The following is a 72,089-nucleotide window of genomic DNA, read 5'->3' on the forward strand; positions in this document are numbered from 1 at the left end:
ACCTGCCTGCGGAATTTGGTGTTTCCACTAGTTTTAATGTTGCAGATTTGAAACCATATATGGCCGAGGATGAGGAGTTGTCGTCGAGGACGACTTCACTTCAAGAAGGGGAGGATGATGAGGACATCACTATGAGTACGACTACACCAGCAGCACCTCCACATCAAGCGCCACTTCCTTCATTAGCTGGGCCAATCACTCGGCCCGTGCCAGAGATCTTAACTTCGTCATGCTACTGAAGAATGAGGGCCCAGAAGAATAGACAACCAGCCCAATTGCGGCCCATAGTGGACGACCTAGGGTTTGCCGCCCCTAGAGGCTGCGCCCCCTCTATTTATCCAGGAGCTGCGTCTCCTTTATTTTCGAGTTTTGTTTTACGTTAGCCTTAGCTACTCTCGAACACGCGCAAATCTGCGATGTCTTCGTGTATTCAGAACTCCACCCTCGAGTAATAGATTAGATTGCTCGCATCTTTTTCTTGTTCGTTCTTCGATTGCGCACAGGAAACGATCTTCGTGATCAGGCCGATCTCGCATCAGCAAGGTCGGTAACCACAGGGAGTTGGTTCAACGATTGCATTGGCGCCTCGGGCTTGCTCGTCGTAGTCGGATCGCAAGGGTCATCTTCCGCCAAATCGGAATTATCTCTACTCGCCGAAAGATCAGGCACCTCAGCTACATCATAGGTTGCACTCGAGGTGGCGGTGTGAGCTGAGGCCAGGAAGCTCGTGAATGGCTTGCTGAAGCAACAGAGGCTGCAGGTTGATTGCCCACATATTTTGGTATGTAGGGAGAGTGGCACGAAGCAGTATGTAGGACCTGCTTCGGCTGATTCTGTCGGGCTTCTGCTTCGGCAATCTCTTTTTGCTTCTGAATGGTGATTTGACACATTCTTGTAGTGTGGTCCTTGTCTTCGCTACAGAATAAGCAATAGATTTTCCATGGCTGATCCCCATATCTTCCTCCGAAGCCCCTGCCGCCTTGGACCCTTGAAGCTGGTGGCCTGAAGGAGCTTTGCTGTTGTCCTGAAGACTATGAGCTGTGTTGTGGCCTCTAAAACTGGCCTCCTTTGTCATCGTTCTGACTGGAGCTATGGATTGATCTGACATGCCTAGGGTGGATTCTTCCTCCGAAGCCCTAGTCATCTCAGAAAATCTGTAAGCTTCCTCCCTTCTTTGGCGGAAGTCATTGTCATCACGGATGTACTCATTCATTTTCTGAAGCAGCTTCTCCAGAGTCTGGGGGTTTCCTGGTGAAGTATTGGGTCGTAGGCCTTGGCCGAAGACCTTTGATCATGGCCTCAATGACGATTTCATTGGGCACCGTAGGCGCTTGTGCTCTCAGGCGCAAGAACCTTCGTACATATGCCTAAAGGTACTCCTCATGGTCTTGAGTGCACTGGAACAAGGCCTGAGCCGTGACTGGCTTCGTCTGAAAACCTTGAAAACTAGTGACCAGCATGTCCTTAAGCTTCTGCCATGACGTGATTGTCCCTGGCCGGAGAGAAGAGTACCATGTCTGGACCAAACTTCGAACTGCCATGACGAAGGACTTCGCCATGACTGCGGTATTGCCCCCATACGAAGATATAGTTGCTTTGTAGCTCATCAGAAACTGCTTCGGATCTGAGTGCCCATCATACATGGGGAGCTGAGGTGGCTTGTATGATGGCGCCATGGGGTAGCCTGCAGTTCTGCTGATAGAGGAGAAGCATCATCAAAAGCAAAATTTCCATGATGGAAATCGTTATACCAATCATATCATTGTAAGAATTGTCCTGACGAAGCTCTCTTTGTGGAGGTCTTCGGTCCTGGTCATCTTGAGTAAGATGACGTATTTCTTCAGCAGCTTCATCGATCTTCTACTGTAGATTGGAAAGACGTAGCATCTTCTCTCTCTTCCTTTCGACCTGCTGATGGATAGCTTCGAGATCCCTTATCTCCTGGTCCAGCTTCTCCTCCTGGGGTGTTGGACTTGTAGCCTTCCTCTTTTGAGTTCGAGCTTCGCGCAGTGTGTCCTGGTTGACGTCCAGTGGCTGAAGTGCAGCCCCTAGCCCTGAAGAAGTTTTCTTAGGCGCCATGCCTAAGGTCACGACTTGCCGAAGGTGGTCGATTGAGTTCACAGGAGGTGGGCGCCAATGTCGGGGACTTGTTCTCAAATGCTATGAGTGAAGAACAAGGCAACACAAAACATTAATGGTCAAAGTCCTTCGTCCTTCGAGACATTATTTCCTTTAGGATATAATGATCTTTGGACGAAGGTTATGAAGGACGTACCTTCATCGTCATAGTGTATATTAATAGAAGTAGAAGCATATGAAACATGAGAAATAATATGAATAATCATATGACATCATTTATATATCTTTAATATATCATCATGAATAAACATGAACAATATTGAATTAAATTTGTACCTTCGGCTTGACAGAAGGCAAAAGTCCAAGTGTGACGCACGAGTGAATACAAGTCAGCGTGAACAGTACGGGGGTACTGTTCATCTATTTATAGGCACAGGGCGCAGCCTGTGTAAAATTATATTCATGCCCTTCATGTTTACTATTGTCTTAAGGACAATCTATCGAGGACTAGATAACCTTTTCCTTTTTAAGTTGGTTCCTTTTTCTGCTACTGAGTCAAAGCTTCCTTGCACGTAGCTTCGGAGCTGGTTCAACCTTCATCCCGACCATGCTTTTCATATTGTGTACAGCTTCATTCTGAGTCCAAAGGTTCCTGTACATATATTACACTTGGGAAACATTGTTAATCATGTTTTTGAGTACCTTCGGAAGACGAAGGCCCCCAACACCTTCTTTGTCTCATGTTTAGTTCTGACTGGGTATAGATATATTTCAAACTTTTGTGATCCATGTACAAATGACATATATTCCCCAGCAGATAATGACGCCAAATCTTAAGGGCATGGACCACTGCAGCTAGTTCTAGATCATGAGTTGGATAATGTTCTTCATGCCGGCGCAGCTGCCTTAAAGCATAGACTATTACTCGTCCTTCTTGCATTAGGACACATCCAAGTTCACTGCCTGACGCGTCACAATACACATCAAAAGGCTTTTCAATATCCAGTTGGACCAAAATCGGTGCAGTGGTTAACAACACTATCAGCTGCTCAAATGCTTCGTTGCATTTTGAGAACCAATCAAACTTAGTATCATTCTTCAATAACCCCGTAATGGGTTTAACAATCTTGGAGAAATGTGGAATGAACCTGCGGTAATAACCAGCCAGTCCAAGAAAACTTCGAACTTGATGTACTGTAGTGGGTGAGTTCCACTCTAGAATATCATTGACTTTGTTGGGATCAACCGCAATCCTTTTAGCGGACAATACATGTCCAAGAAACTGTAACACCTCAAAATCCCAATTTTGGGTTTAGTGCAACATAAAAAAATAAATTAAAGTGTCATCTGATGAAAGGATTAAGTCTTGACCCTTTCTAAAAAAATTATAATCATGAATAAATGGGTAATATAACGAGTTTGGTAGTTCAAAATTTGGATCCAGATTTGAAACTTAAATTTAAGCTGAAACTCGAAAAAATGAATATAAAGACTTTCAATTTATTAGAGTGGATTATTCTTCATGAACTATATAATTAGAAACACTCTCTAAAATATTTGAGTTAAAGTATTTTTTTTGATAAAGATGGTACATTACTTTCTCCTAAAAAATAAGAAGGTAACGAATATTCATTTTGAGCTAACTTTTAATTTGTATACACATTCAAAAATAATATTTTTATAAAATAAATAATGTGTGAATTATTCTCTTATGAGTCATGCATATAGAAGCATTTGTTTAGGCGAATAAATCAATAAATAAAAAAAATCTTGCATCATGCATGTTGGATTTTTGTTGTACGTTTAAATCAAAGGTAGAGATTCAAACTCAGTTTTAAATTTGAATTAAAATATACAGATTTGAAAATAAACGAAAGGAAAACTAGAAAAGAAAATTGAAAAAAAAGAGGAAACGTTACCTGCTTATGAGGCGTTTGGTTTGATGAATCACTCTATCCAAAATGAAGTGGTGTATCATGGGGATTCCTCAAATTTGATGGGATGACTCCATTCCACATATTAGTATTAAACAACTAACTATGAGAAATGAGGTGGTGATGGATTAACTTACTTTATTTCACAAACCAAACAAAAAAGTGAAGAGTGAGAGGATGATGGACTATATCATTTCTCAAACCACAAACACTCCATTAGTGGACCAACACGTTCATCCCATTTCCATTTCCTTGGCACAAACCACGTTCCTTTTCTTTTGTTTTGTTTATTTCCCAGCCGCAATCTGCGTCAGGCTGATGGCAAGATGTGGGTAGAACCTGAATTCAACGCACGCTCGATTTGTTACTCGTACGCGGGATCCATACGTAGATCCATCCTCCCCAGTTTGTTACGAGCGCGGGCTCCGTGGGGCAGGTTGTTACAACCACTTGCCGTAATCCTCGCCTCTGCTCGCCCTACAAAGCGTCGGCCCCTGGTGTTGCCATCTCGACTGACTAGCAGAACGCAAGAATCCATCGGGCGTACGCCACTGGGTCTCACAGCCGACGGGAGCAAATTAGGTGGTGGTGCCGGTGCGGATGGTTGCCGGGAGCGGTGCGTCCCCGCGCGTGGTCGCCATCGTCCAACGGGGCTCGCTGCGCGAATCACTAGCATCCGGCCGAGCCATGGTCCAGAGCCACCACATGGTGAAGAAATAGGGCATCGGAGTACTGCGCCTTGCCGAGACCCCCGCACCGCGGCCGGTCAATCCTGCCTCCATCGACGGTGAGAACTTCTCCCTCTCCCAAGCCGCGGGTGTCGATGTGCTGCTTCCCACTGTTACGGCGTCGAGTACGTATAGGAGGAGATGAGGGCTGCTACATACGGAAGAAGACACGTGGGAACCGTAGATCCTGAAATCAAGGGCAGAGATTTGATCCTAGGTGAACCGTCCGATGGGATTTGTGGGCCTTGGCTGCTCTCCACGGCGATTAAATCCGGGCGGTTGAACTAGGATCCTAGGGCCAGGAATGCATACCGTTTCGCGGGTGCACATATCTAATCTAGCGCATCCGTCTCTGATCGGACGGCCATATCTAGCCGATACCGCTTCAGAGGGATTAATTTCTAAATACACGCCGAGAGAAATAGAAATCAACCCGTAGTCCATCTCGGGTTACACTGAGTCTAAGGAATTTTTGTAGATCAGTCCCTGCGCTTTACTGGATTTGGCGCACAGTCCATACAGATTGTAAAACAAAGAAATTCATTTAGAAATTGATTTTTAGTACAAAAATAATTTCAGAAACTTGTATAATTCATATTTAATTCATTTTAATTCCTTTTGACCCATTTCAATTCCTATAATTTTGTATTAATATTGTTTATCACCTAATGACTCTGTTTTATCATGAAAACTACATTAAATTTGATCACTTAATTATTTCCGTACTAAACACATAAAAGCTTTGGAAATTCATAACTTATTCGTTTTAATTCCGATTTGACTCGTTCCAGTTGCGTTAGCTTCGTATAAATATTTACTACGCAGTAACAACATTAAGTATACCATATCGCATACTTTTATATTGATTTATCCTATATCTACTAGATTACCTCTTCTAAATCAAATTTAACCTGTCCATAATTATAATATGATTAAAATATGATCTCTAGTCAAGTTATAATTGAAACTAATGTTGAGTTAATTATTTATACAATAACCTCTCGTATGGTTTATACTAGATGTTGGGGACTTGTTCTCAAATGCTATGAATTAAGAATAAGGCAACACAAGATGTTAAATGTTAATGCCCTTCGTCCATCGAATCATTATATCACTTAGGATATAATGATCTTCAGACAAAGGTCATGAAGGACATACCTTTATCATTACAGTATATGTTAAATAAAAGAAGAAACATATGTCATATGGGAAACAACATAAACAATTATATCATATTTTTCATTCTCTATTATGTAAACATGGATAGACAGAAACAATATTGAATTACAAAAGTACCTTCGGCTTGATAGAAGGCAAGAAAATACAAGTGTGACGCAAAAGCGAATACAAGTCAGCGTGAATAGTACGGGAGTATTGTTCATCTATTTATAGGCACAGGACGCAGCCTGTGTGAAATTACATTCATGTCCTTCATATTCACTATTGACTTAAGAACAAACTATTGAGGACTAGATAGCTTTTTCCTCCTTAAGTCGGTTCCTCTTTCTATTACTGAGCCGAAGCTTTCTTGCGCGCACCTTCGGCATTGGTTCAATCCTTCGTTCTAATCCTGCTTTCCATTCCGTATATGCTTTTAACCCGAGGCTGAAGGTACCTCATATGTTACACTTGGAAAACATTGTTAAATCATATTTTTGAGGACCTTCGGAGGATGAAGGCCCCCAACAGTAGCCCCTCGCGGTATTAATTTGTTTAAGATAACGAATTCAGACTACGACCTGGACGAAGGCCTTAAGCCGAAGGTCCAAAAAACACTTTCCTTTTGCTAGAATAGCAACAGTCAATGACTGACGGGACCCTCCAACTCGGGGCGCGCCGATCGTATAAATAAGAACTCACCCTGACCACATTTGGTACGCTATTTGTGTCGCTTGCTTTATTTGCTCAATTTTATAGCTCTTGCTCACCAACGCTTGCTTAGTTTCTCAAGTTTTCTAAGCTTCGTTTTGAAGGACACGTTTTCGTTATTTCCGAAGAGAAGATGTCTTAAGACAAGAAAGTTGTTGTTGAGACGAAGCTAACCGAAGAGGAGAAGCTCTTCGAACAGAAGAAGGCTGTGAATCCTTATATAGCTGGGTTTCTAGAATCAATGGCAAAATCAAATATAGAGAAGATTACAAAAGAGATATTGGAGGGCCTGTCTGGGGATACTGGTGACAGTGACAGCTATGATGCAGAGAGTGGGGGTGAAGATTCCGAAGATCGGCCGTGGAGGCCAAGCCATACAATTTTCGAAAAGTCGACCATCAAGCAAAGTCACCTTGAGAGCATGAGTGGAAGGTACTTTCAGGATATATCTATTGTGAGGGCTGGCGAAGACAATACCACTCCTGCGCCTGAGGAGAATGAAGTTGTGATCTTCCAAAGTTTCTTTAAAGCTGGGCTTCGGTTCCCACTGAGCAGGTTTGTAGTGGAAGTGTTGATAACCTTCCAAATTTTCCTTCACCAACTGACCCCCGAAGCCATATTGAGGATGGGAGTCTTCATCTGGGCAGTAAGGAGCCAAGGGATAGAACCGAGCGCAAAATGCTTCTACAGTATGCATGAACTTATGTATGAGACGAAGGCTACGGGGAAGGAACAGTATCACAACAACTTTGGTTGTTATGGATTTATCGCCCGTCCCAACTCAAGCTTCCTAGTACCAACATTTAGGAAAAGATGGCCAGGAAATTGGATGAAGGAATGGTTCTATGTGAAGAACAATTTGGTAGAGAGAGAGAGGATGTTAAGGAGGTTATTATGCGTCCCATATGGTTCCGCTTCGTCCTTCTAAAGCCGAAGGTTGAAATCGATGAAGCCGCCGAAGCATGCTAGAAGGCCTTTGGTACTGTATGCTTCTTCATTGTTACAAGAGACCTAATTCAAGAACATATAGCATTCAGAGTATGGCCTCTTGTAGAGAATTGGGAGATGCCAAAGGAGACTGTCACCGAGTCTAGCGAAGGTGACTTGGTTCGACTAAAATACACCTTCAGATATGGAGATAAATTTGATGAACCAAATGACGACTGGCTGAAATGTATCGAATCTATAAGTGATGAATTGCTTGGGCCATATTCCAAAGTAGAAGATAATGCATTATCCACATCCTTCGGGGGCCGAGGAAAAAAGATATTGAATAGAGTTTTTGATGCCATTGGTTTTGTTTACCCTGACTACTACTACCCGCTGCGGGGACGGGGAAAGAAGAGGAAAACTGCTGCTTCGGCCAAGACTGCTGCTTCGGCCACTACAGATGAACCTGCGCCGAAGAGCAAAAAGTTGAAAGTCCTTACCCACCGGCCATGTTATATTGAGCCGGTCGTGGTGCCTGAGTTTGGTGGGGAGACCTCTTCAGCTGCTGAACCAAAGGAGCCCATTCCTCCTATGTAGAAGGCTGAAGAACCGGCTACCATGCCAAAGGCACCCTCAGCTGAGCTAGTTGAGTCAAAGACTGGTAAAGATAAGGCCGAAGAGCCAAAAATTGAAGGAACAAAAATGTTAGAAATTTTAAGCCCTTCGGCGGAAGTAACAGTGCCGAAGGCACAAAAAAGTCTTGCGGCAACTCTGAAAAGAAGAAGGATGGCAAATGTACTAGACGTGCTAGAAACAGTAAAGGCTTTAAGTTCTACTACTTCAAGGAAAATTGCCGAGGCTTCAAAAATGCAAACCAAAGCTGAAACAAAGCCGGCCGAAATTGAAGCTGTAGTAAGCCAAGCTAGTGCCGAAGCTGGGCCTTCAGAGCCTGCCGAGAAAAAACCTTCGGAAATTGAAGAAAAAGCAACAGAAGAAAAAGCCTCAGAGCAAACTTCGCCTGAAAAGGTTGTTACTCCTGCTCCCGAAGCTTTGGAAGAGAGCATTGATTACATCATTCACCATGCTTCGAGAAAGATGCTTTCTTTAGAAGAAAAACGAGAAGCTCAACATTATGCCCAAAAACTGAAATACCCCAAGGGGGCATTGGTGTTTAATGGCAGCGGAGAAGAAGATTTTCTGTACTGTCTCCCGGATAACAAAGAGATATCTGTCAACTAGGAGATAGGAAGAAGCTTCGGATTTTCGAAGCTAGAAGACGGCCTCTCCGTATTGTCAAAGGATGAATTGGCTGACAGTTTAGCATATAATAGTATAAAGGTATGAAAATCAATTTTTGTATTTGAAAACAAATTATTTCATTTGTTTATATTTAATACTGCAATCCTCTTGCAGGGCTTGATCCTTAGCAATGCCCTCAGAGCACATAAAAATATCGAAGATGAAGGGTGTACAATAGCTCTGAACAACCTTCGCTTAGAGGTGATTGAACTAAGGAACGAAGGCCTTGAAAAGGATAAAATATTAATTTCATTGGTAAACTAAATAAAAGAAGATGAAGCTAGTTCCAAAGCTCCAGCTGAGGCCCAGAAGAGTGAAATTGAAGATCTTCGGAGACAATTAGCTGAGGCCAAAGTAAAATGCGCTATTGCCGAAGCTGATCGAGATGCTAGCGAATACTGGAAAATTATTTTGAAAAGATAGTTGCAGAGCTTCGCGCATCGAAGGAAAGATGTTTTGAAAAATCTGTGGGGTGCGTGAAAAAGATGAAGACTAGCTTCGCCAACGTGGGCGCCTAATCAAACGAAGACAACTTCATACAAGGCGACCCTGAGGGCGTTATCGAGTGGATCAGTGGTGAAGCTGAAGCTTTTGAGAAGATTTTGAGTGACCACGGGATGTCTGCGCATTCTCTGGTGCGAGGGGAGTTGCAGCTGTTTTGGAGAAGGCAGGTTGCGACCATGTTAAATCCTTGGCCCAAGCTGAAGCTGCTTTATCCGTGGATGCCACGAAGGACCCCTCGGCCGAAGCAAGTTTATTGGGCGGCAAATTTTTCACTGATATTTGGGACAATGGCGGCTAAGAGATGGCTTATGAAATAATGAAGAAGAGCAAAAAAGATATCCACGACTCTCGAGAAGTAGCGAAGAAAGCTGAGAAAGCTGCAGAACTCGAGAGACGGATAGGTATTGTTTAATGGCTTATAGCTTTGTCGTTTGTTTTCGAGGCTTCAAACTGATTGATTTTTTCTATCGCAGCTGAGCTACCTCCTCCATCGGAGCCGTTCGACCCCCTAGCCGACCCGGAGACAAAGAAAGCGATAGAAATCATTAATATGGCCGAAGCTATTGTCGACGAAGTTGTTACCAAACTTCTTAACGAAGCTGCAGAAAAAGTTCTGAAGGAAGAAGAGTAGTTATGTAAAAACATTTCTAGGATATTAATGTAACATTTGCTGAACTAAGTTTGTAATATTTGGTGTTTATAAATTTGAATGTAATATGTGAATTGTTTGTAATTCAGTTCTTTGCGATGCATGAAACTTTATGTACATACCGTTTTTGAGCCTTCTGCAAAAAAAACACCTTCCCTTCTTTTCATGCTTCGTAAAGAAGAGTTTTTATGCCTCATAAGAACATCCACACTTTGTAAAAACATCAATGCTTTGTAAACAATAGATCCCTTCTTCCACATCAGAACTGATGAAGCTGTAATTCTCAGCTTACTTTGTGCCTTGGCATTTTTTCATTTTTTGTAAAGCATTCTTCGAAGATCGGCTTCGTTTCCAATTGATGTCATTGATGTGATATGATGTATGATGTGATGCTATGAGATATGATGCGATGATATGATGCAAAGAATGATGCTAATGCTGAAGACACATACCCACGCTGAAACACAATCTCTGCGTCCCCTTACGAACTATCAAAATCTCTTTGCCGTTTATTTTTCGGCTTCACCACTTATTTTCGGTGTAAGTTCGGCATCCCCTTAGGAACGTCTTTTGAACTTCTTCGCCTTCTATTTCGGTGGTATTCGCGTTGACTTTTCATGCTTCACCTTATATTTCGGCGGTATTTGGCTCTGCATTCCCTTTGGAACGACTTTTGAGCAGAAAACTTACACTGCGCTCCCTTGGGAACGACTTTTTGTAGCTTCGGCAAACTTACGCTGCGCTCCTTAGGAACGACTTTTTGTAGCTTCGGTAAAACTTGCAATGCGATTTTTAGCTGTGCATTCCATTAGGAACGACTTTTGAGCTTCATCAGTTTTTGAGCTTCGTGAGTGTTGGGACCATGCTTCGTCGCCGAAGGTCCTGCAGGAAGAAACAACTTCAGCAAAAGCTGCTTATACGTGATGCCGAAGCTACCACTCATGAAGCTTCGGTGTTATAGCGTATCCGAAGATGAAGGATCGAACCGACTTAAAGATGGAATGACCTTTTAGTCCATAAGGGTCTAAGTCATTGTTGTAAACTTTTATAAGAGGTATGATTGTAATTCCTTACAGGCTATGTCCTGTGCCTATAAATAGTGAATAGTATTCCTTTACTGTTCACGCAATCCTGTAATTGCAAACGCATTGCTCGGGAATTATTATTTTCTGCCAAGGCGAAGGTATAAATGTACATAAACATTATGTTTTGATATTTAAGTTCATATAATAAAATATGCGAATAAAGTTATCTATTTTTGGTACATCTTTCTCTAATGTTTCATGTTTTATATTTTATTTCATATTATTTTGTAAGTCTGATCACGAAGGTGTGACCTTCGTGATATTCTACTCATGGTCTTCGTCCAAAGTTCATTAAATCCTTGGGGAGATAATGCTTCAGCGGAAGGTGTGACCTTCGTGATATTCTACTCATGGTCTTCGTCCGAAGTTCATTAAATCCTTGGGGAGATAATGCTTCAGCGGACGAAGGGCATTAATATTTAACATTTTATGTTGCCTTGTTCTTAATTCATAGCATTTGAGAACAAGTCCCCAACATTGGCGCCCACCTCCGGTGAACTCGCTTCCACTTTTCGAGCTGATGGCTTCGTTCAAGAACCAAGCTGGAACTGCTTCGGCTCCGAAGCTGATTCTCCCGATAACAGGCGGTTCATGCTCAGAGCCGGCCAACAAGAAACAGAAGAAGGACGCACAGAGAAGAGTGCAACACGTAGGGGTACAAGGACCCTTCATCAAGTCAAGATGGTCTCACATCCCAATTACCTTCTCTCAAGAGGATCTTCAGCTCAAGGATTACCCGCACAATGATGCTATGGTTATCTCTTGTGTGATCAAAGGATTTCTGGTCCACAATGTTTTGGTTGATACAGGCAGTGCGGCTGATATCATATTTGCCAAAGCCTTCAGACAGATGGAAGAGCCCGAAGACAAGATCCATGATGCCACACATCCCCTTTGTGGCTTCGGAGGAAGGCAGATTGTAGCACTTGGCAAAATCACAATGCCAGTAACCTTCGGATTTATTAACAACACAAGGACTGAACAAGTTGTGTTTGATATTGTTGACATGGAATACCCTTACAATGCAATCATTGGTCGTGGTACTCTCAATGCCTTCGAAGCAATTCTCCATCCAGCATATCTTTGCATGAAGATACCTTCGGACCAAGGGCCCATTGCTATTCATGGAAGTCAGGAAGCTGCCAGAAGGGCCGAAGGAAACTGGACAGACTCAAAAGCAATCCATAACATAGATGATGCTGAAGCTTGTGAACAAGACATGTTCAGAAGGGAGAAAGCTGCTTCGGCCGATTAGCCGAAGCCCATGGTCTTATGTGATGACATAGCAGAACAGAAGGTGCTATTGGGATCCCAACTGTCCGAAGAACAGGAGAAAACCTTGATAAGGTTTCTGTTTAACAACAAAGATGTTTTTGCATGGTCAGCTAATGATGTTTGCGGAGTCAACAGGGATGTTATTGAACACTCGCTCAATGTTGATCCATCCTTCAGACCCAGAAAGCAGAGGCTTCAGAAGATGTCTGATGATAAGGCCGAAGGTGCTCGGAATGAAGTGAAAAGACTCCTCAGTGCCGGAGTTATCAGAGAAGTAAAATACCCAGAATGGCTGGCTAACACTGTTATGGTAAAAAAGGCCAATGGTAAATGGAGGATGTGTATTGATTTTACTGATCTCAACAAGGCCTGTCTGAAGGACGAGTTTTCATTGCCAAGGATAGATTCCCTAGTTGATGCAGCAGCTTCATCAGAGCTTATGAGTCTGTTGGATTGTTATTCAGGCTATCATCAAATTTGGATGAAGAAGGAGGATGAGCCAAAAACCAGCTTCATAACCCCTAGTGGAACATATTGTTACCTTCGGATGCCTGAGGGGCTCAAGAATGCTGGAGGAAGCTTTAGCAGAATGACAGCGAAGGTTCTTCATTCTCAGATAGGCAGAAATGTGCTAACTTATGTTGATGATATCATTGTAAAGAGCACAAAGCAAGAAAATCACCTTGCTGATCTGCAGGAGACCTTCGCTAATTTTAGACAGGCCGGTTTAAAGTTGAATCCAGAAAAATGTGTCTTCGAAGTGAAGAAAGGGAAATTTCTTGGCTGCCTAGTTTCAACAAAAGGGATTGAGGCTAATCCAAATAAAATCGAAGCTATCCTTCGAATGGAACTACCAAGTACAAAGAAGGGGGCTCAAAGATTGACAGGAAGACTGGCATCTCTCAACAGATTCATATCTAGATCAGCAGAGAGAAATTTACCATTCTTCGAAGTGCTGAAGTCAGCCGAAGTTTTTCAATGGGGACCAGTCCAGCAGAGAGCCTTCGAAGAGTTGAAGCAATATTTGATAGACCTAACAACATTAACTCCACCAACGCCAGAGGCTCCTCTGTTGTTATATGTGGCAGCTTCGCACTCAGCGGTAAGTGCAGCACTTGTCCAAGAGAAGCTTGAAGGCCAAGTCAAAAAGCAAGCCCCAATATACTTTGTATCCGAAGTTCTTAGTTTATCAAAGAAAAATTATACATAATTGGAGAAGGTGTTGTATGCTGTTTTGATGGCCTCCAGGAAGCTTCGGCACTATTTTCAAGCATACAATATAATTGTCCCTTCTTCACAACCATTGAAGGATATTATGAGAAATAGAGAAGCTACCGGAAGGGTTGGAAAATGGGCTGCGGAACTCAATGAATTTTGCATTGATTATGTGCATAGATCTTCGATTCAGTCCCAAGCATTGGCAGACTTCATTGCTGACTGGACGCCAGGGGCTCAGGAAGAAGAAACGAGTAAAGATGCCAAAGTTTGGACAGTATTTTGCGATGGTTCTTAGGGAACCTTCGGAGCAGGAGCAGCTGCTGTGTTGGTCGCACCTTCCAAAGTTAAAACTTGTTATTCAACAAGACTTGATTTCAGGTGCACAAATAACATTGCTGAGTACGAAGCTTTGCTCTTGGGTCTTCGGAAATTAAAGGCAATGGGAATTAGAAGGGCGGTTCTTAAAACTGATTCCCAGGTTATTTCTGGTCATATTGACAAAAGTTATAAAGCAAGAGATCCGAAGCTTGAAAAATATTTAGACACGGTCCGAAGGATTGAGGCTTCCTTTGAAGGGTTTTCTGTTAAAAATATTCCTCGAGGAGAAAATGAACATGCTGATTTATTAGCCAAGTCAGCAGCACAGGGGCTGCCCTTACCTTCGGACGTATTTTTCGAAACAATAAAAGCACCTTCGGTCGAACTTCTTGAAAGAGCAGTCCTCAACATATCTCCTGTCTATAATGAAGACTGGAGAACTGAGATCATCTCTTTCCTTCAGGGTAACTTTCTTTCAGATGACGAAGCTTATAACAGGAGGATAGAGGCAAGAGCTCGACCATATGTTATAATAGAAGGTGAGCTGTACAAGCATGGAGTCTGTGCTCCATTACTCAAGTGTTTATCCAGAGCCGAAGGTATAGAACTGATGAAGGAAATACACGCAGGCCTGTGTGGATCTCACATTGGATCTAGGCCTTTGCTTGGAAAAGTTTTTCATCAAGGATTTTATTGGCCAAAGGCAACTTCGGATGCAGAGGAATTAGTCCAAAAGTGCGAAGGTTGTCAGAAATGTGCAAGAGATAAAAAACAACCTTCGTCTCTAACCCAGTTAATACAACCCACTTGGCCGTTGGAAAGGTGGGGCCTTGATTTGTTAGATCCGTTACCGCCAACACAAGGGAACTTAAGATATGTTGTAGTGGCAGTGGAATATTTTTCTAAATGGATTGAGGCAAAGCCTTTAGCCACAATAACTTCGGTCACTATTCAAAAGTTTTTCTGGCAAAATATTGTTTGTCGTTTTGGAGTGCCGAAGGCTATTACTGTGGATAATGGAACGCAGTTTGATTCCGAAGCTTTCAGAGAATTTTGTGAACAAATTGGCATGAAGATCCATTTTGCATCAGTTCGGCATCCGGAGTCAAATGGACTTGTTGAAAGGGCTAATGGCATCATAATGACAGGAATAATGAAGTTAATCTTCAATCAGCCTAGGGGAAAGTGGCCAGACGAATTAATCAAAGTGGTGTGGAGCCACAACACAACAATATCAAGATCAACAGGTTTTACACCATTCAAACTATTGTGTGGTGACGAAGCAATAACTCCGGAAGAAGCCAAAGCAGGATCAATAAGAATAGTAGCTTCGACAGAAGACGAAGCTGAAGCTGATTACTCTGTGGAAAAAGATGCTATAGAGGGGATCAGGCTTCAAGCTGTGGAAAACATCAACAAATACCAAGCTGAAACAATAAAATGGCGTGATAGAAAGGTTCGACTAAAGAACATTGAACCAGGACATTTGGTGCTTCGAAGAGTAGCCAACCCAGAGACAGTAGGCAAGTTACAGCTGAAGTGGGAAGGACCTTTTCTGGTAGTATCTTCGTCAAGACCCGGTTCCTACAGATTGAAGGATATGGACGGCAACGACAATCCTAGATCATGGAATGCGGACGAGCTTCGGCGATATTATGTTTAGCTTGATGTAATTTTTTCTATTCTTTCTTGTGGTACCCTTTTCCTTTCCAAAGGGGGAGAAAGGTTTTTGATGGGGCCATAATATGTAATTTTTCTTTTCCTTATTTCAATTCTATAAGAGCGATATCCCCCAAAGATGTAAATGTAAAAGCTGAGAACGCACCATCGAGTGCAAAGGAAAAAGAAAAGAAAACAGGGAGAAGCTCAAAAGTCGTTCCTAAGGGAATGCAGAGCTTGCAGCGAAAAATAAACGCTGATTCCGCCGAAAGTAAAAGGCGAAGAAGCTCCTAAGGGAGGCTTGCAGCGAAAAATAAACGCTGATTCCGCTGAAAGTAAAAGGCGAAGAAGCTCCTAAGGGAGGCTTACAGCGAAAAGTCAGCGCTGATACACCGAAAAGTAAACGGTGAAGCTGAAAAATAAACGACAAAAAGATTTGAGTCATTCTCAAGGGAATGAAGGCTATGATTATGGTTTCGAATATACATTCGGATATTCATTTGCACGATACATTACATCATGACATTTGCATTCATAAACATTCATTTAGACATATATAGGATCATTATCATCATATCATACAGAAAAGGCAGATGCTTCGGCTATGAGGAAAAAACTTCAGAGAAAGAGGGAATTTTCATGCTTCAATGTGTACGAAAAGAAGGGAAGGTGTTTTTCGCCTTCGGCTCAAAAATAAAATTTCGTCCACAGCAAAGCAGATCTTACACAGATAAAGGGGAAAGATATTACAAGGTATGCACAAATTTACATAAGTTTCTCTACAATTATATTACAAAGATTTCTCTAGAATGTTTTGCAGAAAAGTCTTTTGCAGCAACTGTTAAGCTTCAGCTCGTCATTCTTCAGCTTCATCATCCTGTACATATTAAAACGGAATGAGAAAGGTGCAGAATTCAAGGAGAAGGTAAAAGTAACAAGTATAAGTTTCTCACTGGCTTAAGGTGGCTCCGAGCTTCGTCACCAGCCATTTTTCGCCCGCCGTTTATCCAAATCTGGGTCATAAACCTGTTTCCTATGCTTCGGGCTAGGCTTGGGATGTCAACCAAATCTGCCGGTGACAAACTGAAGTTTGGCCTATTTACAATTTTCCCGTGCGTGCAGCCAGCCTTCAGGAAAGCGGTAGCCGTGCCTCGAGAAGCTAGCAGGGCGCAGAAATCAGCATGCCCAGCAATAACTTCGTCAAGTGCATCAACTTCGGCCTTAATGTATTCCAAGGTGCTTGGCAGGTTTTCAGCTGAAGGTGTAAACTTATCAGAGCTGGCTCCAATTGAGTGAAACACATCCTTCAGCCGCTGCACACATCGGCTGCCGAAATCTAAGCATTTCTCCTGAAGCTCCTTCAATGATTTTTGCAAATTTGAATTCTTCTCGATTTCGGTCTTGAGACTTGTTTCGAGATTCTTCTTTTCCTGCTCAGATTTTTTTGATTTTATAAGTAAATCATTGTTTAATTTGTCATTTTCGGCTTGGGCTTCAGCCAGTGAACCTTCCATAGAATGAATGACGAAGTCTTTCTTTTCCAAGGCAGCTTCGTGATCTTTAACTTTGATTTCAAGGTCTTGAATAACGAAGTCCTTTTTCTTCAGAGCAGCTTCGTAATTTTCGATTTTGTTCTCTAGATCTTTGATGGTAGCTTTGTTTTTCTCCTCTTCAAGATCTTGTTGCATTCTCAGCACTTTACTTAGTAGTATACTCTGCCAAAACAACCTTCGTTAGAAAACATATTAATTCAAAAAACAATATAAAGTTGAGTTTTTACCTTGAAATTAGCATAGAGCAAGCTACCGGCAATATGCTGTCGCTGGTACCTGCAGAGGTCCGCTTCTATCTTCGGCAGGCCAACGCTTTTTGAGAAAGTCCTAACAACCTTGGCCTCGGTTCGATTCCGAAGGCATCTTAGTTTCCCTTCATTGACACCACCAAATAGCAGAGACCCTGGTTTGTATCCGCAGGATATAGCATATTTCTTTAGCTCTTCTTTTTTAGTGTCTGTTAACTCTTGTCCAAGTATATCTTGAAAATTAAAATTTTCTTCTTCCAAAGTGTCTTCAATTTGCTCTTTTCCTTTTTCAATTGTCGTGTTCACCGCAACCGCAACAGCTTCTTCTTCAGCCATTCTCAGAAGTATATTGTCAATATCACCAAGTGTGGTCTCTAGATTAGGATCTTCGGTGGTCTCGGTTTCGGCTCCGGTGGCTTCGGCTTCAGTGGTTGCACCGATAGCTTCGGCTCCGGTGGTTTCAGCTCTAGTGGTTTCAGCTCCGGTGACTGTGGTTTCGGCAGTGACAATTTTTGACGTCGATGTCGGTGGCGGTGTCTGATGAATGACATCGGCCACTTGGATAATTCTTCGTTTTTTCGGCTTTGCGGGACTTTCTGTTGCCGAAGCTTCTTTCTCCTTCTGAAAAAACTTCGTCAGTTCTGGCGCCAGCGGACTTAGCCTGATAGGCAAAGGTTCAGTCATTACCTTCGGAATCTCTTCCACTTCGGCAGCAGAAGGTGTTGCAGAAGCTTCCTCCTCTCGGGCCGACGTCTTTGGTTTTGGGGATGCAACTTTTCTTTTCTTCGGAGCAGCTATCTTCGGCTCAGGGCTCAGTTTTTCAGAAATTTCCTTGTCCTTTTTACCTAATTTGGTGCCTTCTTTGTCAAGGGCGCTCGCAATCCTCTTTCTTTTCTGGCCTTCGGCACCTCCGACCAATTGCTCATAGTCAGGGTAATCAAAATTCAAGGCATCTAGCACACGATTCAATCTTTGTTTCGGACGTGTGCCGAAGGCTGCAGTCATTAATTGATCTTCTTTCTTAGAGTAATTGCCGACGATCTCGTTGCACATAATTTCAATTGTGTTCAGCCACTCTTGGCAGGGTGCTTTAAAATGTTTCTTAAACTTGTAGTGATAAGGCAATCGAACAAGTTCTTCCTTTTTCTTTTCTCCCATTAGCTTCGGCATTTCCCACTCCCTCAGTCTTGGGAACACCCTAAAAGCCAAAAATTCCTGCACTAGGTCTCTAGTGCCAATATGATCTGAAATCACTCGAAATTCAGCCAAAGCAGTCTGACTCGGGCTCCCCATTATCATGTTGCATCGGGGCCTCGTTTCTCCGAAGGTTAGTTCTAGCGGACTCTGGACCAATTTATCTTCATCTTCATCAACTTTAACATAAAACCATTCAGATTTCCATCCGGCTGGCCATTTGCTTCGGTAGCTTATCACTGGAAACTTCATAGTCTTGCGATAAGCAAAGTTGTAGCATCCAAAATTTTCGTGCAGACCATCTCCTCTGGCTTTAGTCTGGCAGTGTAATTCATGAACTCGGCAGAAACCCTTACCGAACGGTTCCACCCCCTGGCTACGAAGAGCCCAAATGTAAACACTTAATCTAACAATAGCATTGGGGTCAGGTGATGAAGGTAAATCCCAAACTTCTTCTGTACAATAGCAATCATCTTGTTCAAGGGGAACCTTAGACCGGCTTTAAGAAAACTTTTGAAGACTACTACCTCGTCCTTTCCTGACTTTGGGATAGTTTCCTCTCCACCAAAACGAATTAATTCCTTCTTGGCCTCACTAAAATAACCCATCTTCACCATTTTAGGAAGATCAGCTTCAGAAATGGTGGACTTTCCAAAGTCCAAATGACTAGGTTTACTTGGCACCCCGCAGCTGTACTCATCTTCGAAACCAACTTCTTCAACATCAGCTCGTGTTGCTTCGACAGCAGGTGTGTCCTCTGATGAAACCAGCCCAGAACGCCTCATTGCTTCGGAAATCGGAACAGTTTCAGTGGCTTCGGTCTCATCTCCATCACGCTCAACCCTAGTAGTGGAGCGTACTCTGGCCATTTGATTTTAAATTTCTTGAAAATTCCTTGGAAATTAATAACCTTTTTTCCGAAGCTCTTCTCGTGACGAAGCAGAATCCAAACTGGAGCTTCGTTTGAATGCAAAAGTCAAGCTTCGGCTATGGTTAAATTTTTGGCAGCAAAACTGTGCAATAGCAATGAATGCTCTGGTAACTTCACACCTACCTGTCTGTTTATATAGTGCTGCAGGTAAGAAGGTGAATTGTCAAGATTTTTACACCGGACAAACAGTCGCTCGCACACACTAAACGGTGGGCCGCAAAAACCGAGAAAGTGAACCTGCATGGTGGGACCGCTCCGTGCTCGGAAACTGTATCGTTTCTCGGCAACGAGCTTAGGGAAGGTGTTTTTCAGACCTTCGGCTTCCCGAAGCCTAAGAGACTTTTTTCATGGATCAAGCTCATTACGAAAAACGATCTAGCACCGCGAAGGGGCTACTATTGGGACCATGCTTCGTCACCGAAGGTCCTGCAGGAAGAAACAGCTTCGGCAAAAGCTGCTTATACGTGATGCTGAAGCTACCACTCATGAAGCTTCGATGTTATAGCGTATCCAAAGATGAAGGATCGAACCGACTTAAAGATGGAATGACCTTTTAGTCCATAAGGGTCTGAGTCATTGTTGTAAACTTTTATAAGGGGTATGATTGTAATTCCTTACAGGCTATGTCCTGTGCCTATAAATAGTGAACAGTATTCCTTTACTATTCACACAATCCTGTAATTGCAAACGCATTGCTCGGGAATTATTATTTTCTGCCAAGGCGAAGGTATAAATGTACCCAAACATTATGTTTTGATATTTAAGTTCATATAATAAAATATGCGAATAAAGTTATCTATTTTTGGTACATCTTTCTCTAATGTTTCATGTTTTATATTTTATTTCATATTATTTTGTAAGTCTGATCACGAAGGTGTGACCTTCGTGATATTCTACTCATGGTCTTCGTCCAAAGTTCATTAAATCCTTGGGGAGATAATGCTTCAGCGGACGAAGGGCATTAATATTTAACATTTTATGTTGCCTTGTTCTTAATTCATAGCATTTGAGAACAAGTCCCCAACTGTGAGTCTGTGGGAAAGATATATTTCATTATGACAAGAACAAAGCTATTACAAGAAATTAAAAATGACAAGAAGACAAGATTTACATTGATTGTTCCTTATTAAAAAGAAAATGACAATGAATGTAAAAATGCTTCAGAGGTAGGATATCTCTCAATAGATGTGTTTTGATTCTGGCACAGTACTGTTGACTGTGCGAGCTTCGGATTCCTCCCTGAAATCTCTCTGTTGATGGGTCTGCTAGCTCCCTTCTGGCTGCTGACCTCGTGAATAGGCAGGTAGTAGTGGTGGCGGAGGTGGAAGCTGTGGCCAAGAAGCCTGTGGCTGACTAGCTGAAGCAACAGAAGCTGTAGGATGATTACCCACATATTCTGGTATGTAGGGTGAGTGACACGAAGCAGTGTGCAGGACCTGCTTCGGTTGACTTGGCCGGGCTTCGGCTTCTGCGATCTCCTTCTGCTTTTGGATGGTAATTTGGCACATTCTTGTAGTGTGCCCCTTGTCTTCACCACAAAATAGGTAGTAGATCTTCCTAGGCTGGTCCCCATATCTTCCTCCAAAGCCCCTGGCGCCTCTGCCTCTTGGAGCTGGTGGCCGGAAAGAGCTTTGTTGCTGCCCTGAAGATTGTGATGTACTGCGGCCTCTGCAGCTGACTTCCTCTATCATCACTCTGAGTGGAGTTGTGAATTGACCTGACATGCCTCGGGTGGATTCTTCCTCCGAAGCCCCTGGTCATCTCAGAGAACCTGTAAGCCTCCTCCCTTCTTTGGCGGAAGTCATTGTCAGCCCAGATGTACTCATCCATCTTTTGAAGCAGCTTCTCTAGAGTCTGTGGAGGCTTTCGCAATACTGGGCAGTAGGTCCTGGACGAAGCCCCTTGATCATGGCCTCAATGATAATTTCATTGGGCACTATAGGCGCTTGTGCTCTCAGACGCAAGAACCTTCGGACATATGCCTGAAGATACTCCTCATGGTCTTGCATGCATTGAAACAGAGCCCGAGCTATGACCGGCTTCGTCTGAAAGCCTTGGAAACTTGTCAGTAGCATATCCTTGAGCTTCTGCCACGAAGTAAGTCCCTGGCCGAAGAGAAGAATACCATGTTTGGGCCACATTCCTAACTGCCATGACGAAGGACTTGGCCATGACAGCTGCATTGCCTCCATATGAAGATATAGTTGCTTCATAACTCAGCAAAAACTGCTTTGGATCCAAATGCCCATCATACATAGGGAGCTGAGGTGGCTTGTATGATGGAGGCCATGGGATAGCCTGCAGTTCTGCTGCCAAGGGAGAAGCATTATCAAAGGTAAAGGTATCATGATTGGAATCATCACACCATCCATCCTCGTTGAATAAGCCTTCTTGATGAAGCTCCCTGTGTTGGGGCCTTCGATCTTGTTCATCTTGAGCAAGATGGCGTACTTCTTCAGTGGCTTCGTCGATCTGCCTTTGAATATCAGCTAGCCGGGCCATCTTCTCCTTCTTCTTTTGTACTTGCTAATGGATTATCTCCATGTTTCTGATTTCTTGGTCCAACTCCTCCTCCTGGAGTGTTGGACTAGTGGCCTTCCTCTTCTGGCTTTGGGCCTCTCGGAGAGAAAGGGTCTCCTGATTTGGGTCCAGTGGCTGTAGTGCGGCAGCCCCTGGTGCTGAAGCTTTCTTCAGTGGCATGGCGAAGGTCAATGCTTGCCGAAGGTGGTCAAAAAAAGGGTTCACCAGAGGTGGGCGCCAATGTTGGGGTCTTGTTCTCAAATGCTATGAATTAAGAACAAGGCAACACAAGATGTTAAATGTTAATGCCCTTCGTCCATTGAAGCATTATATCCCTTAGGATATAATGATCTTCAGACGAAGGTCATGAAGTATATACCTTCATCATTGCAGTATATGTTAAATAAAATAACAAACATATGTCATATGGGAAACAACATAAACAATTATATCATATTATTCATTCTCTATTATATAAACATGGATAGACAAAAACAATATTGAATTACAAAAGTACCTTCGGTTTGATAGAAGGCAAGAAAATACAAGTGTGACGCAAAAGCGAATACAAGTCAGCATGAACAATACGGGAGTATTGTTCATCTATTTATAGGCACAGGACGCAGCCTGTGTGAAATTACATTCATGTCCTTCATATTCACTATTGACTTAAGAACAAACTATTGAGGACTAGATAGCCTTTTCCTCCTTAAGTCGGTTCCTCTTTCTATTACTGAGCCAAAGCTTTCTCGCGCGCACCTTCGGCATTGGTTCAATCCTTCGTTCCAATCCTGCTTTCCATTCCGTATATGCTTTTAACCCAAGGCCGAAGGTACCTGTTCATATGTTACACTTGGAAAACATTGTTAAATCGTGTTTTTGAGGACCTTCGGAGGATGAAGGCCCCCAACACTAGCCAATTTATAATATAGTTTAATATTTAAATCTCATAGATCTTCCATAAATCATAACTCCTCGACAGTAACTCCGATTTTTGTAGTTCTCGAACCCACAATCTCGTAGCAACGCGTAGATCATTGTTATACAGTTTGTTCTTAGTTTGGTGTGATGTTAATTTTGTTTATACCATGTTTGTTTGTATTGCTACGACTAGCGCGAGGTCACGAGTCATCTGAAGAATCATCCTGGTACCTAGAATCTCAAGTTCCAAGCAAGTTGTGCCCTTGATCACTTTCTTTTAACCCAGTCATGTTCTTATTAATCATAATGATCTACATAGGTTAATTTTGCTAGGACCCAATAGGTTACCCTAGATTTTGACTATCTTTATACCTTGTTTCACCACTGGTTTTACTACTAAATTTTTGGTTAGTACATGCTATTGCTTTATGTGGCTCTGGGTATAGAGATATTCATCACTCATTGTTATACTTTTTATTATCCGTTTATTATTTACTGTTCATGATAAGGTCACTATGTTAATGGGAACATGGAGAACCACCCGGGAAAACAGTGCTACCACAAGGGTTTAATGGGACGCCCTTGGCTGATTAACTAGGAAAGCTAGTGGATGACTACCTTACCCGAAAGAGGCAAGGGCAGTAGGGGAGTGGTCAGTGTAGGGAGGTCCTTGGGTTGATTTTGCTGCGATGGCGATCAGGCGAGGGATTCCTGCACTGGAGCTTCCTATAAACTATAGCGGGTTTTCTGAAGCTAGTGGAACTTTGTAAAGGCCTCATAGTGGTACCCTGCCTCGCTTCCTTGGTAGAGGTGTATGGGGTCTTATCAACTCCGTGGCAAATGGGTAACACGACTTGTGGGTAAAGATGCGCAACCTCTGCAGAGTGTAAAACTGGTATACTAGCCGTGCTCACGGTTATGAGCGGCTCGGACCCTCACATGATTAATCTATGGAATTAAAACTCAATTTGTCATTTGCATCGCATTGAGATTACTTTATTATTACTTTTACTTATTATTACTAAGGTTTGGTATTACTTATACTTAGTAATTGCTAATAAAATTTTGACCAACTTATAAAAGCAATGCTCAGCTTCAACCTTATTTTGTTGATCAACCTTACACTTCACATGAACTCCCACCTTTGGTGAGTTCATGCCACATTATTCCCCACAACTTGTTGAGCGATGAACATGTGTGAGCTCACCCTTGCTGTCACACCCCCCCCCACATGAGAAGATTAGGTGGTTCAAGTGGAGTCACACATCGAGGAGTTCAATTCGATCTAGGTGGCGTCTCCTAGTTGACTTTTTGGCGCCAAGGATGGATTTTAGATCCTGTTATATTTATCTTTTATTTTGTAAGACTTCCACTCTGTAATAAATACTCTGATTATATTGTGACATTTATCTCTATACACTCTGTTATTATATATGTTGTCTTCTTTGGCGCATGTATGAGATGCACCCGACTTTGTCCCTTAAAATCCGGTGTGACAGAAAATGGATTTCCTCCAACCAGAACGCGCATTTGCTGAATTTGGCATACAACTGATGTTCCCTTAAGCGCGTTAGCACGATCCACAAGTGCTTTGCATGCTCCTCTTCATTTTTGGAATAGATCAGAATGTCGTCAATGAAGAACGCCACAAACTTGTCTAACTCAGGCATGAATACCGAATTCATTAAGTATGTGAAGTGGGTTGGAGCATTTGTTAATTCGAAAGACATGACCAATTATTCAAATAACCCATACCGCGTGGTGAATGCGGTCTTGGGTATATCCTCGGGTCGAATACGGATCTGATGCTAGCCTGATCTGAGTTCACTCTTGGAGAATACCCGGGCTCTAGTAAGTTGATCGAATAAAATATCAATCCGAGGAAGAGGATACTTGTTCTTGATGGTAACCTCATTGAGGGGTCTATAGTCCACGCACATTCGAAGTGTCTGATCCATCTTCTTGACGAAGATTGCTGGACATCCCCATGGTGATGAACTTGGTCTAATGAACCCTTTCTCCAACAAGTCTTGTAGTTGAGTCTTGAGTTCTGCCAGTTCATTAGGTGGCATACGGTACGACCTTCTGGAAATAGGAGTCGTACCGAGCTTCAATTCAATCACAAATTCCACATCCTTTTCTGGAGGTAACCCGGGCAAGTCTTTGGGAAATACATCCGAAAATTCATAAACAACCGGAATATCCTGGATCTCTTGCATTATGGCCTAAAAAACTTGCCTAGATGTTTTGACTGGAACAACTACAGGGATGGATAATTGGACTTCTTCATGACCTTAACTTAACTTAATGGTCCTTTGGTCCGTATAGATGATGGCTTTATTCTGGGCTAACCAATTCATTCCTAGAATCACATCTATATCTTGTCCCTTTATAACAATCATGTTTGTAGGGAATTCCCATCCGGCCAATGTTACGGGTATGTGGAAGGCTATTTCCTTAGTAAATATTCGGCCCCCAGGTGAATGGATAACAAATCCCTCCCTTGATTCAGTGCAACGTATGCAATGTTTCTCCACAAAAGTCTTGCTTATGAAGGTATGTGATGCACTAGAATCAAAAAGGATAACTGCTAGGTGGTTGGCAACGAGGAACGTACCCATCATCACCGGTTCACCTTCCGGTGTAGTAGCCACCTGGTATAATACACTCGTCCAGTTTTCTTCAAATTTTTGCCCATTGAAGATTTGGCCATGTTCTCCTTTCCTTGATTTGAGTTCCTAGAAGTCTGCTGAAAGTTGGATTTGTTCTGCTTCGGATATGGGCAGTCCTTGATGAAATATCCGGACTTTCCACAATTGAAGCAACCATTGGAGGAACTGGGAAGGGCAGGAAAACGAGCACCAGGGGCACTCGGCTGATTGGTCTGGGCGGGGGCAGGAGTGGGACAAATAAATACGGGTTGTCTAAATGGATATGTAGGTGGGTGAGGAGAAGAACTGTTTGGATTAAAAGGTCGGATTACCAACATTGTCCTCTTTTCAGGTCCCTGAGTTGATCTTTCACCCGCATTTCCTTTTGACTTTCCTTGACCTGCATTTTTGGCTTCAACTGACAATGTTGTACTGACAGCCCTGCTGTATGTGAGGTCCAGACACATTACCATCTTACGCTGGAGTCTATAATTTAGTCCCCTCATGAAGCAATTCTTCTTTTTCAAGTCTGTGTCCACTTGATCAATGGCGTATTGGGAGAGGTGATTGAATTTATTGAGATACTGCATCACAGAATCTCCCCCTTGCTTCAGTCGGATGAACTCTTCTAGTTTCATTTGTAGCACTCCTTCTGGAACATAATGTTTCCTAAATGCTAGTTTAAACTCTTCCCAAGTGACTTGATGTCCCACAGGTTGGATGGCAGAAAAGTTTGCCCACCAAGTGCCGGCGGGGCCTCTTAACTGTTGAGCGGTAAATAGGGGCTTCTGTATCTCGGTGCATCGTATTAGCCCGAATTTTTGTTCCATCACCCGCACCCATTCATCAGCTTCTAGGGATTCCTCTGCCTTGACAAAGAGCGGTGGACGGGTTTCGGAGAACTCCAGATAGGTGGTGTCGCGTGGTCCTTATGGTTGACCTCTTCCTCCGTGTTGTTGAAATAGGTTTCTCGCCATTTCGCATAGAAAGCGTGTGTTGTCAGTGGTGGCATTGACCAAGGCAATGATAGCCTCGGCCATGGTAGGAGGTACAGGTGGCAGATTGGGAGTGTCCTCCCCGCCCGTGGGATGTACCTGCCCCGTCATGAGCACGGGTTCGTGATGGCATCTGAGGAAGAAAACATCCTGAATTATTACATGCCAACACACCATCTTTATTACATTGCGGAACAGTAATAATTATACATACTCCATTATACAACTCGATTTCCTTACTTATTTTACATAAGTACATTACTCAAACTATACTATTCTAATTTTCTTCATCCTGAGCTGCTTCACTGCCTGCTTCAGGAGACCATTCATCTGCAAGATTCATGGAAGGAGGGGCTCCAAAAAGGTCAATCCCCCATTAGATCATCCATTTGCTGTTCCAGATTGTCTAGCTCCCATTGCTGCCAATTCAGGTGGCACGTTCGGGTGCAGCCGGTCATACAACACATGCACCTCTTCATGCAAGGTGTTGCAGTATGGTTGCAGGTTTTCGAGGGATGCGCTAAGTTCTGCTACTCGAGCTAGAGCTTTGGCTTCACAATCCCAAGCAAAAGAGCGTGAGTTTACGGCCCAGTCAATGGTCGTATCGCGTTCCGTAATTTCATACTATAGGTGATTAACTTTGGCCAATAGTTCTGCAATGCGGCGACTATCGCACGCACGCTCCCTACACCCGTGGCATAGTTTAGACCTGAGTCGATCCACTCTGGCCTCCAAATCCCCGATGGGGTCGTTACTTCTAGTGCTGCTTCCTTCATGCCTAGAGGCCAGCTGATGTCGAGGCACACCATGAGGTCCAGTCGATTTGTGCTGGGTAGTTTTAGTGCACGCCATAGCTCCATAAGAGGGGAAATTCTATTTAGTATAGTTTAAACATGATGCATGCATAACCTAATAATTATGGGATCAATCTTTCGTTGATCCCCTACTTCCTTACATATATTGCACTCTGTTACCCGGTGTTAAAATGTAACAACCAGAAAGTGGTAAGATAAGAACGAAAGAATTTTCAAGGTAAGTATTTTAAAATTCTTTTGAAGTACTACGTAATGTCCGAAGAGACGGGTTTCGCTTCGATACCAATTGTCACGGAACCTCCCAAGGTATTAGGCCCACCTATAGATGTCCTTGTCCTAAGGACCTCGGACAACCCTTTAGATGCACATAATCACTCGACAAGTTCGGTCATCTGTATCATCATTATCATACTGCCCAAGAGCGTTTCACCGATCACGCAAACATTACACTCATAATCAAAGTAAGAATAAGCGGAAGGATTACAATAACATAATTTATGTTCATATATAAAATGTAGGGAGAGTATTTATTACAATACCGGGTGTTTGAGTGCATAACATATTATTACATATCAGGGAGGTAAAACATCCTCCCACCAACAAGTCACTAATTTGCCTCCTCCTTTGGCACCACCTTAAAAATCCAGTTTTATTATCATGTTAAGTCATTACCTGTATCTAGAGTTCTTTCTATCCTAGTTCAAGCACTTGGACTACACTAGCCATCTTTTAACATCCCTTCAGTTCACTGGATTGCTACATGTAAGTCAGTGACCAAGCCTGGCAGAAAAAGGAAAAGGATGAATAGTACTAGGCTGAATTCAGCCCGATCGGCCCATGTCCAGACAAACGCGCTCGCGCGCACCCGCACTGGCAATCTTGTGGAGGGGCCCTCGATCATTTGAACAAACAGTAAAGAACCCTCGACACTATTTCTTTGTATCACTGATGTTTGCACTTAGACCCCTAAGCTTCTATTTCTTCACCGGATAAGTCCCTGGCGACGGCACGCTCACTCGCTGGCCATCTCCTTGCTGAGACCGGCCATGAACAGCGACAACTAACTAAACCAAGTGCTGGACTAGCGTACCCGATCCCAGGCGACCCTAATTGGTCCCTTAATTGAGCTATCCCGACCCGGAGTTCTTCTGTCCACGACGACGGCGAGACCTGAGGGTGAACCAAGGTGTTCCCGACGACTAGGCGTGGTAATGTACAAATTCTAAGTACGGGGAGCACCACTATACCCTAAGGAAGCTAGAACAGATGGCGGTTGGGTTGGAACTACCTCAGGCGACGCTAGCCACAGAAGAGCTCTCCACGGCGGCGATGGCGACCGAATTGGGGGAAAAGCCAAATTCAGGCGCTGTGTTGGCTAATCGGAGATGAGGGTTGGTGCTCTGGCTTTGTAACAACCTAGCGGAGCTAGCTGTGCACTCAATTTATATTATCCGCGAGCGGTGGCTCCGAATTTGGAAGAGGAAAGGTGGCGGGCGAAGAGAGGGGGTGAGTCACCGACGCGAGCTACCGTGGTGTTCACTGGGGCAACGTTACAGGCGATGGACAGACTACCTATAGTGGTTTACTGCGATGTGGTAACGCTTCTAAGTATGTGGTGTCCGAGCGGCAAGCAGCAGAATCCTGCGAGGCCATCTTGATCGGCCACAGGGCAAGTGGGTACGACGGCCAGCTCACGGCCTCATCCGCGGTCAAGATCTTTTCACCGCCGACCGTTATCTGCACCTAGAGCGCACGAATCACAGCGCCGACGATGATCGTGGTGCACGCCCACCGGCGGAGACAAGTTCACTGAATTTGATCTTGTTCAGTCACTGTACCAACACGTTCTTCATCAGACGTTCTGACAAGACGAATTGGAGAGCTTTGTTCTTAATTTTCATGTTACGACTTACTAATCTATCTGTAACAAAGTTAATCTCATATAATCTAGCTTTAATTTTGTTAAAGCAACCATGATAAAAAATCCACTGGATCATACTCAAAATTGCTATCAGAGTTTGTCCAAGTTCACTGTCAGTTGAAAATCAGCTTCAGGGTTGACTGAGAATCTGTCTTTAAGTCCATTTATCTCCAATTTTTGTACATCACCAATGCTTAGTCACTTAATCAAACTTGTACCCCTAACATAGCTCTACAAGTTCGATGTATTGACCTAGGGCAAAACCTTTATGGATTAAGAAATACAAGGCCCCAAACTTGGCCTAATTACACTGAATTTTCAGAGTTAACCATATGGGAGCTCTTGGGGCTTTTTCCAATTAAGTCCAAATTGTTCCACATCACGTGAAAATCCTCTGATATCAAAGTTGTTTGGTTTTTGACATTCTACCACTTTGATGTATACACTTTGGTCCAAAAGTGTATAGAATTTGAAATCACCATATAGGGCACAAATTAGGGTTTCTAGGGTTCCATTTAGGGTTTTGGGTGCTTTAGGGTTTTTATGCCACTCAAATCCATCAAACTTAATCTCTTGTGAACATTTCCAATAACTTTTGAGGTACTACTCAATTTGACTTCATATTTACCCATATGCCCTAATCCCAGGGTTAAGTACTCGGAATAAGGTTCGAGCGCCATGCCAAATGTGTCCGAAAAAGAAGAGCAAAGCAAAGGTAGCATGACCAAAAGTGAACCAACCCCTTGGACTGCTGCGAAAAACACCATCTGATTTCAAAGTAGCTCGATCTAATTCAAAAATTTCCCCTAATTGAGCACACCGCGCATATTTTTTTACAGTAGCAGGATCAGAATAACTTACTCCATTAAGTTCGCCACCATAGAACTCCACCGTTACGCCTACTTGTTCAACACTATATTTGGATTCTGCTCTTCTAAAAGGAACGTCCGCTCTCACAATTCCCTCTTCATCTACCAAAACGACCGGAAATGTTTCATAAAAAGTAGGCATACGACGTACAAAAAGCTCGCGTCCTTCTTTATCTCTAAAGACGGGATGTCCTAACCATCCAACAGCTATGCCATCCCCTAGGGTTAAGAACACTTCAAGTTACCACATCACACTTGTTTTGAAGTTTTACCTAGTGGATGCATTGTAGGTGTAACAAACATAATGACATGTCAATGCATATGATGCCATGCTCAAGTTTTAGTTCTAGTAACACCAGGGGTGTTCAATACATGGCTACTTACAACGCAGTGGCGCAACAAGCAATAAACGTGATTGTCTTATTTATTCTCAACAAGGTCGTATATTTGTCATATAACTAATATATTGTATATGCAACAGTCTTGGTTTCTAGAGTAGGCACAACAACATTCATTCGTTTTCCCTCAATTTCAGCCACCGATGCCTTAGTGGGGATTATATGCTCTAACATCTCCTCAAACTCAGGTGCGTCGATAAGTATCTCTACTTGATTGTATTGTGAACTAGAACTTACTATGAACCAAATTTGGTATGTTATTCAAATTCAAATTAGTTTAGACTTGTCTTTTGTATTAACCTTTCAAATCTTGGCTTAATTAATTTTGTAGGGATCAGGGGTTATGGGCCACAACATACTACCACCAGTGGTACCAGCACTAGGAGGAGCTTCTAGAGGGGAGGGTGATACCACAGAGGAGGTTAGTTTGATAAACAAATCTTTTGAATAGTGGTCACTTAACATTGTAGTTATTAAGGTATCAAAAATCAAGGCAACACAAGTTAGGTATTAAGACCTTCGTCCTCCTGATTTAACACTTCTTCGAAACGTTAAAGCATAGGACAAAGGTTTTTAGTGAGAAACATAATAAAATAATGTGAGAGTGATGAAGGGGAACTTCATATATGACTCATTTGATATGCCTTTTTATTCCATCTTTCTTCATAAATGAATGTACAAGCATACCTTTGGCTCCTACACAGGATGACACGAAGGTTCTTCGTAGGCTAAGCGAGACAAAGTGTGAGCCATCAAAAAGGTACTTTATGCAAGGCACTATTTATTGGAGACTTGTTCTCAAATGCTATGAATTAAGAACAAGGCAACATAAAATGTTAAATAATAATGTCCTTCGTCCGCTAAAGCATTATTTCCCCAAGGATTTAATGAACTTCGGACGAAGGCCAAGAATAGAATACCACGAAGGTCATGCCTTCGTGATCGGACATACAATAATGCGAAATAAAATATAAAATATTAAACATTAGAGGAAGATCTATTAAAAACAAATTACATTATTCATATATTTCATAATATGAACTTAAATATTAAAACATAATATTTAGGTACATTTATACCTTCGCCTTGTCAGAAAATAATTCCAGCGTAATGCGTTAGCGATTATAGGATTCCGTGAACAGTGCAGGGGTACTGTTCACCTATTTATAGGCACAGGGCACAGCCTGTGTAAAATTACATTTATGTCCTTTACAATCGATTACAATAATGACACAAAACATCATGGGTTTTTAAGTCAATCCATCTTTAAGTCGGTTCGTCCCTTCGTCTTGAGATCTGTCATTATACCGAAGCTCTATAAGTGATAGCTTCGGCACTGTTCCTGAGAGGATCTGCCGAAGGTGTTCTCTTTCTTTAGGATCTTCGGCTACGAAGCATACCCCCAACAGTAGCCCCTTCGCGGTGCTAGATCGTTTTTCGTAACGAGCTTGATCCGTGAAAAGTCTTCTAGGCTTCGGGACGCCGAAGATCCGAAAAACACCTTCCGTGAGCTCGTTGGCGAGAAACGATTAAAATAATCCGCGCGCGCGGTGGCCCCATCTTGCCGCAGTTACACGCGCCCCAGCAATTCACCTTCTTGGACCTTGTGGCCCACCGTTCAGCGAGTGCGGGTGACTGTTTGCTCGGTGCGGGAGACTTTGACGATTCACCTTCCCCCCTGCGGCACTATATAAACATACGGGTAGGTATGAAGTTACCATAGCATTCATTGCTATTGCACTGTTTTGCTGCTAAAATTTTAGCCATAGCCGAAGCTTGATCGTCATGCTCAAATGAAGTGTCGCTTTTGATTCTGCTTCGTCACAAGAGGAAAAGCTTCGTGAAAATCAAAAAAGTCAACAACAAAAATTTCAAGAATAATCATAATCAAATGGCTAGAGTTCGATCCACTGCTAGGGTTGATCGTGAGGGAGATGAGACCGAAGCTACTGAGACTGTTTCGATTTCCGAAGCAATGAAGCAGTCTGGGCTGGTAACATCGGAGGACGTCCCTACCGCTGAAGCAGAGCAAGCTGATGCTGAGGAGACCGAGTCTGAAGATGATTATAGCAGCGTAGTGCCGAGCAAACCCAGCCACCTGGATTTCGGAAAATCCACCATTTCCGAAGAAGACTTACCTAAGATGCTGAAATTGGGCTATTTAAGTGAAGAAAAGAAAGAGCTAGTTTGTTTTGGTGGAGAAGAAACTACTCTGAAGCCAGGAAAAGATGAAGTAGTAATCTTTAAAAGTTTCTTTAAAGCTGGTTTAAGATTCCCTTTGAATAAGATGATTGCTGATATGCTGAAGAAGTTTGGGATCTACCTTCATCAGCTAACTCCTAACACTATCGTTAGGCTTAGCGTTTACATTTGGGCTCTCCGAAGCCAAGGGGTGGAACCATTTGCTGAAGGTTTCTGTCGAGTGCATGAGCTGCATTATCAGACCAAGGCTAGAGGAGATGGGTTACATGAAAACTTCGGCAGCTACAATTTTGCTTACCGCAAGACTACAAAATTTCTAGTAATCAGTTACCAAAGCAAGTGGCCGGCTGGTTGGAAATCTGAATGGTTCTACGTCAAGGTTGACGATGATAAGGAGAAGTTGGTCTAGAGTCCGTTAGAGTTGATCTTCGGAGAGACCAGACCCCCGTGCAATATGACACCAAAGGGTCCAACCCAAATTGTGATGGCTGAATTTAGAGTTATCGTGGAGCACATCGGCACTAGGGACTTAGTGCAGGAATTCTTAGCTTTCTAAGTGTTTCCAACTATGAAAGAGTGGGCCATGCCGAAGCTTGAAGGAAAAAAGAAGGAAGGAGAACTTATCCGATTGCCTTATCATTACAAATTCAAGAGACATTTTAAAGTGCCTTGCCAAGAATGGCTGGACACAATCAAAGTAATGTGCAATGAAATACTCGGAAATTATTCTAAAAAAGAAGACCAATTGATGACTGCGGCCTTCTGCACCCGTCCGAAACGAAGGCTAAACCGAGTGATGGATGCTATAGGTTTTGAATATCCTGACTACGAGCGGCTAGACAAGGGCGCCGAAGGCCAAAAAAGGAAGAGAGTAGCTAGCGCTCTAAACAAAGACAATGAAGATCAACCGAAGAAGAAAAAACAAGAGTCTGAGGCGAAAACAGCTATTCCGAAGAAGAGAAAAACTTCGACTCCGAAGCAAAAAGCAACTAACGAAGAAGAAGGAACTTCTGCAACACCCTCTGCTACCGAAGTAGAGGAAATCTTAAATGTAATGACTGAATCTTTGCCTGTCAAATTAAGTCCACTGGGGCTACATCTGACGAAGATTTTTTAGAAGGAAAAGGAGCCCGCAAAAACGAAGGCATCTAGGCCAAAAAGGCAAAGGATCATTACTGTGACAGAAGTCATCGAAGCAACACCACCAGGAGCTTCAGCTCCGAAGGTGCCAGCTATTGAAAGCATGACAGCTACTGAAGCTGTACCTTCGGAGGCTGCCGCAGAAGAGGCCAGAGCCGAAGCTGCCAGATCCGAAGATATTAATTTAGAAAGCATGGTTGCTGATATAGATAAAATACTACTAAACATGGCCGCGGAAGAAGTTGCCGCAGAAGAGGCTGCCGCAGCCACTGAAGAGACTACGGCCGCAAAACCCGAGAAGGAAGAAATGACCGAAGATACTTCGGAAGATGAAGCTTTTAACTTTCAAAACTTAGTTGGCCAGGAGCTAACAAAAGCTGAAAAAGAAGAACTAAAAGAATATGCTATATCTTGCGGGTATCGGTCGGAAGCGCTTCTCTTCGGTGGCATTGATGACGAAAGGTTGGGCTGTGTGCGAGATCAGACCGGCGCGAAGGTTATCGGTACTCTATCAAAGAGTATCGTGGTACTCTATCAAAGAGTATCGGTTTCCCGAAGCTCGAAACAGATATCAGCCGCTACCGACGACAACACATTGTCGGTAGTTTATTTTATTCCAATTTCAAGGTAAACAACTTTTCTCTAACTTTTATTGTTTTTAATAACATAGATGTTTTCTAACGAAGGTTATTTGTTCGCAGAGTATGCTGTTGAGCAAAGCTTTAAAAATGCAGCAGGACTTAGAAGATTAAAAGCACGAAGTTATAATTGAGAATTTAGAGAGCAAGATAAAAGAGCAATCAGTTGCTATCGAAAAGAAAGACTTCGAGCTTCAAACAACCGAAGGCTTAATAGCGGAGGCTGAAGCTAAAATAACAGAATTAAATTCGAAGCTTCTCTCTTAATCAGAAAACTTCGAACAAGAAAAGTTGAAGCTTAATGCAAAACTTGAGGCCGAAGTCCAAAAAAGTTCAGAGCTAAAAGAATCATTGACAAGCCTTCAGAATAAATGTCTGGAGTTCAGCAATCGATGCGTTCAACGGCTGAAGCAGGTGTTCTATTTTGTTGGAGCCAGTAGCGAGAAATTTACTCCTTCGGCTGAAGACCTGCCTGGTGCCTTCGAGCATATTGAAGGTAAAATTGATGATCTTGACGAAGTTATAGCTGGACATGGTGACTTCTGTGCCCTGGTAGCTTCTCGGGGCACATTTGTTGCTTTTCTGAAGTCTGGCTGTGAACACGGAAAGGTTATTAATAGACCCAACTTCAGCTCATCACTAGCAGACTTGGATAACATTCCCAACCTTGCCCAAAGTATTGCAAATAGATTTATAAAATTAGTATGGACAAAGGGTGGACGAAGCAAAGCTGGTGACGAAGCTCGAAGCCATCTTAAGCCGGTAACAAAATCATACCTTGTCCATTGAATTTTAATTTTGCTTATAATACTTACATACAGGATGACGAAGCCGGGGCCGAAGCTACGGAGTAAAAAGACGAAGCTCCATGAATACTGATGAAGCTCGAGTAGTCTGTAGAAATAGCTAAAAAACTTTTGTAATAACTTGTGTAAAGAATGGTGTAATTAAATTTCAGTTCGTGGACTTCATCCATACCTTGCAATATATTCTTACCTTTCCATCAATGTATAAACTGCTTTGGTGTGGACAAAATTAGCATTTTTGAGCCGAAGGCGAAAAACACCTTCCCTTCTTTTCGTACACAGCGAAGCATAGAACTTGTTTCTTTTTTCCGAAGCCTTCTTTTTAGAGTCGAAACAACTGTCTATGCTATGATGATGATGATCCTATGTATGTCTAAATGAATGTTTATAAATGCAAATGTATGATGTAATGTATCGTGCAAATGAATGTCCAAACTCACACATACGAAGCCACAACCAAAACCTTGGTTCCCTTAGGAACAACAAATCTTTGTCGTTTATTTTTCGGCTTCACCGCTTATTTTTCGGTTTATCAGCGCTGACTTTTCGCTGTAAGTTCTGCATTCCCTTAGGAACGTCTTTTGAACTTCTTCGCCTTTTACTTTCGGCGGTATCGCGTTGACTTTTCGCGCTTCGCCTTATACTTCGGCGGAATCAGTGTTGACTTTTCGCTGTAAGCTCTACATTCCCTTAGGAACGACTTTTGAGCACAAAACTTACGCTGCGCTCCCTTAGGAATGGCTTTTTGTAGCTTCGTTGTGCTCTGCATCCCCTTAGGGACGTCTTTCGAGCTTCTCCCTGTTTTTCCTTTTCCCTTTGCACTCGATGGTGCATGCTCAGTTTTTACATTTACATCTTTGGGGGATATTGCTCTTGTAGAGCTGATATAAGAAAAAGAGAAATTACATGCTATGGCCCCATTAAAAACCTTTCTCCCCCTTTTGAAAGGAAAAGGGTGCCATAGGAAAAAATAGGAAAAGTAAAAAAGATTACATCAAGCTACACATAATATCGCCGAAGCTCATCCGCATTCCAAGATCTAGGAATGTCGTTGCCGTCCACAACCTTCAATCTGTAAGAACCGGGTCTTGACGAAGATACTACCAGAAAAGGTCCTTCCCACTTTAACTGCAACTTGCCTACTGTATCTGGGTTGGCAACTCTCCGAAGTACCAAGTGTCCTGGCTTGATATTTTTTAACCGAACTTTTCTGTGACGCCATTTTATTGTTTCGGCTTGATATTTATTGATATTCTCCACAGCCTGAAGCCTGATCCCTTCTATAGCATCTTTTGCCACAGAATAATCAGCTTCGTCCTCTGCTGAAGCCACTGTTCTTATTGATCCCCCTTTAGCTTCTTCTGGGGTTATTGCTTCGTCACCAAACAACAATTTGAATGGTGTAAAACTTGTTGACCTTGACATTGTTGTGTTGTGGCTCCACACCACTTTGATTAATTCGTCTGGCCACTTCCCCCTAGGCTGGTTGAAGATTAACTTTATTATTCCTTTCATTATAATGTCATTAGCTCTATCGACAAGTCCATTTGACTCCGGATGCCTAACCGATGCAAAATGGATCTTTGTGCCAATTTGTTCACAAAACTCTTTGAAAGCTTCGGCATCAAACTGTGTTCCGTTGTCCACAGTAATAGCCTTCGGCACTCTGAAGCGACAGACAATATTTTGCCAGCAATTTTTTTGGACAGTGACCGAAGTTATTGTGGCTAAAGGTTTCGCCTCAATCCACTTAGAAAAATATTCTACTGCCACCACAACATATTTTAAATTTCCTTGTGCTGGTGGAAGTGGGCCTAGCAAATCAAGGCCCCATCTTTGCAAAGGCCAAGTAGGCTGTATTAATTGAGTTAGAGACGAAGGCTGTTTTTGATCTCTTGCACATTTTTGACAACCTTCGCATTTTTGGACTAATTCTGCTGCATCCAAAGCTGCCTTCGGCCAATAAAATCCTTGACGAAAAACTTTACCCAGCAAGGGCCTAGATACGATGTGAGATCCACACAGGCCTGCATGTATTTCTTTCATCAGCTCTACACCTTCAGCTCTAGATAAACATTTGAAAGGAAATTGCCGCTATTCTCTTATTATAAGCTTCGTCATCTGAAAGGAAATTGCCCTGGAGAAAAGACATGATCTCAGTTCTCCAATCTTCGCTATAAACAGGAGATATATTGAGCATTGCTCTTTCAAGAAGGTCGACCGAAGGTGCTTTTATTGTTTCAAAGAATACTTCCGAAGGTAAAGGCAGCCCCTGTGCCGCTGACTTGGCTAGCAGATCAGCGTGCTCATTTTCTCCTCGTGGAATATTCTTGACAGAAAACCCTTCGAAGGAAGCTTCAAGCCTTCAAACTGTATCCAAATATTTCTCAAGCTTCGGATCTCTTGCTTTACAACTCTTATCAATATGACCAGAAATAACTTGGGAATCGGTTTTGAGAACCGCCCTTCTTATCCCCATCGCATTTAACTTCTGAAGCCCCAAAAGTAAAGCTTCGTATTCAGCAATATTATTTGTGCAACTGAAATCAAGTTTCACTGCATAGCATGTTCTAACTTTAGAAGGTGCAATTAAAACGGCAGCTGCACCTGCCCCGAAGGTTCCCCAGGAACCATCACAGAACACTATCCAAGCTTCGGCATCTTTGCTTGCTTCTTCCTCCTGAGCCCCTGGCGTCCAATTAGCGATGAAGTCTGCTAGCACCTAGGACTGAATCGAAGATCTATGCACATTATCAATGCTGAACTCGTTGAGTTCCACAGCCCACTTTCCAATCCTTCCAGTAGGTTCTCTGTTTCTCATAATATCCTTCAAAGGCTGTGATAAAGGAACAATTATATGGTATGCTTAAAAATAATGTCGAAGCTTCCTGGAGGCCATTAAGACAGCATACAACACCTTCTCCAATTTTGTATAGTTTTTCTTTGATAAACTGAGAACTTCGGAGACGAAGTACACTTGAGCTTGCTTTTTCAATTGTCCTTCAAGCTTCTCCTGGACAAGCACCACACTTACTGCAGAGTGCGAAGCTGCCACATACAGCAGCAGAGGAGCCCCTGGCGCTAGTGGAGTTAGGGTTGTTAAATCTATCAAATACTACTTCAGCTCTTCGAAGGCTTTTTGCTGAGCTGATCCCCATTGAAAGAATTTGGCCGACTTCAGCACTTCAAAGAATGGTAAATTTCTCTCTGCTGATCTAGATATAAATCGATTCAAAGATGCCAATCTTCCTGTCAGCTGCTGAGCCCCCTTTTTTGTGCTCGGTGGCTCCATCTGAAGAATGGCTTCAATTTTGTTTAGATTAGCTTCGATCCCTTTTGTTGAAACTAGACAACCAAGAAATTTGCCCTTCTTTACTCCGAAGACACATTTTTCTGGATTCAACTTCAAGCCAGCTTGCCTGAAGTTAGCAAATGTTTCCTGCAGATCAGCAATATGATTTTCTTGTTTCGTGCTTTTTACTATAATATCATCAACATATGTTAGCACATTTCTGCCTATCTAAGAATAAAGGACTTCCGCTGTCATTCTGCTGAAGCTTCCTCCAGCATTCTTGAGCCCCTCAGGCATTCGAAGGTAACAATATGTACCACTGGGGGTGATGAAGCTGGTTTTTGGCTCATCTTCCTTCTTCATCCAGATTTGATGATAGCCTGAATAACAATCTAGTAGACTCATGAGCTCTGACGAAGCTGCTGCATCTACCAAAGAATCTATCCTTGGTAATGGAAATTTATCCTTCGGACAAGCCTTGTTGAGATCAGTAAAATCAATGCACATTATCCATTTACCATTGGCCTTCTTCACCATAACAGTGTTAGCTAGCCATTCTAGGTATTTTACTTCTCTGATGACTCCCACGCTGAGAAGTCTTTTCACTTCATTCCGAGCACCTTCGGCTTTGTCATCAGACATCTTCCGAAGCCTCTGCTTTCTGGGTCTGAAGGATGGATCAACATTGAGCGAGTGTTCTATAACATCCCTGTTGACACCACAGAGATCATTAGCTGACCATGCAAAGACATCATTGTTGTTGAACAGGAACCTTATTAAAGCTTTCTTCTGCTCTTCAGACAATTGAGATCCCAGCAGCACCCTCTGCTCTGCTATATCTTCACATAAGAGCATGGGCTTCGGCTGATCAGCCAAAGCAGCCTTCTCCCTTCTATACTTGTATTGCTCACAAGCTTCGGCTCCATCTATATTATGGATTGCTTTTGAATCTGTCCAGTTTCCTTCGGCCTTTCTGGCAGCTTCCTGACTTCCATGAATAGCAATAGGCCCTTGATCCGAAGGTATTTTCATGCAAAGATATGCTGGATGAAGAATTGCTTCAAAAGCATTGAGTGTCCCACGACCAATGATTGCATTGTAAGGGTATTCCGTGTCAACAATATCAAAGACAACTTGTTCAGTCCTTGTATTGTTGACAAATCCGAAGGTCACTGGCATCGTGATCTTGCCGAGCGCTACAATCTGCCTTCCTCCGAAGCCACAAAGGGGATGTGTAGCATCATGGATCTTATCTTCGGGCTCTTGCATTTGTCTGAAGGCCTTAGCAAATATAATATCCGCTGCACTGCCTGTATCAACCAGAACATTGTGGACCAGAAATCCTTTGATGACACAAGAAATAACCATAGCATCATTGTGAGGGTAATCCTTAAGCTGAAGGTCCTCTTGAGAGAAGGTAATTGGGATGTGGGACCATCTTGACTTGATGAAGGGTCCTTGCACCCCGACATGTTGTACCCTTCTCTGTGCCTCCTTCTTCTGCTTCTTGTTAGCTGGCTCTGAGCATAAACCGCCTGTTATCGGGAGTACCAGCTTCGGAGCCGAAGCAGCTCCAGCTTGGTTGTTGAACGAAGCCATTAGCTCAAAAAAGTGGAAGTGAGTTCACCGGAGGTGGGCACCAATGTTGGAGACTTGTTCTCAAATGCTATGAATTAAGAACAAGGCAACATAAAATGTTAAATAATAATGTCCTTCGTCCGCTGAAGCATTATTTCCCCAAGGATTTAATGAACTTCGGACGAAGGTCAGGAATAGAATACCACGAAGGTCATGCCTTCGTGATCGGACATACAATAATGCGAAATAAAATATAAAATATTAAACATTAGAGGAAGATCTATTAAAAACAAATTACATTATTCATATATTTCATAATATGAACTTAAATATTAAAACATAATATTTAGGTACGTTTATACCTTCGCCTTGACAGAAAATAATTCCAGCGTAATGCGTTAGCGATTACAGGATTCTGTGAACAGTGCAGGGGTACTGTTCACCTATTTATAGGCACAGAGCGCAGCCTGTGTAAAATTACATTTATGTCCTTTACAATCGATTACAATAATGACACAAAACATCATGGGTTTTTAAGTCAATCCATCTTTAAGTCGGTTCATCCCTTCGTCTTGAGATCTGTCATTATGCCGAAGCTCTATAAGTGATAGCTTCGACATTGTTCCTGAGAGGATCTGCCGAAGGTGTTCTCTTTCTTTAGGATCTTCGGCTACGAAGCATACCCCCAACACTATTCATCTATTTATAGGGAAGATGAACCGCCTTTATACAAAATTACAATCGTGCCCCTTAAGAAATTACACTTATTATTTACAAATGATGTAAAGATATGGCTATCTTTTCCCTTTATTTCTTGTTGTGCAAGTCTTGGACTCCTTGTTGGGGGTCTTCTTCTCCGCCGAAGGTCCTCAAGACGAAGATATCGTTTGTAAGGTGATATTGAGGATCTTCTTACCAGCCGAAGGCCCTCAAGACGAAGACATTGTTTGAAAGCGATAACAACAAATGCTGAAGTTACAGCCGAAGGATGACAGCTTCGGCTTAAGATGGCGACGAAGGTCAAGCATGATGCCGAGTCGGAGAGGAAAAACTAGTTAATCCCTGATGATTTATGTTACAATTATGAGTACATGCTAAGGTCATAAATATATTTTTACTCGGGTTGCGTCCCGTGCCTATAAATAGGTGAACCGTACTGTTCACGCTAGATTGTAATCGCTCTCGTCTCAACACCTTCAATCAAGCCGAAGGTATCAATGTAATATAAATTTTGTTAATGTTCATCTGTATATCATGAAATAAATATATAGATGAATAAATGAATAACATACCTTCGTCCGAAGATTGTTATATCGAAAGGAGATAATGCTTTGAAGGACGAATATCCTCAATCTTTAACAATTGTGTTGCCTTGTTCTTAATTCACAACATTTGAGAACACGTAACCAACATTGGCGCCCACCTCTGGTGAACTCACTTCCACAACCACAACAGTGGCTTCACAAGGTGACCAAGCTGTGACACCTTCGACTACGAAGCTGGTGCTCCCAATCACATGCGGTTCAAGCTCCGAACCAGCCAACAAGAAGCAAAAGAAGGAAGCATAGAGAAGGAAAGGGCACAGAGAAGATGCTTAACAGGAAAAGAAGGGAAGACGCTTCGATATGTATGAAGGGGCCATTCTTTGATTTTGGTCTGAACGTGCTTCGATGTGAACGAAAAGAAGGTGTTTCTTGCCTTTGGCTCAAAAAGCTGGGAGCATTGGTTTCGTGCACAGCAAATCAAGGAACAGTGGAATAAAGGTAAAGTAATATTACAAGGTATCCACAAATATGTACAAAGATTTTTACTTTCAATGACAACTTTTTGCTGAATGATATGGTTTTTTACAAAGAAGCTTCAAGAGCGTCTTTTAGTCATTAGCAGGAGAAAGAAAAGCTTCTGAAGCTTCCTTCACCGCTTCAGAACAAGCTTTGTCTCATCAGTCTTCGTCAGCATAACCCTAAAAGACAACAAGGCAAAGGTATTGAGAAATGTAAAAAAGAAAAACCTGAAATAAAAATATGAAAGTAAAGAAAATTGCCATACTTTGCCCAGCAATGCTCAAGCTTCGTCCCCAGCAACCTCCCGATCGCCCTTAGCCCAGATTTGAGTTATAAATCTATTACCTACACTTCTGGCTTCGATTGGGATATTGACTGAGTCTGACGGCGAGAGACTAAAGGTTGGTTTATTAACAGTCCTTACGTAATTACACCCAGCCTTGGCAAAAGCAGCTGCTGTTCCACGAGAAGCCACTAGTGCACAGAAATCACCATGCCCAATTATAACTTCATCAAGAACATTAATTTCTTTTTCAATACATCCAAGTGCTATGGGGATATCTTCAACAGAAAGGTTGACTTCTTTGGACATAGCTCCGACATAATTGAAGATATTTTTTAGCCGAGCAGTACATTGAGTTGTAAAGCCGAAGCATTTATCTCAAAGAGTTTTAAGTGTTTCACTCATCTTAAGATTCTTTTAAGCTTCAGCCTTGATTGTCATGTTTAAAGCTTCAGATTCACGGCTAAATCTATTTGAGTTCTCTTTCAAAAGTGTTCATGCTCCCTTCAGCTCTTTACTTAATCTTTCATTCTGAGCCCGAGCTTCGGCAAGAGTGTCTTCGGTCGATTTGAGCAAGTTGTCCTTTTCCTTCAATGAATTTTCAAGTTCCTCAATCCTTTTTTCCAAGCATACTAGTCTTCATCTCAATAGGATTCCTGAGATCATGCAACTAGGGTTTCACACAACTCCTACACTTAAGTGCACATTCAATCCTACAATCAATAAGTGTAGTAAAATAGCATAATAACAGGTTATGCATAAATCGGGGCTTGCCTTCCAAGGCTGTGGCAGGCAGATCCTCTCGTGCAGGCTCTGGTGCTGGATCCGGGGCTACCTCCTGAGCAGCTCCTTGCTCCGGCACGCGGATGTACTCTCCGTCAGCGAGGTTACAGTCTATCGAAGTGCAATGAACATGTATGTCATGATTATGCAGGATTTAAGTAACATCATACTAGGAGAAGAAAGACTAAGTTAATGAGTAACTTAGGGTTTGCTTGGTCATACGGGGCTTTTAGTGGTTTATGCTCATTACTCTAGGTTTAGGTTTTGTTAATGATGAGCATAGTGGATTGACATTTCCTTTATATATTTCAGTGGACAATTTACAAAGGGTTTTAGGATGACACTAATTTCCATTATTCATTTTCCTTTTTTATTTTCTATTTATGAAATCTAGTGGGGGTTTGAATTACAACAATAGTTTAACTTTCTCCAAAAATTCTGTAAAAATTACAGTGGGTTGCCATTGGTCACTATAGCCCATTCTAGAAAGTTGAGGTTCAAAATAAAAAGGCTATGCTTTAGACAAAAAATAACAAAAGTTGTGTAAATGGGCCACTTTGTACTACAACTCTTAATTAGGGGTGGGTTCTGTCCTAAAGGTTATTTTTGTTGGCATCTAATAGTAATAATAGGCTTTTGTGCTAAAAATCACAGAAAGCTAAGGGATGGTTATTCAATTATGATTTTCTAAAGTGTAATGCCAAAAAGGTACTTTCTACTACATTGTTATTTGAAAAATGTCAAACAGTAGATTTCATATTTTTCCTAAGTTCTTAATAACCAATCATTACTTATCCCAAGGGTTGGGGTGTTTTCACTTTGGGGTTATTTTTGTAGGGTTTTTCTAAGTTTTCCTTGTTTTCTTAAAATTAAAGGGATCCTACTTATTTCATACTAAACCAGGGTATAATAGATTTTTCTTGTAGACTACACTGAATAAGTACTCTAACAAAAATAGGGGTGCCCTCTGGTTCATCATTTTAATCACCTTTTCTATTTTTCTTAACCTTAAGCATATTGTAAAATAATTGGTAAAAACTAACTTAATGGGTTGGACAGAGAAGTTTAGCATTTTTAAACAGGTCAGTAGGTGGATATAAACTTCTCCAAATTTTTCTATCCCTAGTAAAATAGTGCAACTATTTTTATCCCTATTATTTAGCTTTTGGTCAAAACAATAATTAAATCAGAACCCTAAAGTTTTCTGTGGTACATAGGGTTTTTATATTTTTCCTAAGTAGTTTACATTATTTAGAGTCTGAGAAAATTGGTTTGACTAAATTTGGATGAATAAAACAGAAGTTATGAATTAGTAAAGTTCTGTTCAATTTTAAAATCAGATTTAATAAAGGTTTTCTGGAAAAGCAGTTTACACCGAGGACCCTGGGGTATTTCCAAACTAACTCTCTCAGTTATACCCCCGCGCTACTATTCATTTGAGTCACTGACATTTCACAAAACCCCCCAGACTTCTTTCCTTCTCCCCCGCGGTCCTTCCCTAGGTTTAAACAGTGCCCGCAAGAAAGAAAAGGGTGGCGCGGCTTACCGGCGGCGAGATAGGTCCGGCGAGGGGCGGGGTTGGCTCGGGGAGGCTCTGGCGGTCACAGCGATGTACGCCTCAACGGCGGGGATGGCCGGAATCACTCGGTCCACGTGCGCAGGCGGCTGTCCTCGTCGGCGGCGGGTGTGCCGGCCAATTCACGACGATCTGGTTCAATCCAATGGCACGGTGAGCTCCACGGGGTAACATAGAGACTGTGTGCACAAGGAATTGGAAAATGGTTCAGTGGATTACCCGGTCCACGCACTCCGGCGACCGTGGACTGGCCTCTCCGGCGAGGCAGACTTCGATTCCTCGCTCGGGGAGCTTCACTGAGGTGTGCTCACTCGTCTCCGAGGGTCGGACAGGGTTGGAAAAGGCTGGGCTGGCTGGTCTATGGCGGCAGGGGCTCAGGTGGCCGCGGACACGCCGCGCACGGGCAAACGGCGGTGAGTTGAGCTCCGGTGAGGTTTGAGCGTGCGCGGAAGAGTGTGGTCGACGCCCGAGCGGGCTTTATAGGCACGGGCGCGGGCCATGGCGTCGGCTGGCCTTTGGCGCGACGTGGGGCGCGCGCGGGCGTGCTCTGGCGTGCACAGAGCGCGTCGAACACGTGGAGCTTTTCTTCTGCCCGTGTTCCACAGCTCACCCAAGTCGCAAAAGTGCGAATCTTGGCAAAAATCCGGCGCGAGTATTTTCCTGGCACCTAGGGCTGTCTCTCATCCGTGAGTTGCCATGGCAGATATGGCCTAGGTAGGGAGATCTTCGGTCGCCAAATCAGGTATGTCACTCTGCCCACCTCGCGACAAAAACCATGCCAAGGCATGTCAAACGTCAAGGTCTCGGGCTCAACTTTTTCCAGTGGGTGCCCTAGGTGGTATGCCACATTTTTGGTATAGAACATAGGTGGTTTTGGTGCCATCTTCAAGGTGAACACGGTTGATCTTTAGTGTAGGTGTAGTTTTTGACTTAGAGGGAATTTGAGAGCTCTAGCTCTCTCTCCACTTAAGGAATGGATTTGGGGTTTCTCCAGGGGTCTTTTTGCAACATTTCCTTCCCACCATTGCTAGTTATAAAGTTACTTAAAGTTTGGTTAAAGATTAACTCATGGTTTGCACAATTGCTTATTCTCTCCCCCCTCTTAACCATGGTTTTGGAAGATAGGGTTCAAGAGAGGTCTCGGGTCTTCCCCCCTCTTGCCCAAGGTAGTAAGTGCACAAAAGTTTGAGTGATGCTTCTTAGGTCATTAGCAATCTTGGTTAACACATTGTCTCCAAGGTTCTTATGTTCTGCTTAAGTTTTTACCACATGTGATCACAGTCCTTAGTACCAAGGTGTGCTCTAGCCATGGTAACACCTGAGGTGTTACAGCCCTCCCCCCTTAAAGGAATCTCGTCCCGAGATTTTAGACAGAGTCCTCTAGAGGGTGCTACGAGGGCACGTTGGTGTGATGTTCCTTCTTTTGTTCAAGTTTCTCTAGTTAACTGCTCTTCGAATGTCATTCTCTTTGCAACTTCAGAAGGAAGTCCTTTTTAAGTTAAATCCACAACTTAGACTATCCTTGTTATCTAAGTTTTTCTTATAATTGTATTCAAAGGGCAGGTGGGGGTGGGGTTTTGGGGTTACATACCGACTCCTTTGGGCAGAAAGTCGGGGAAGCGGGAGCGTAGAAAATCCTCAGTCTCCCATGTAGCTTCTTCTGCTGAATGGTGACTCCACTAAACTTTATACATTCTGATTGACCTTGCCCGTGTTGATCTCTCCTTCTGATCCAATACCTTGACTGGGTACTCTTGATAAGATAAGTCTGGTTCTATCTCAAGATCTGGTTCCGGTAGCACTTCAGTGGGTAGGCGGACACATTTCCGCAGCTGAGATACATGAAATACATTGTGAACTGCTGACATGTGAGGTGGCAATTCCAATCGATAGGCTACGGGTCCACAAGCTTCCTTGATCTCGTAGGGTCCAATGTAGCGAGGAGCGAACTTGCCCTTAATTCCGAATCTCTGGACACCCTTGGTGGGTGATACCTTAAGATAAACATGATCTCCCACCTCGAACTGCAGAGGCTTCCGCCTCTTGTCATGATAGCTCTTTTGTCTAGCCTGAGCAGCTTCTAAGTTCTTCTTGATGATTCTGACCTTTGCCTCTGCTTCAAGTACCAAATCTGGCCCAAAAATTTCCCTCTCTCCTGCTTGAGACCAATTCAGCGGGGTTCTGCATCTTCTCCCATATAAAGCTTCAAAAGGTGCCATCCTTAGACTGGACTGATAGCTGTTATTATAGGAAAACTGAGAGCACCTAGAGGGGGGGGTGAATAGGTGATCCTGTGAAACTTAAACTTATGGCCACAAAATCTTGTTAAGTGTTAGCACAATAATTGCCAAGTGGCTAGAGAGAAGGTCTTGCACAATACGATAATCACAAAGAGTTCAACACAGAGAAGACACAGTGATTTATCCCGTGGTTCGGCCAAGTACAAAACTTGCCTACTCCACGTTGTGGCGTCCCAACGGACGAGAGTTGCACTCAACTCCTCTCAAGTGATCCAATGATCAACTTGAATACCACAGTGTTTTGCTTTGCTTATCTTTATCCCACTTGCGAGGAATCTCCACAAATTGGAGTCTCTCGCCCTTACACTTAAAGTTCACAAAGAAGCACGGAGTAAGGGAGGGAAGCAACACACAAATCCACAGCAAAATGCGCACACACACGGCCAAGAAACGAGCTCAAAAGACTATCACAAAGTTCTCACTAGAACGGAGCTCGAATCACTGAGAATGACAAACGAATGCGCAAAGACTGAGTGTGGATGATCAAGAATGCTCTAAGGTTGCTTGGTGTTCTCCTCCATGCGCCTAGGGGTCCCTTTTATAGCCCCAAGGCAGCTAGGAGCCGTTGAGAACAAATCTGGAAGGCCATCCTTGCCTTCTGTCGTCGGGCGCACCGGACAGTCCGGTGCACACCGGACACTGTCCGGTGCCCGATTCCCTTCCTTAAATGGCGAAGCCGACCGTTGCAGATGCGGGAGCCGTTGGCGCACCGGACATGTCCGGTGCACACCGGACAGTCCGGTGCCCCCTTCCGACCGTTGGCTCGGCCACGTGTCCCGCGCAGATCGCGCGGCCGACCGTTGGCCCGGCCGACCGTTGGCTCACCGGACAGTCCGGTGCCCCCTTCCGACCGTTGGCTCGGCCACGTGTCCCGCGCAGATCGCGCGGCCGACCGTTGGCCCGGCCGACCGTTGGCTCACCGGACAGTCCGGTGCACACCGGACAGTCCGGTGAATTTTAGCCGTACGTCGTTGGCGAATTCCCGAGAGCGGCCACTTCGCTCGAGCCAGCCTGGCGCACCGGACACTGTCCGGTGCACCACCGGACGGTCCGGTGCCCCAGACCGAAACAGCCTCTTGGCTGTACACAGCCAACTCTTCTCTTCTCTTCTTCTTTCTGTTTCTGATACTTAGGCAAGTATATTAGTACACAAAACCAATGTACTAAGACTTAGAAACATACCTTTGCTCTTGATTTGCACTTTGTTCATCCATGGGCATAGATTCACCTTTAAGCACTTGTGTTGGCACTCAATCACCAAAATACTTAGAAATGGCCCAAAGGCACATTTCCCTTTCAATCTCCCCCTTTTTGGTGATTTATGCCAACACAACATAAAGCAACTAGAACAAGTGCAATATCACTTCAAATAAAAACTCAAATTTATTTTGATTCAATTTTGGCATATATGGATCATCCTTTGCCACCACTTGGTTTGTTTTTGCAAATCAAACACAAAATCCTATCTCTAAGTCAAATCCACTTGTAGAGACATAAAGAGAGGTTTTCCATAAGAAAATTGATTCAAGATTCCAAAAACTCCCCCTTTTTCCCATAATTAACACTTCTCCCCACAAGAGGCCAACTTTTGACAAAAGAGACAATGCAAGAGTTTTGACAAAACAAAAAGTTCTATTCTACTATTTTCAAAATCTCTCAAGTGGTAGCTGATCCATTTATCGCTTTGGCCTTTATTTTCTCCCCCTTTGGCATCAAGCACCAAAACAGGATCAATCTTGGCCCTTTAACCCCATTGCCTCACCAAAATCTTCAATTAAGAGCAAATAGGCAATAAGAGTTAATGAGATGAACTTGGAATAAGTTACCCTCTCATCGGAGTGCAGTGGAAGTCTTTCATGGTCCAAGTCCACCTTTTCCCTTTCAATCCTCCTTCGAGACTAAATCATCAAACTCAAGCACATGGTTAGTCTCAAAAGATCAAGTTGTAACACATCTCCCCCTAAACATGTGCATCACTTTGCAATGGACTTGTGAGGTCCAGGGAGTGTTTGTACAACTTGAGCACCACAATTAGCAACCAAAATGCAAAAAGGAACATGATCAAAAGCATAAATACATGTATGCTACAATTCAATCCAAGTTCCGCGAATCTAAGACATTTAGCTCACTACGCAGCCTACAAAAGGTCTTCTCATCTAGAGGCTTGGTAAAGATATCGGCTAGCTGGTTCTCGGTGCTAACATGAAACACTTCGATATCTCCCTTTTGCTGGTGGTCTCTCAGAAAGTGATGCCGGATGTCAATGTGCTTTGTGCGGCTGTGCTCAACAGGATTTTCCGCCATGCGGATAGCACTCTCATTATCACATAGGAGTGGGACTTTGCTCAGATTGTAGCCAAAGTCCCGGAGGGTTTGCCTCATCCAAAGCAGTTGCGCGCAACACTGTCCTGCGGCAACGTACTCGGCCTCAACGGTGGATAGGGCAACGGAGGTTTGTTTCTTAGAGTTCCATGACACCAGGGACCTTCCTAAGAATTGGCACGTCCCCGATGTACTCTTCCTATCGACCTTACATCCAGCATAGTCGGAGTCTGAGTATCCAACTAAGTCAAAGGTAGACCCTTTTGGATACCAGAGCCCAAAGCAAGGCGTAGCAACCAAATATCTAAGAATTCGCTTCACCGCCACTAAGTGACACTCCTTAGGATCGGATTGAAATCTAGCACACATGCATACGCTAAGCATAATATCCGGTCTACTAGCACATAAATAAAGTAAAGACCCTATCATTGACCGGTATGCTTTTTGATCAACGGACTTACCTCCTTTGTTGTGGTCGGTGAGTCCGTCGGTCCCCATTGGTGTCTTTGCGGGCTTGGCGTCCTTCATCCCAAACCGCTTTAGTAGATCTTGCGTGTACTTCGTTTGGGAGATGAAGGTGCCGTCCTTGAGTTGCTTCACTTGGAACCCAAGGAAGTAGTTCAATTCGCTCATCATTGACATCTCGAATTTTTGCGTCATCACCCTGCTAAACTCTTCACAAGACTTTTGGTCAGTAGAACCAAATATTATGTCATCGACATAAATTTGGCACACAAACAAATCACCATCACATGTCTTAGTAAACAGAGTTGGATCGGCTTTCCCAACCTTGAAAGCATTAATAATTAGAAAGTCTCTAAGGCATTCATACCATGCTCTTGGGGCTTGCTTAAGTCCATAGAGCGCCTTAGAGAGCTTACACACGTGGTCGGGGTACCGTTCATCCACGAAGCCAGGGGGTTGCTCCACGTACACCTCCTCCTTGATTGGCCCGTTGAGGAAAGCGCTCTTCACATCCATTTGGTACAACCTGAAAGAATGGTGAGCGGCATATGCTAGCAAGATACGAATTGATTCTAGCCTAGCCACAGGAGCAAATGTCTCCTCAAAGTCCAAACCTGCGACTTGGGCATAACCTTTTGCCACAAGTCGAGCCTTGTTCCTCGTCACCACCCCGTGCTCGTCCTGTTTGTTGCGGAACACCCACTTGGTTCCCACAACATTTTGCTTGGGACGAGGCACTAGTGTCCAAACTTCATTGCGCTTGAAGTTGTTGAGTTCCTCCTGCATGGCCAATACCCAATCCGGATCTAGCAAGGCCTCCTCTACCCTGAAAGGCTCAATAGAAGAGACAAAGGAGTAATGCTCACAAAAATTAACTAGTCGAGATCGAGTAGTTACTCCCTTGCTAATGTCACCCAGAATTTGGTCGACGGGATGATCCCTTTGAATCATCGCTCGAACTTGGGTTGGAGGTGCCGGTTGCGCTTCTTCCTCCATCACGTGAACATCTTGTGCTCCCCCTTGATCACACGCCTCCTTTTGATGAACCTGTTCATCATCTTGAGGTGGGGGATGCACCGTTGTTGAGGAAGAAGGTTGATCTCGTTCATCTTGTTCCTGTGGTCGCACTTCTCCAATCGCCATGGTTCGTATAGCGGCCGTCGGAACATCTTCTTCATCTATATCATCACAATCAACAACTTGCTCTCTTGGAGAGCCATTAGTCTCGTCAAATACAACGTCGCTAGAGACTTCAACCAAACCCGATGATTTGTTGAAGACTCTATACTCCTTTGTATTTGAGTCATAACCTAACAAAAACCCTTCTACAGCTTTGGGAGCAAACTTAGAATTTCTACCCTTCTTTACTAGAATGTAGCACTTGCTCCCAAATACACGAAAGTAAGATACATTGGGTTTGTTACCGGTTAGTAGCTCATACGAAGTCTTCTTGAGGAGGCGATGAAGGTACACCCTGTTGATGGCGTGGCAAGCCGTGTTCACGGCTTCCGACCAGAAACACTCGGGGGTCTTGAATTCTCCAAGCATCGTCCTCGCCATATCGATTAGCGTCCTGTTCTTCCTCTCTACCACACCATTTTGCTGTGGTGTGTAGGGAGCGGAGAACTCGTGCTTGATCCCTTCCTCCTCAAGGAACTCCTCCACTTGAAGGTTCTTGAACTCGGACCCATTGTCGCTCCTTATCTTCTTCACCTTGAGCTCAAACTCATTTTGAGCTCTCCTGAGGAAGCGCTTGAGGGTCCCTTGGGTTTCAGACTTCTCCTGCAAAAAGAACACCCAAGTGAAGCGGGAAAAGTCATCAACGATAACTAGACCATACTTACTTCCTCCTATGCTTAGATAGGCGACGGGTCCGAAGAGGTCCATATGCAGCAGCTCCAGAGGTCTTGAAGTGGTCATCACATTCTTGCTGTGATGCGCTCCTCCCACCTGTTTACCTGCTTGACAAGCTGCACAAGATCTATCTTTTTCGAATTGTACGTTAGTCAAACCTATCACGTGTTCTCCCTTTAGAAGCTTGTGAAGGTTCTTCATCCCCACATGTGCTAAGCGGCGATGCCACAGCCAGCCCATGCTAGTCTTAGCAATTAAGCATGCATCTAGACCGGCCTCTTCTTTTGCAAAATCAACTAAGTAAAGCTTGCCGTCTAATACACCCTTAAAAGCTAGTGAACTATCACATCTTCTAAAGACAGACACATCTACATTTGTAAACAAACAGTTATATCCCATATTGCATAATTGACTAACAGATAGCAAATTATATCCAAGAGACTCTACTAAAAACACATTAGAGATAGAGTGCTCATTTGAGATTGCAATTTTACCTAACCCTTTTACCTTGCCTTGATTCCCATCACCGAATATTATTGAATCTTGGGAATCTTTATTCTTGACGTAGGAGGTGAACATCTTCTTCTCCCCCGTCATATGGTTTGTGCATCCGCTGTCAATAATCCAGCTTGAACCCCCGGATGCATAAACCTGCAAGGCAAATTTAGACTTGGGACTTAGGTACCCAACTCTTGTTGGGTCCTACAAGGTTAGTCACAATTTCCTTAGGGATCCAAATGCAAGTTTTATCACCCTTGCATTTTGCCCCTAACTTCCTAGCAATCACCTTTCTATTCTTTCTACAAATTGCAAAGGAAGCATTCAAAGCATGATATATTGTAGAAGGCTCATTAACTTTCCTAGGAACATTAACAACATTTCTCCTAGGCATATTATGAACAACATTCCTATCATGCTCATAGAAAGAACTAGAAGCAACCAAAACATTATAACTTCTATTTGCATTTCTAGTATGTCTCCTATCATGATACATAAAAGCATGGTTGTTTTTAGCACTACCAGCCATAGGGGCCTTCCCTTTCTCCTTGGCGGAAATGGGAGCCTTATGGCTTGTTAAGTTCTTGGCTTCCCTCTTGAAGCCAAGTCCATCCTTAATTGAGGGATGTCTACCAATCGTATAGGCATCCCTTGCAAATTTTAATTTATCAAATTCGCTTTTGCTAGTCTTAAGTTGGGCATTAAGACTAGCCACTTCATCATTCAATTTAGAAATTGAAACTAGGTGTTCACTACAAGCATCAACATTAAAATCTTTACACCTAGTGCAAACCATAACATGTTCTACACAAGAGTTAGATTTACTAGCCACTTCTAGTCTAGCATTTAAATCATCATTAAAACTCTTTAACTTAGCAATAGTTTCATGACAAGAAGATAGTTCACTAGAGAGCATTTCATTTCTCTTAATTTCTAGAGCAAGAGATTTCTGAGCTTCTACAAATTTATCATGTTCTTCATACAATAAATCCTCTTGCTTTTCTAAAAGTATATTCCTATCATTCAAGGCATCAATCAAATCATTAATTTTGTCTACCTTGGTTCTATCTAATCCCTTGAATAAGCATGAGTAATCTATCTCATCATCATCACTAGACTCATCCTCACTTGAAGAAGCATAAGTACTAGTATTATGAGTGCTTACTTTCTTCTCCCTTGCCATGAGGCAAGTGTGTCGCTCGTTGGGGAAGAGGGATGACTTGTTGAAGGCAGTGGCGGCGAGTCCTTCATTGTCGGAGTCGGACGAAGAGCAGTCCGAATCCCACTCCTTGCCAAGATGAGCCTCGCCCTTTGCCTTCTTATAGTTCTTCTTTTTCTCCCTCTTGTTCCCTTGGTCCTGATCACTATCATTGTCGGGACAGTTAGAAATAAAATGACCAAGCTTACCACATTTGAAGCATGAGCGCTTCCCCTTGGCTTTGGTCTTGCTTGGCTGTCCCTTGCGACCTTTCAGCACCGTCTTGAATCTTTTGATGATGAGAGCCATCTCTTCATCATTAAGTCCGGCCGCCTCAATCTGTGCCACCTTGCTAGGTAGCGCCTCCTTGCTTCGTGTTGCCTTGAGAGCAAGGGGTTGCGGCTCGTTGATCGGACCATTCAAGGCGTCGTCCACGTATCTTGCCTCCTTGATCATCATTCGCCCACTAACGAATTTCCCAAGAACTTCTTCGGGCGACATCTTGGTGTACCTGGGATTTTCACGTATATTGTTCACCAAATGAGGATCAAGAACGGTAAATGACCTTAGCATTAGGCGGACGACGTCGTGGTCCGTCCATCGCGTGCTCCCGTAGCTCCTTATTTTGTTGATAAGGGTCTTGAGCCGGTTGTATGTTTGCGTCGGCTCTTCCCCCCTTATCATCGCGAACCGTCCAAGTTCGCCTTCCACCAACTCCATCTTGGTGAGCAAGGTGACATCATTCCCCTAATGAGAGATCTTGAGGGTGTCCCAGATCTGCTTGGCATTGTCCAAGCCGCTCACCTTATGGTACTCGTCCCTGCACAAAGAGGCTAGCAACACAGTAGTAGCTTGTGCATTTTTATGAATTTGTTCATTAATAAATATGGGACTATCCGTACTATCAAAGTGCATTCCACTCTCTACGATCTCCCATATGCTAGGATGGAGAGAGAACAAGTGACTACGCATTTTGTGACTCCAAAATCCGTAGTCCTCTCCATCAAAATGAGGAGGTTTACCAAGTGGAATAGATAATAAATGAGCATTAGTACTTTGAGGAATACGAGAGTAATCAAAAGAAAAGTTCGAATTGACCGGTTTCTTTCTCTCGTAGTCGTTGTGGTCGTCGTCCTTTTGGGAGGAGGAAGATTCGTCGCTGTCGTAGTAGACAATTTCCTTGATGCGCCTTGTCTTCTTCTTCCTCCCATCTTTTCTTTTGTGGCCCGAGCCCGAGTCGTTGGACTTGTCATCCCTTGGCTCGTTGACGAAGGACTCCTTCTCCTTGTCGTTGATCACGATTCCCTTCCCTTTAGGATCCATCTCTTCGGGCGGTTAGTCCCTTTCTTGAAGAGAACGGCTCTGATACCAATTGAGAGCACCTAGAGGGGGGGTGAATAGGTGATCCTGTGAAACTTAAACTTATGGCCACAAAATCTTGTTAAGTGTTAGCACAATAATTGCCAAGTGGCTAGAGAGAAGGTCTTGCACAATACGATAATCACAAAGAGTTCAACACAGAGAAGACATAGTGATTTATCCCGTGGTTCGGCCAAGTACAAAACTTGCCTACTCCACGTTGTGGCGTCCCAACGGACGAGAGTTGCACTCAACTCCTCTCAAGTGATCCAATGATCAACTTGAATACCACAGTGTTTTGCTTTGCTTATCTTTATCCCACTTGCGAGGAATCTCCACAAATTGGAGTCTCTCGCCCTTACACTTAAAGTTCACAAAGAAGCACGGAGTAAGGGAGGGAAGCAACACACACAAATCCACAGCAAAATGTGCACACACACGGCCAAGAAATGAGCTCAAAAGACTATCACAAAGTTCTCACTAGAACGGAGCTCGAATCACTGAGAATGACAAACGAATGCGCAAAGACTGAGTGTGGATGATCAAGAATGCTCTAAGGTTGCTTGGTGTTCTCCTCCATGCGCCTAGGGGTCCCTTTTATAGCCCCAAGGCAGCTAGGAGCCGTTGAGAACAAATCTGGAAGGCCATCCTTGCCTTCTGTCATCGGGCGCACCGGACAGTCCGGTGCACACCGGACACTGTCCGGTGCCCGATTCCCTTCCTTAAATGGCGAAGCCGACCGTTGCAGATGCGGGAGCCGTTGGCGCACCGGACAGTCCGGTGCCCCCTTCCGACCGTTGGCTCGGCCACGTGTCCCGCGCAGATCGCGCGGCCGACCGTTGGCCCGGCCGACCGTTGGCTCACCGGACAGTCCGGTGCCCCCTTCCGACCGTTGGCTCGGCCACGTGTCCCGCGCAGATCGCGCGGCCGACCGTTGGCCCGGCCGACCGTTGGCTCACCGGACAGTCCGGTGCACACCGGACAGTCCGGTGAATTTTAGCCGTACGTCGTCGGCGAATTCCCGAGAGCGGCCACTTCGCTCGAGCCAGCCTGGCGCACCGGACACTGTCCGGTGCACCACCGGACGGTCCGGTGCCCCAGACCGAAACAGCCTCTTGGCTGTACACAGCCAACTCTTCTCTTCTCTTCTTCTTTCTGTTTCTGATACTTAGGCAAGTATATTAGTACACAAAACCAATGTACTAAGACTTAGAAACATACCTTTGCTCTTGATTTGCACTTTGTTCATCCATGGGCATAGATTCACCTTTAAGCACTTGTGTTGGCACTCAATCACCAAAATACTTAGAAATGGCCCAAAGGCACATTTCCCTTTCAAAAACTCAGCTAAGGAAAGACACTTGTCCCAATCTTTTCCGTAGTGCAGTACACATGCCCTTAGCATATCTTCCAAAATCTGGTTTATCCTTTCTGTCTGGCCATCTGTTTGGGGATGGTATGCTGAGCTTCGTATGACATGGGTCCCAAGTGATTCCTGCAATTGTTCCCAAAATCGTGCCACAAATGGTGCTCCTCTGTCTGAGACTATAGTCCTTGGTATCCCATGCAAACGAACTACCTGGTCGATGTAGATCTCTGCATACTTCTCTGTCCTGTGGGTGGTGTGTACTTGCAAGAAGTGAGCGGTCTTGGTCAACCTGTCCACAATAACCCAAATGGAATCATGGTGCCTGGAGGTATTGGGCAATCCCACGATAAAGTCCATGCAAATGTCCTCCCATTTCCAAGATGGTATGGGAAGGGGTTGCAAAGGGCCTGCTGCCTTCAAATGACTGTCTTTGATTCTCTGGCAGATGTCACACTCGGATATGTACTTGGCAATTTCCCTCTTCATTCTGGTCCACCAGTATAAGGATCTGAGATCATGGTACATTTTGTTGCTACCAGGGTGCATGGAGAATTTGGAAAGGTGAGCTTCATCCAATATCTTCTTTCTGAGCTCAGGGTCCTTGGGAACAACCAATCGATCTCCAAACCATAAAATTCCCTTGCTGTCCTGCCGGAAGCACTTGTATTTTTCTGCCTTTTGCTTGATCATTTCCTTGATCACCTGAACACCCTTATCTTCAATCTGTTCCCTGACTATTTGCTCTTGTAATGTGGGTTCCACCGAGATGTAGCCTAAGTCACCTGAAGAAACAACTTCCAGGTTCAGCTTGCACAACTCATCACACAGGGTGGTAACTCTTGCATCCATGCTCATACAATTGCACTGGGTCTTTCTGCTCAGGGCATCTGCCACAACATTGGCTTTACCAGGATGGTAATGCACCTCTAAATCATAATCCTTGATTAACTCCAACCATCTCCTCTGCCTCATGTTCAGATCTGCCTGAGTGAAGATGTATTTGAGACTCTTGTGATCAGTGTAGATGTTATAGTGAGCTCCCATCAAGTAGTGTCTCCATATCTTAAGAGCATGAACCACAGCTGCCAATTCCAGATCATGTGTAGGGTAGTTCTGCTCATGGGGTCTGAGTGCTCGGGAAGCATAAGCAATGACTCTGTTATCTTGCATTAAAACACATCCCAATCCCGTACCAGAAGCATCACAATAAACCTCAAATGGCTTGGTGTTATTGGGTTGAGCCAGCACTGGGGCTGTTGTCAAATGCTGCCTCAAATTATGAAAGGCATCTTCGCACTTCTGGCTCCAATCATACTTGACTCCCTTCTTTAACAATTCAGTCATTGGTTTGGCAATTCTGGAGAAATCCGGAATAAATCGTCGATAATACCCTGCCAATCCCAGAAAACTCCGAATCTGCCTCACTTTAGTCGGGGGTTTCCAATCCATCACCTCTTGTACCTTCTCAGGATCAACTGATATCCCATCCTGAGAAATTGTGTGACCCAAGAATTTAATCTCCTTTAGCCAGAATTCACATTTAGACAATTTAGCATACAACTGATGGTCACGCAGTCTCTGAAGTATAGTATGCAAATGTTTGGTGTGCTCGGCTTCATTCTTGGAATAAACCAGAATATCATCAATGAAAACGACCACGAATTTGTCCAACTCTGGCATGAATACTGAGTTCATCAGGTACATAAAATAAGTCGGGGCATTGGTCAGTCCAAAAGACATCACCAAAAACTCATAAAGCCCATATCTGGTTGAGAAGGCCGTCTTGGGAATATCACTGGTTCGGATCTTAATCTGGTGGTAGCCCGAGCGAAGATCTATCTTGGAGAACACCTTGGCTCCCACCAATTGATCAAACAAGACATCAATGCGGGGTAGTGGGTATTTGTTCTTGATAGTCACCGCATTGAGAGGGTGGTAGTCAACACACATTCTCAAACTCTTATCCTTTTTCTTCACAAATAAGGCAGGACATCCCCATGGTGAAGTACTTGGGAGAATAAACCCCTTGTCCAACAATTCTTGCAATTGCTTTTTCAGTTCTGCCAATTCTGCGGGAGGCATCCTATAGGGTCTCTTAGAGATAGGAGCAGTCCCGGCTTGCAATTCGATTGCGAACTCGATGTCTCGGTCAGGTGGCATCCCTGGCAATTCATCCGGAAAAACATCCGAGTAGTCACAGACCACTGGGATCTTTTCCACTGGGGATTCTATCATAACGAAGGCATAAGAACGGGTGCATCCCTGGTCGGGCAAAAATAAAACAGTCTCGCCAGAAGCAGGGGAATGAATTTCAATGGCCCTGGCTGCAATATCCAATACTGCCTGATGCCTGGTCAACCAGTCAGCTCCCAAAATAATATCCACGCTATCCAATCCTAAGATGAGAAGGGTGGTTCTAATCACGAGACTACCAAATTTTATAGGCACTTGCCTGTTGATTTGATACGTGGCAACCCTGCCTCCTGGTGTTGAAATGGTAATGCCCCCATCGGTGTGGTGAAAGGGAAGCTGGCACTTGGCACTAAATTTGGCACTGATAAAACTATGTGATGCACCAGAATCAAAAAGAATAATAGCAGGATAATTCAAAACTGTAAAGATATCAGTCATGACGGGTGCTCCCTCTGGAATATTAGCCATGGTGATGAAGTTCAGCCTGCCCTGCCTCACTTGCACCTTCTGCTTCTTGCCTTGGTTCTGATTAACATTCTGCCCCTGCCTCTGCTGGTTCCTGGGGCAATTCTTGGTATAGTGTCCAGTGTTGCCGCATGTGAAACACCTGTTGTCATTTGCCTGGCGATACTGCTGCTGCTGCTGATTGTTCCTCTGAGCTGGAAACTAGGTGCGGTTAGGTGCCTGCTGCTGCTGCTGCTGTGGTCGGATCACCCATCTCCCTTGCTGCTGATGGGGTCCCCTGTTCTGAGTGTCAGACACAATCCTGAAACGTTGTGGCAGAGCTGAGGGTCCGGCCACAGGGGTCTTCCTCTTCTTTTCTGCCTGTCGAGCGGTAATGCAGTCCTCCTAGGAGATAGCCATGTTGACCAACTCATTGTAGCTGTTGGCCCTGACGGTGTTGAGACGGTCACGGAGCTTAGTGCTGAGCCCCCTTCTGAACCTGTCTCTCTTCTTCTCGTCCGTATCTGCATGATACCCAGCATACTGGCACAGGTCATTAAAATCCTGAGCATACTGCAATACTGTCCTGTTGCCCTGGGTGAGTGCCAAAAACTCATTGAGCTTTCGGTCCATAATCCCGGCTGGTATGTGGTGCCCCCTAAAAGCTGCCTTGAACTCTCTCCATTCCACCTCTCGATCCTCTGGCTGCATGGCAAGAAAATGGTCCCACCAAGTCCTTGCAGGTCCGTGAAGCTGCTGGGTGGCGAACCTGACTTTAGTGACCTCTGAACAAGCTCCATGGAGTAGCGGGAATTTGGATTCCACTACTCTTAACCACACATCTGCATCAAGTGGGTCCTCTGCCCTTGTGAACAATGGAGGCTGGGTACTGAGGAACTCCTGGTAGGTAGCTGCCGCGGGGTGACGCTGATGGTCTCCACCACCATAGTGCTGAGGTGGTGGCTGACGCTGAGCTAGCTGCCTCAAGATCTCATTCTGCTGAGCCATTAGCTCCTGCAGAGTGGGAGGCGGAGGCGGCGGTGGAGGAACGCGCTCATTCTGTCCACGACGCTGTCTCCCGGCCATCTGAAAAAACCATATATATACTTAATAACACATCTTCAAGTTTACGGTTTACTCGCGGCGAAAGAGTCAAAAGGCGAATTGATAGATTCTGACATACACAAAAAGGATTTCAAAAGGCATAACTTTCCTTCCAAATTTAAAACTAACAACATCCATCAACCATGCTTCCAAAAGAGTTTATCACGATTACATCAAGGGTCCTAAAAAGACTCAACTCTATCTAGCCTAGTACCCCAAGGGTGCAAAAGCTAAGCTAGCTGCGAGGAGTCCTACCATCACCGACTTCTGACTCTATCCCGGACACCTAGTGAGCGAACGAGGCGACACTCGACTCGGGGGAAGGTGGTCTCCCGGAGCCAGCAGTGTCTACGCTGGAGGCAGGCTCCTCTCCTCCCTCGATGTCGACGTCCTCGTTGGCCTCCATATCCTGGATCTCCTGGTGATGCATATCCAGGTGCTCATTAGCCTCCGCTAGCTGCTACTGAGTGTTAAGGAGCTGATCCTCGAGAACCTCAATGGTGTTCTCCCTGGTCCCTACTAATTCCTCCAGCTCTTGGATCTCATTGGATAGCTGCTCCACCTGCAAGTCCTTTTCCACCATCTCAGTGGACAAATCAACCACGAGCTCCTCTCTGTTGTCCAGGGTGATCTTTGTTGCCTCCAACAATGCCATCAGATGGGACATCGCCTCACCGCGCATCACTTGCAGACGGTACAGAGCATTCATGCACCGTACAGTCAAGTGCGCAGTCTGACCTGGGTAGATGGCCCAGATGTCCTTGGCATGCTCCACCCGATCCTTCCACATTGGGTCGTCCTCCCTTTCGGCGGGGAACAAGCCAATGGGGTGGGTAGCCAGCTCCAAGGGATGGAATCCGCAGAAAGTGGTTAATCTGTGCAGAGCAATCGCCTCTATCGTGTCCTCAGCCCGGTATCCAAAAGACTCAGAGTCCAATGAACGCCAGCCTGGCTGTAGGGGATGAGGCTCCAGGGTCATCCTCACCCTACAGCGGGGCACTCGGTGCTTCTCGAACTGCTGCACCACGTACTGAAGAGGCGTCGTGTATCCGGCCCCCTGAAGTACCTCCCACAAAATGCGTGGAAAGCCCTCCCGTGCAAGCCCGTCAGTGTGGGACAGTGCATTTCCGTCATCTGAGGATCCGTGGGAAGCCATCTGTGTACGGTTAAGCGTAAGTAAAAGAAAAAGAATTATAAAAAGAACAAGCAAAATAAAACTCAGCTTCTCTCCAACTATATAAAAAAATGGTATTAGGATACTTAGTTGGTCATCATTTTGTTTTTAAGTGTTTACTCAACTATATAAAAAAATGGTATTAGGATACTTAGTTGGTCCTGAACGACCTCACAACAATGTAAAGGGAATAGGGAAGAACTCCCATCCTTTAAAGTGGCCTGTAGGGCCCAATCACTTAGCCACCTAACTACCCCTCTATCATCCTAAGGCTTCACGTCCTAGGTCTATCCTGATCGTCCTACGATCTATCCAACATTTGTTTCTATCAAGTTTTACTCGAAAAATATGGTATTTATATTTTATTGATTCCTCTGTGGTGGTACAAGCTCCGATACCAGCAGTGGTGGAACTGCCCGAATTATTCCAACTTAAGTGCCTAAGTCCCGCCTCAGAGGCTAGACCATACTTAAATGGGAATAACCCGTCAATTCCTTGGATCTAGTCCGACAAGGCCACTGACAGGATCAAGTACCACAATCTCACTCGATGGTGAGTCACAGAGCAAATACAATAAAGCATAAAACCATGCATTAAAGAGTATTAAATTATTACATCATCATCGGAGTTTTGCAAAAGTAGTCATCATTGTTCGAAGTGCAGCGGAATAAAACTAACGGTAAATGAATAGAGAGATGGGGAAGCTTGTCCCATCACTCCTCATGCTCCTCCTCAGCCGAGGTAGGGTCCCACTCGACAGTCCAACCCGGTGGTAAGATGGATGGCCAAGTCACTCCAGCAACCATGTCCTCCAAAGAACCTGTAAAATTATGCCACAAGCAAGGCTGAGTATACTAATACTCAGCTAGACTTACCCTGTGTGAGGAGTCTACTCCTCTACCTCTAGACATGCAGCTGTTTGGCTGTGGGGTTTGGTTGCCAAAAGCACTAGCTGAGTTTCTAAATCAAGTTGTTAACTTTGTCAAATTAAGTGTGACTCTCTTAAGGCTAAAGATGTACTATCTACTCATACATAGTAGCAAACATTTTTAGCAATCAACATCTTGTATAATCTCATCACAATTTCACTTGTTACTCAATGTAGCAGCATGGATCAAGCAGTCTCATTAGCTGCGAGAAATAGACGATTCGAATCGAGTTTTTATCCTTGCAAGGTAAACCTAAACACACGACATGGCGAGGCACTCCGTCCCCACACACATCAACTGTCCCCATCGATTCCCTGGCAACAGAAAGGGGTTCACCGCCTTGGCGTACAATGCCTCACTGACCCCGACTGCCGTCGTGCAGTGACTGTGGCGGAACCGCCCGAATTATTCCAACTTAAGTGCCTAAGCCCCGCCTTAGAGGCTAGACCACACTTAAATAGGAATAACCCGTCAGTCCCTCGGATCTAGTCCGATAAAGCCACTTATCCAGGATCGGATACCACTAGCTCACTCGAAGGTGAGGCACAGAGAAATACAATAAAACATAATACCACAAATTTAATAAGTATCATTAGTGATTACATTATCGGAGTTTCAGAAATAATAACCATAAATTTTAATGCAGCGGAAATAACTAACAGAGAAGAACCGAGTAACATGGCGAAGCCTAGCCACGCTACTCCTCCTGGTCCTCTCCAGCGGAAGCAGTAACCCATTCGACCGTCTGTCCCGGTGGCAGGGACGAAGGCCAAGTCACACCATCAACTAAAGCAAGGAGGTACCTGCAAAAATTATGCAACAAGCAAGGCTAAGTATACTAATACTCAGCTAGACTTACCCGGTGTGAGGAGTCTACTCCTCTACCTCTAGACATGCAGCTGTTTGGCTGAGGGGTTTGGTTTGCCAAAAGCACTAGCTGAGTCTAAAATCATATTTTAGCTTTTCAAGTTTTAGTATGCTCCTTTTTAACTAGAGGTGTACCTAGCTAGTCATACATGGTATCAAACATTTTTACAAATCAACATCTTTTGCCAGCCAACTCATTTCCACTTATTACTCAATGCAGTACAATGGATCAAGCAGTCTCATTAGCTGCGAGAAGCAGACGATTCGAATCGAGTTTTTATCCTTGCAAGGTAAACTTAAACACACGACATGCAGGGGCACTCCGTCCCCACACACATCAACCGTCCCCATCGATTCCCCGTCAGCAGATCAGAGCTCACCGCCTTGGCGTACAATGCCTCACTGACCCCGACTGCCGTCGTGCAGTGACCGTACTTGTACCCACCATAACCGGAATGGGAGACCACGTCTCAGGTCGCGTGAGGGGATATGTCCACTGCCAGGTTCACTCAGGTACTAGGCTTACCAATTTACCATATTTCTCGGCATGTGTTTAGTACGTTCAAACGCTTGACACAGGTATCCGCACGTTAATCCTTATTCCAATTTTCGTCTCGTAGACCACGCGTCCCCATGGACCCGTGTCCAGAGACCATCATCATTATGTTATCAAAGTGGATACAACCAATTCCTGATCTCGCGCGAGTGCTAGAAAAATCACTCGACTTCTACCGAGATCCCTAATTAGCAAAGCAGCTACTCGACCTAGCATACTAGTATCCATCTCAAGGGAATCCCGAGTTCATGCAACTAAGGTTTCAGTCAACTCCTATACTTAAGTGCACAGTACAAACCTACAATCATTAAGTGCAGTAAAATAGCATATATAACGGTTATGCATAAAACCGGGGCTTGCCTTTAATTTAACACTTAGGTAGTGTTTGCTGGGGGAGATACTCGCTTGGCGAGTATCTACTGGTTATGTCCATCCTTCCTTAGGCTGTCCTCCATCTGCAGCTTGTGGTTGGCACCACGTCAGTTGCTCGATCACCATCTCTCGGTCCTATATGAGGTGCAAGATGCATATGTATGAATATAATGAAATAGCACAAGATACTTTAAGTACACGCTAGCGAATTAAACACTAAGTAGCGAGACATCACAAGCAACCACACACACTAGCGTTAGCTAACTACATATCATCGAGCGCACAATGTTAACACCACAAAAAGACGACAAACATTTTGTATATTTACGCAACACAAATACGACCCCATAAGTACAAGCGTTTATTTAATTTGCTACGGCTTTTCATTAGTTCTTCTATTTATCACACAAAAGCATCCAACACAAGTTTAACCGATGACATAGGCATCAATGTCTATGGAAATTCTATATCACAATCAACTAAAGAAGAAACATATAAAACAATATACACATGTCATCTTTAGCTTAGCTATGGCAAGTCTACATTACTTAAGAGCAAACCAAACATTTTTAGCAAATAGGGTGAACTAAACAATCAAATACGCATATGCAGATTTTCGGGACAGCAACACAGCAGCTACTTGTTTTAATCATAACTTTTCAAATATTAACCCAAAAATAGCAAATTAGGACTTTCTGGAAAGCTTACAAAGGGCTCTACAACTTTGGTATTTTCACTTCGGCATGATTCAACACTTAGCAAGGTTAAAAAGTGCTAACACAACAGCTCTGTCCAGATTTGGACAGATTCAGACTTGTGACTTTAAAAATTCATAACTGAAGATTCAGACATCCAAACAAGGTGATCCTAGACTTTCTGGAAAGGTAATAAAATTGTCTACATATCATTTATAAACATTTCAAGGTGATTCAATACTTAACTAAGGATAAAATACACTAGAAGACTTTGCTGTCCAGAACTGGACAGATTCAGTCTTCTCACTTTAAACATTCATAACTTAATCTTCAGACCACCAAAAAGAGTGATCTAAGACTTTTTGAAAAGCTTAGCAAAAGTACTATATAACTTTTGTAATCACCAAGAAGTGATTCCAGGTTTAACTAAATCAAATATTACAGTTTTCGAAATCTGTTCTGACGGTGGACAGAACACAGCAATCAGTTTGTAAAATTCATAACTCTTAAACTATCAGGCCTATGGTTATGAAATTTTGACACAAGCAAGATGAGAAAAGCATCTACAACTTTCTTATAATCAACAAGGACCGATTCTAAAATTACATTAGGCAAACAATGCAGTTTCTGAAATCTGTACAGAATTTGGACAGATTCAGTTACTGAATTTGGAAAAAGCATAACTCCTAAACTGTCAGACCTATGACTGTCAAATTTTAACACAAGTAAGATAATAGAGTTGTCTACAACTTTCTTGTGAACACCAATAACTGATTTCAAAATTAACTTAAGCAACCATTGCAATTTCTGAAATCTGTTCTGAAATTCGACAGATTCAGATGCTGGGCTTGTGAAAAACACAACTCCTAAACGATCAGGTTTATGGCTGTCAAATTTTAGTACAAGCAAGATAATAATGTTATCTACAACTCTTCTACCTGACTTTTCTACAGAAAACATGATTTGGTTTATCAAACAAACAACACAACAAAAACAATGCGTGCAGCCCAAAACAACAACTAATTAATTTCAGCTTCTATACAATTCAAGAATTGCTGTGTTCTAAGTACTTGAATTATTCTAACACTTTACCATTCGTTAGAGTTGAATTAAATAAATGAGGACTAACAAGTAGACTTACAATTTTATCCAAATCATTTAGTGCACTAAAATTATCACATACATTTAACAAATGCATTCACCACGTGCATAGCATCATCACACACGACCTTGACTTAACTGTAAAGGAAGCGATGACTACTTCAGCATGTCACCACTTCATCACACCCATTCATCGCCTATGTGCGCAGTAATTCATTTTTTTGCGGCACATGCACTCAAAATCAATCCACACTACACAAAATACACTTATCCCTTATTTATGCGCAAACTTAACACCTTTCGAGATAAAGCGTCACTATAAACACCTTACACCTAATTGCCTTAGGAACCTATTAGTTCACTCGAAGACATCTATTCAAGTCATAAGCACAATCATACACTTATTTGTGAAGCACAATTTAAGGAACGCCTAACGCGTATAGACTCGACTTATAATTGTAGAGGAAGTGATGACTACTTACGGCATGACATCACCTCTCTAATTAAGCCAAGACAATTCTCACCTATATTGACCAAACATTCATGTCGAGCACACTCTATTTTTTTGCCATGTCTCGCATACAACCATATTGTGGCGTGCACTCGAGACACTTCGGTTCAACTTAACGCAATCACTACTACTACGCATTTCGGCATACACGTTGGACAACACCGTGCTCAAGCAAACCCACACTTCCAATCTACTTATCACATCCAACCAACACCACGATGAATGCATAAAATATATTTAACATAGACTAACTCATTAGCCGACTATGGAAACCACTAAGCATGTTTTACGCTTTATTTAATTTACCACAACTAACACACTACTTTACGACGAAGTGCTTTAACAAACAATTAATACATCCGCGACCAATCCCTACGATGTACAAAAGAACTATTGCAGCCACATATATATATCCAATCCAACAACCAAATAACATATCGGCTCACCCACGCACCTACGTGTCCCCACAATACGCACAAGGCATCAACTGCACAAGTGACTCCAACCGGATTATTCATACTCTCATTTGCATCGACTATTACAATCACCGATCACATGCATAAAACTAATACACTTTTTACATAAACATCTATCGATGTATTCCCTAAAACATAATCCGCATATATTCCTATTGACATATAAAAACATCCGAGTTCTTTTCTACTTTATTTTCTTCTCTACACGCTTCCATTCATACAAATGTATTTTCACACACATAATCACACATGCACATCATCGACCAAAACATAATTAGACTACTACAAATCGCACACATCAAATAACCTCTTGCTCTCCAATCGCAAACGCGATCCTACCAATGCGCATAACCGAAACATTTTACACACATGCATTCAAAATAATTAATCGAGTCGATTGAGAGCGACATGCATCGGCTCACCATAAACAAACCCAAACGGCGTTTGCAAGAACGACGGTGATTCCGATTTGTGCATCGCTCTGAACATCCGACGAGCGTTGAACGACTTGCCTTCTCCTAAGCACGGGGTTTCTCTCCTCCACAAACAAAACAAAAACAGCACATATACACAATTAATCACCGGAGAACAAAGTCGATGTGGAATCAATAAGGATCGTCGTCGTCTCACCGAGGGTGAACGGCGTCGATGTTGGGGCTGCGCAGATCCGACGTAGTGAGGCGCATAGACGGTCGAACTGCGCAGAGCGATGACGCGGCATGGAGCTATCCCAAACACCAACACGACGATGTGGGTCGGGACTGCGCAGATCGAACGAAGCACGCGATGCGGAGGGGATCCGGGGCTGCTGTTTTGTGGGGAAGAGAGGAGGTTGTTGCTGTTGCATCCATGGACAGGGAGCCGAGTGCCATGGGGCATTTGGGGACGCTGCACCGGAAGGACCGAGCTGGGACAGGGCGCCATGGCTGGAGCTTCGGTGCACCAGGGAGGAAAGGCGCCTGGCTGTAGCCGTGGGGAAGAAGGGCTCGCGCCCATGGAGGCCCTGCTCATGCGCGCGTGCTGCTGCAGGGGCGTCGAGCACAGGGGGCAAAGGGAGGCGCTGGAGGGAAGGGAAGCCGTGGGCAAGGAGAGGGAGGGAGCTCGCCCACGCCATGGATAGCAGGGGGAATGCTGGGGAGCTCGACCAACGAGGTTGCTGGCAGACCATGGAGACAGGGAAACAGGGAGCCGAGGGAAGGAGCGCCAAGCATAGGGGGTAGAGGGAGGCGCTCGACATCTGCTGGACAGCCGACACCGGAGGGAAGCTGGGCGGCCATGGGAGGGGAGGAAGCTCCCTACTGCGCCAAGAACAGAGGAAGAAGAAAGCTGCGCGTGAGAGAAAAAAAAGAGAAGAGAGAGTGGCGGCTAGGGAAAATGGAGGGGTGGGAGTGGAAAATGACCAAGTGAGCACCCCTATTTATAGAAGAAGCCCTAGGGTTAGGGTTTCTTAGTGGGCCTAATGGGCTGGGTTTTAAATGGGCTTGGCCCAAAACGTGTAATTTGGGCTGCGCTAAATATTTTCCGGAAAAAGTCTCGTGCGGATTTCGTCGGTACGCAAAACAGAGTGAACGAGAGTTCGGACGAACGAACGATTGAGCGATTAATTCGGCCGAGAGTTTGATTTGACTTTGCTCGAAATAATTCCCAACGTGTGATTCGGAAATAATTCGTCCTGAGATTTGATCGGCTTGGAATTTTAGTCGGAGAAGGCGAATCGTGATATTTTAAAATCGTTGTCGATACGGGGTTTTGAGTTCGGTTCGAACATTGAATATTTAGCCGAGTCGGATAAAATTGATTAGAGGACGACATATTGAGCGTTCCGTTTGAGAGTACAGAGTCGGATTAATTTTTGGACATAGATCGAACATCGAGAAATCGGAGTCGGACACAGCTCGACTAGCAGCTGTCGAGCGTTTGATTAAATGAGCTTTATACGAGTTTGATAAATTGAGAATGATTACCGAGTTCGCATTCGTGCCGAGAAACAAAAGTTTTAACAGGCTCCAAATTCAGCCATTTCTCGCGATCGAATACCTTCGAATTCGGTGAATTGTGAATGGATAGTCTGGATAATCAGAGACATATGCGAGCGAGAAATAGAAATTTTCACTGAGCATCCGAGATTAGGATAATTCTTCCGACATAACCCGAAATAGACACCTGGGGTGTCACAGCCTTCCCCCCTTAAAAGAATCTCGTCCCGAGATTCGAATGAGGATCTTCAAGGGTGGAGAAGCATGCAACTCCCAGGCTGGAGATAGATGCAAATTCATGAGAGGGTATCCGACAAGATACTGAAGACAGATTTGGTTAGAATATCGCGACATATCGAGACAAAATGCAGCGATCACTTTGAGAGAATATCCACAAAAGATAGCACATCAGTATAGTCTCGTAATGGACCACGACTATTAACCATGATACCAGCGCGTGCCGAGCAGCTCAACCATGTGTGTGCGCCCACAGGAGGCTCTCGGTTTCGTCGCGGCACCATCGGTCGTTAGTCATAACACCATTACCAAACGTAACCAACGAGAATTTTACATAGCATAAATAGATGGAGCCCATGAGAGTATGGCTCAGAAAATAAGAATGTGACCAGAGTTGAAGCAAAGATTGTTGGCCAAAAGAGCATCACATGAGAATTTTCTTCAACTCAGAGAACTATTTTATGATCATCACGGGGATTATCAGGCAAGAGACTAGTATGATATTTGATATGAGGAGGAACCAACCATGATATCGAGACTGATCAGCTTTTAGAGACATGAGAGATCCAAAGGTAACAGCAACATCCATTAATCCACATGGATATGCCGTTTAGAGATAAAAATTGATAAAACAACATCATGATCCTCGGAGAAGGGGTATGAGACTGACCAGAAATGAGAGATTTAGGCAGATCAAAATCCGATACTTGAGAACGGGTTATAGCAGATAACCAGATAATGGGGCAGAATCATTAAGGGATTCGAAGATTTGGATGATAAGGCCACAACATGATTCACAAGGAAAAGATTACCAGAGCCATGTGAAAGGAGAGGTAGTCGCATGAGGTCGCTTAGGACGAGCACCAGAAAGGTTATGAAGATTCGGGACATGATCTATGGGAAGAAACATGGCCTTGATAGGGTTTGCGCAACTAGACACCAAAGAATTTTTTTTGACACAACAAGTGCACAGGGAGACTTAGGTTGGTCTAACGGTTAAGCTGTGGGTGTCTATAAGTTGTGCAGGTGCAATTTCAAGTGTAAAACACACAAGGGCAAGAAAATACCAACACAAGCATGATTTTTTTGGAGGTTTCACTTGCTAAACTCAAGGTTGTTTGGATGGGGGGGGTCTTTTTCATGAGCAGAACAAACAACACTTTTTTTTTGCAACAAGGGTTGAACAATTACCCTACCACCTAGATAGCCAGACAAGAGAAACACATAACACAACATAACAAGACATAACCATCTAACACGGGGTAAGGCATTCTTATAGTTCACAAGGTGGCAATACATCACATTATTCACAATTTCTTATTATTGGAATAAAGGTGAGAGAAGCATGTTTATGCACAAGAGACAATTATAATGCGGCAATCATGATGCATGCTCATTCTAGTCGTCTTCTCAGACCTAACTAATTTTTCGGGTGCTTCTACAGCATCCTTATTAATAGTAGTAGTAGCCTTTATGGCCTATATACATAGCCACCTAGCTACCCATCTTTTTCCTAAGGCTTCACGTCCTAGGTTTATCCTTATCGTCCTGACTTCTATCCAACTTGGTTTCTAAGCAAGTTTTACTTTAGAAAAGGTTGGTAATCATGACTTATTGACTTCTCTGTACTGGTATTCGCTCTGATACCAGCTGTGGCGGAACCGCCCGAATTATTCCAACTTAAGTGCCTAAGTCCCGCCTTAGAGGCTAGACCACACTTAAATAGGAATAACCCGTCAGTCCCTCGGATCTAGTCCGATAAAGCCACTTATCCAGGATCGGATACCACTAGCTCACTCGAAGGTGAGGCACAGAGAAATACAATAAAACATAATACCACAAATTTAATAAGTATCATTAGTGATTACATTATCGGAGTTTCAGAAATAATAACCATAAATTTTAATGCAGCGGAAATAACTAACGGAGAAGAACCGAGTAACATGGCGAAGCCTGGCCACGCTACTCCTCCTGGTCCTCTCCAGCGGAAGCAGTAACCCACTCGACCGTCTGTCCCGGTGGCAGGGACGAAGGCCAAGTCACACCATCAACTAAAGCAAGGAGGTACCTGCAAAAATTATGCCACAAGCAAGGCTGAGTATACTAATACTCAGCTAGACTTACCCGGTGTGAGGAGTCTACTCCTCTACCTCTAGACATGCAGCTGTTTGGCTGAGGGGTTTGGTTTGCCAAAAGCACTAGCTGAGTCTAAAATCATATTTTAGCTTTTCAAGTTTTAGTATGCTCCTTTTTAACTAGAGGCGTACCTAGCTAGTCATACATGGTATCAAACATTTTTACAAATCAACATCTTTTGCCAGTCAACTCATTTCCACTTATTACTCAATGCAGTACAATGGATCAAGCAGTCTCATTAGCTGCGAGAAGCAGACGATTCGAATCGAGTTTTTATCCTTGCAAGGTAAACCTAAACACACGACATGCAGGGGCACTCCGTCCCCACACACATCAACCGTCCCCATCGATTCCCCGTCAGCAGATCAGGGCTCACCGCCTTGGCGTACAATGCCTCACTGACCCCGACTGCCGTCGTGCAGTGACCACACTTGTACCCACCATAACCGAAATGGGAGACCACGTCTCAGGTCGCGTGAGGGGATATGTCCACTGCCAGGTTCACTCAGGTACTAGGCTTACCAATTTACCATATTTCTTGGCATGTGTTTAGTACGTTCAAACGCTTGACACAGGTATCCGCACGTTAATCCTTATTCCAATTTTCGTCTCGTAGACCACGCGTCCCCATGGACCCGTGTCCACAGACCATCATCATTATGTTATCAAAGTGGATACATGTAATACCCAAATTATAAATAATGAAAATAGTGATTGATCTCCTTAAGTGTGTGGCTTCCACTCCTTAACACATGTGAACCCCATATTTAAAAATTAACAAGTAACAAATGACATTATTAAGTTGTGCATCATGTTGGCTCTTAATTGTGTGTGTGCATTTTGCGACGATATAAAAAAAACAATGTGACAAGAAATATATCAAAGTCCAAAGTGGAATTTAACATCTAAAAGAAATTCTAGAAATTAGGAAAGAGAAGAAAAATAAATATTATGTAGAGAAAAATAAGTAAATAAAGATAAATGATTCCTAAACTAGGGTTTGAATTTGTATAATTGCTCAAAGGTGAAGCTCATAACAAGATTCAAATTCAAAGTTGAAATTCAAATGAGGAAATAAAAAAAAAAGAGAAAGCAATTTCCTACCGAATGGGCCTCTTTTCCCTCCCGCGGCCCAACTCTCTTTCACCTGGCCGGCCCACTCCCCCAACTCGCTCCAGCCTCCCCACCGCTCTGTGCGTGCACCTGTGCGCAGGGGCAGTCGCTGACAGCACGGGCCCGCTCGTGCAGTGACCCATCCGCCCAGCAACCATCTCCTCCGCACCACGCGCATTCCTGCCTGACTCGCTT

This window comes from Zea mays, chromosome 2, assembly GCF_902167145.1.
Source record: "Zea mays cultivar B73 chromosome 2, Zm-B73-REFERENCE-NAM-5.0, whole genome shotgun sequence".
Classification (NCBI taxonomy): Eukaryota; Viridiplantae; Streptophyta; class Magnoliopsida; order Poales; family Poaceae; genus Zea; species Zea mays.